General features: G+C 35.0%; 3 protein-coding genes and 1 non-coding gene across 6 annotated transcripts; 1 reads left to right on the forward strand and 3 right to left on the reverse strand.

The window, feature by feature from the left end:
- Positions 1–19,411: 19,411 nt before the first annotated feature.
- Positions 19,412–25,800, reverse strand: LOC131661782 (amine oxidase [copper-containing] zeta, peroxisomal-like). Of its 3 annotated transcripts, none has more exons than XM_058931410.1 (13): positions 25,786–25,800; positions 25,163–25,460; positions 24,379–24,488; positions 23,916–24,221; positions 23,405–23,517; positions 22,969–23,299; positions 22,636–22,851; positions 22,299–22,535; positions 21,804–21,989; positions 21,474–21,614; positions 20,708–20,976; positions 20,313–20,394; positions 19,412–19,946 (listed from the first exon to the last, which is right to left on the reverse strand). In XM_058931410.1, exons 2-13 carry the CDS (start codon positions 25,350–25,352, stop codon positions 19,809–19,811), a joined length of 2,319 nt encoding a protein of 772 aa, XP_058787393.1. In that variant the 5' UTR covers positions 25,353–25,460; positions 25,786–25,800; the 3' UTR covers positions 19,412–19,808. The 3 variants fall into 3 exon arrangements, with proteins under 3 accessions (XP_058787393.1, XP_058787392.1, XP_058787391.1); XM_058931409.1 differs by lacking the exon at positions 25,786–25,800 and adding an exon at positions 25,526–25,540; XM_058931408.1 differs by lacking the exon at positions 25,786–25,800 and having other exon boundaries at positions 25,163–25,611.
- Positions 25,801–36,853: 11,053 nt separating this feature from the next.
- TRNAV-CAC (transfer RNA valine (anticodon CAC)) lies at positions 36,854–36,927 on the reverse strand. Its single transcript has one exon. It is a non-coding gene; the product is annotated as a tRNA-Val (tRNA).
- A 1,821-nt stretch (positions 36,928–38,748) lies between these two features.
- LOC131656035 (large ribosomal subunit protein uL15x-like) lies at positions 38,749–39,405 on the reverse strand. The gene has a single exon (XM_058925817.1). The coding sequence runs from the start codon at positions 39,331–39,333 to the stop codon at positions 38,890–38,892; it is 444 nt and encodes a 147-aa protein (XP_058781800.1). The 5' UTR covers positions 39,334–39,405; the 3' UTR covers positions 38,749–38,889.
- A 2,261-nt stretch (positions 39,406–41,666) lies between these two features.
- LOC131658261 (uncharacterized) lies at positions 41,667–42,233 on the forward strand. The gene has a single exon (XM_058927574.1). The coding sequence runs from the start codon at positions 41,667–41,669 to the stop codon at positions 42,231–42,233; it is 567 nt and encodes a 188-aa protein (XP_058783557.1).
- Positions 42,234–72,089: the final 29,856 nt, after the last annotated feature.

Below are 72,089 nucleotides of genomic sequence, written 5' to 3' on the forward strand. Positions count from 1 at the left end.
GAAGAGCTGGAACAGGTAGAGATTCCTGTTGAGGTGGAGCATGTTGATGCTGAATTGCATGTCCCTGATGAAGTCGAAGAAGAAGCAGAAGATGCTGAGGAAGTTGAGGAAACTGACGATGACTACCTATTATCGAGAGATAGGTCGAGAAGAGTCATCAAACCACCTCAGAGACTTGGGTATGCAGATCTTATAGCTTATGCATTAATCTCTGCCAGTGAGGTTCTTGATGATGAACCTAGAGATTATAAGGAAGTTATGAGGAGTCAAAATAAGACTGAATGGCTGAAGGCCATGGATGATGAGATGAAATCTCTTCATGATAATCACACTTGGGAACTGATCAAGAAACCTGCTGGGGCAAGGTTAGTCAGCTGTAAATGGATTTTCAAAGTTAAGGAAGGAATTGAAGGAGTGACGTCGAAAAGATATAAGGCAAGGTTAGTCGCAAGGGGTTTCACTCAGAAAGAAGGTGTCGACTTCAATGATGTGTTTTCTCCTGTTGTGAAACATAGGTCCATTCGAATGCTGCTTGCCATGGTGGCACAGTTCGATCTTGAACTGGAACAGATGGATGTGAAAACTGCGTTCTTGTATGGTGATCTAGATGAAACGATCCTGATGAGGCAACCTGAAGGGTATGTCGAAAAGGGGAAGGATGATTATGTGTGTAAGTTAAAGAGATCCTTGTATGGGCTGAAACAATCTCCTCGACAGTGGAATAGGAGATTCGACAAGTTCATGGCACGCATAAGTTTCATTAGAAGTCAGTTCGACCACTGTGTTTACTTCAGATTTCGACCTGGTAATTCATTTGTTATTTTGTTGCTTTATGTGGATGATATTCTCATAGCAAGCAACAGTGTTGAAGATGTGATGAGGGTGAAGGCTGAACTCAATAAGGAGTTCGATATGAAGGATCTGGGAGCTGCATCCAGGATTCTTGGAATTGACATTCGAAGAGATAGAAAGAAGTCGAAGTTATGCCTATCTCAAGAGGCATATCTACGGAAGATTCTTGAAAAGTTTGGTATGTCGAATTCGAAGCCAGTTGTGACTCCAACAAACCCTCAATTCAAGCTGAGTATTGATCAGTGTCCCAGTACTGATGTGGAAAGAGCCTATATGAATAGCATCCCATATGCTAATATAGTTGGTTCTTTGATGTATGCTATGGTTTGTACTAGACCCGACATAGCATACGCAGTAAGTCTTGTAAGCAGGTACATGGCGAATCCTGGAAAGGCTCACTGGCAAGCATTGAAGTGGATTTTAAGGTACATAAATGGGTCTCTGAATAGAGTCCTAATTTATGGTGGAGCCTTGGGTGAAGATGGTAAAGCAGTAATCGAAGGATATGTCGACTCTGATTATGCAGGTTGTATGGATTCCAGGAAATCTATTTCTGGATATGTCTTCACTATGTTTGGCACAGCAATTAGTTGGAAAGCAACACTTCAGAAGGTTGTTGCTCTATCAACCACTGAAGCGGAGTACATTGCATTAACTGAAGCTGTGAAAGAAGCATTGTGGCTTGAAGGTTTTGCGAAGGAGCTGAAACTTCAAGGTCGAGGTATCACTGTTAAATGTGATAGTCAAAGTGCAATACACCTGTCGAAGAATTCAGCCTATCATGAGCGAACTAAGCACATTGATGTGAGGCTGCATTTCGTCAGAGGAGTAATCGAGCGTGGAGAAGTCCAAGTGCTGAAGGTTTCGACTGAAGACAATGCTGCTGATATGATCACCAAGACATTGTCGAGTTGCAAGTTTTTCCACTGTATGCAGTTGATAAAGCTGCATGAAGAAAGCTAGTTTGTTCCCTTGATGTTGTAGAGTTAGATCCAAGGTGGAGATTTGTGAGATTTTGGATCGAACTCTAGTATGGCCGAAGGGTAGCTTCTTGGTTCGACAGGGTTAAGCATGAAGTCGAAGGTTGTTCACATGCTTGTGTCGAAGATGCTAGGGTTGTTAGCATGTTAAATTAGGTTTTAGTGTTTAAACCCTAATTTGTTAAGTTAGTTTGTTTATTAAGTTGACTTGTGTAATGGGCCTTGTGGAAAAAGCCCATTAGTTAGTATGTTAGGTTTTATTATAAATAGCATACTAGTCTCTCATCATTGCTAAGCTGCAAATCCTAATTTAGGGTGAGAGAGGTTATTTTTTATTCTTGTAAACTTGTAATCTTGTTTTAAGAGAAAGTAAAAGAATAACGGTTATAACCAATTATTGTGTTCTTCTTCTCCCCTATAATTCCCTATTATACTTTGTTATTGGTATCGTTTTTCACAACACGTATATTTTGTGCCTAGACTCATACTTGTGTATTTGTGTATAGTTATACTTGTTTCGTTTTGTTTGGTAAACTGACTAAACAAGTTGAACTCGGATTAGCTCTTAAAATTACATATCTTCACTTTACAACTTGTTTAGTCAATTTCACCATTCCGTTGTAAATTGTGTTTTTCTTAATATTTGAGTATGTGCACATATGTGTTGTTTAAGTTTTGTTGTAAATTTTATTGTTTCGTAACGTTTGTTCAAGCGTATGTTTAGGACACTTTCTTTAGGTTGCGTTGAGGCGAGAGCGTTGACGTATCGTAGAGGAAGCTACTATCTTGCACAATAAAGGCGTCGAGCTTACGACATGAAACAAGCGCTTGTTGGGAGGCACTCCAACGGTTTTATTTTTCTATTTTTCTGTAAATGAGTAGTGCAAGTGATAAGTGGAGGTTGCGCGTGGTTTGTGTTTTGCTGCACTGGTTTTTCTTTTTCTCGTGTAGCGCGCGCCGCGTGCAAAGAGGGTGTGTCGCGCGGCCTGGGAGCTGAAGAGCTTGGTTTGGCAGAACTTTGTGCGCGTCGCGTGGTCTTGAGGGCGCGTCGTGCGCCTTGTTACTTTTGGCCAATGAATTCTTTTTAATGGTTCACTTGGCTAGACTTTTTTCCACTTACACCAAGGCTTTATAGTATAGTATTTTATAGTTTTATTTTTTAATTCTTTTGTTGTTGTTTAGACTCAAATGTTGGCCCGATTACTTGGAGTCGCATTTGGTAATTCTCCGATTTTAATAGACTCAACATGTCGGTTGTGCAGTAATGACTGTTCAAATTTGTACGTAGCAAGGTACTCGTTTATCGCTTTCTATACATCACATATTTATGAGACTTTTCATTTGTACAAATTTCATATTACTCATTCTTTTTGCATAACTTGCTCATGGCTTGAATCACAATTAGTTTTCCCTTTTTACCACAAATGTGAGGTGGCTTTCCATTGTGTATATATGTGAGTGACCGACATTTCTTGTTTTAACTGGATATTATTATGTTTAACCTTTTTTTTGTATTGATTTTGTGAATGCACGAAAGTGATCAAGGCACTTGTTTGATTTAGAGCACAACTACCATAGTCAAATGTCAATTTACCTTGTGAGTGTGTGACCATTCATAACTCCTTTGAGCCTTTTTGTCAACATCCATATTGTTTCTGTTTAATGCTTGTCTATGATCATTTGATTCTCTATTGTGTATGTATGTTTGATTCTTTGTTTTCATGAACGCTCAACTATGATGTATAGTTTGGATTTTTACCTTGCCTTAGAAAGTAGGGAGTATTCACTTTTTGTTGTGGTTGAAGTCAAGTTAGGGAGAGGATGTTTGCCCATTTATATTGTGGTTGGTATGAGGTTGTGGAAAGAAAAAGAAAAAAATGTGAAAAAGAAAGAAAAGAAAAAGAAAGAAAAAAGAGAAAAAGTTTGAAAAAGAAAATAACAAAAAGAGTATGAATAAGAGTGTGCTAATAAGTTTTGTATTTGGTGTGAAACTTGTGATGAAGAAGAAAGTTAAATTTGAATTGTATTGTTTGAAACTTTGTGGAAGTAATTACTCCCTTAGGTTTAGGCAAGTTTTTGTTTCGATTAGCTTTAGGACTTATCACTTGTTTGTTAACCGAGCTACATTACAACCTTGAAAGCCCTTGTGATTCGTGTCGTTTCATTTTCGATATTATTTTTAGATGAACGCATAATTTTGTCTTTTGTTTGCAAGATTGTTGGATAAGTGTTCAAAGTCCTCACCTTTCGGTGTTTTTCATCTACCGATGAGTTTTTGTTAGGCGTGATTCGTGATTGAGCTTGTTTTGTTTTAGAATGTTTTGTATGATTTTTGTACTTAGGATTCGTTTCATTTTCATGTTCGTTGTAGGATTGTGGTAAGTGCCTACTTTGTTTGTGCGTTTTTGTTTGAACCGTACAATTGTTTCGTTTTTCCAAATCTTGTTGATTCTTGATTCTTTGGATTTTTACTTTTGCGATTTGAGTGTTTGGCCTTGTTTGAGGACAAACAAATTCAAGTTGGGGAGAGTTTGATAAGTGCAAAAATGTACTTATTTTGTATATATGTTTTGTTGCACTTATCGATACTTTTTGTTAATACCGTTTGAATAATACCCCGTTTTGTGTATAAATACGTATACTTTGTGAATAGATGTATTTTCATATACTTTATACTTTTTGATAGTTTTCTATTCATTTTGTAGGTATTGAGGCGTATTTGGAGCATGAGCAATAACGTGTCGAAGACACGGCTTCAAACGCGCGTTTTTGAGCAACGAAACCAACTCGTCAACGAATAAAGCTCAAAACCAAAGAATAATAAATCAACAATTTGGTTGATATTTTGTCATTGTTAGATGGGAAATTGAATAATCTTTCCAACGCTTTGAACCAGACGCAAATCGGAGTTACGGTTCTCAAGTTACGTCATTTTTACTAAAAGCTGTTTTTTCATGACAGCAGTGTGGGCGCGACGCGCGCTGTACAGAACTGAAAATTGCATAAATAGGCGAAAATCAGATTTTTTTAGGTGATGTTTTGGGTATTTTTGAACCCCAACTCATCCTAGGTCATTTTTGGGTAGATTTAGCTTGGAAACACCATTGGAGCTTGCAATCGGATGATCGGAGGTCGAATTTCTCATCGATCGAAGTTGACAAACCAAGAAATGTTTGGTTCCTCTTCTTATCTTCTCTTTGTATTTCTCTTTTGGTGAGTTTTTATATAAATACTCTAAACCCATGGATGTTTGTTACTCTTTCTACTAGTTGTATAAAGTTTGCTTTACAAATCTTAATCGGTGTTTTCTGATCTTTTTGCTTAATCGCTTCGGATTTATGTTGTTATAGAAATATGCTTCGTGAATATTGATTAGGAGAATACCTGTTAGTTCTAGATTCTAGACATAGGGTTTGGAGTTAACATCCACATAATATCGAAGTTTAATGTCTCTGTGTTGTTCGATTGGTTGAGACATCGTCGAAAGAGCAATATAGTTGAACTCTCGTCGGTGTTGCATAAATGGACATTGGTGTGAGGGATATGTGGTGATTCTGATGAGTATTGTAGATTGAGTACGGCGGAGTGATAAATCTAAGTTTGTGAGGAGTAGTTTAGATTCAAACCCGATAAGTTATTCTCTATCAAGAATGAATTCTTTTTATGTTCATATGTTATATTTTTCTTGTTTACTTAAAACCCATTTAACCCAAACTCAAGAACTAAGAATCCGTCGAACGGCAATTCAGTAGCACTAATCTCTGTGGACACGATAATTTCCCGGATAAATATTTCCAAAACTTTTGTTGCTTTCCGCTTTACCGCTCCAACATAAAGCAATAATCGAAGGATATGTTGACTCTGATTATGCAGGTTGTATGGATTCTAGAAAGTCTATTTCTGGATATATTTTCACTATGTTTGGCACAACAGTTAGTTGGAAAGTAACACTTCAGAAGGTTGTTGCTCTATCAACCACTGAAGCGGAGTACATTGCCCTAACTGAAGCTGTGAAAGAAGCATTGTGGCTTGAAGGTTTTGCTAAGGAGCTGAAACTTCAAGGTGAAGATATCATTGTTAAATGTGATAGTCAAAGTGCAATACACCTATCGAAGAACTCAACATATCATGAGCGAACTAAGCACATTGATGTGAGGTTGCATTTCATTAGAGGAGTAATCGAGCGTGAAGAAGTCCAAGTGCTGAAGGTTTCGACTGAGGACAATGTTGCTGATATGATCACTAAGACATTGCCAAGTTGCAAGTTTTTCCACTTTATGCAGTTGATAAAGTTGCATGAAGAAAGCTAGTTTGTTCCCTTGATGTTGTAGAGTTAGGTCCAAGGTGGAGATTTGTGACATATTGCATTGAACTCTAGTATGGTCGAAGGGTAGCTTCTTGGTTCAACAGGATTAAGCATGAAGTCGAAGGTTGTTCACATGCTGGTGTCGAAGATGCTAGGGTTGTTAGCATGTTAAATTAGATTTTGGTGTTTAAACCCTAATTTGTTAAGTTAGCTTGTTTATTAAGTTAGCTTGTGTAATGAGCCTTGTGGAAAAGGCCCATTAGTTAGTATGTTAGATTTTATTATAAATAGCATACTAGTCTCTCATCATTGCACACTGCAAATCCTAATTTAGGGTGAGAGAGGTTATTTGTTATTCTTGTAAACTTGTAATCTTGTGTTTTTAAGGCTATGTTTGGGAGTTTGGATTGGAGGGGAGGGGAAGGCTTCCAAAAACGAAGTTTTAAAAAAATATAGGAAAATATTTGACATTTTTTGAAAAAATGATTTTGTTTAGAATGATAAAAGAGTCATTATCATTACTAAATTTTTAATTTTCAGAATACTATAACAACCTTAAAGATATTTGGAAAATTTATGTAAGCCCTTCAAAACCCTCCAAAACCCTCCTTCAATACAATTTTTGAGTTCCCCCATTTTATGGGGTTTTTGGTGTTATGAATAAACTCAAACCCTCCAAAACCCTCCTACCCAAAACCTTTTTATCCTTTTCACCCAATTCTTTCTATTTTTCAAAACCCTTCCCTCCCCCCCCCCCCTCCAAACTCCCAAACATAGCCTAAGAGAAAGTAAAAGAATAGCAGTTATAACCAATTATCGTGTTCTTCTTCTTCCTTGTTCTTTATTCTTCCGTTGTTTTATACTTTGTTCTTGGCATTGAATTCACAACAGTGTGTATAACAATAATATGAACTAAGATTTATGAATTCTACAATAATATGAGTAACATCAAAATTAGTTTAAACTAACTCCTTTCATTAATACTAACCGGTAAATCAATTTAAAATTACACTTTAATTTGGGTCTAACCCATTGCATAGTATAATTCACCATCTCTAAACAATAGACATCTAAACAACGATTTAAGTAATTATCATTTTCAATTACACCTTGGTTTTGCCACTAAAGCAAATAAATGCCACTAAAGTAAATAAAAATAAAAATAAAAATAATAAGTCATAAAAATACAAAACAACATTACAAATACTTCGACATCACTTTAATTTGAGCTAGAATCCCCTTTAAAATATTAACTTTGTCGTTAATTACCTCTTCAATTATAGGTGGGTGGGGTAGCTCAATTAATATGTGCTAGTTAAGGTGAAGTAAACTGATGGTCTAAGTTTTAATCCCTAACACCAATATTTATTCATATGTATATATTAATATAAACAAATTGTTGATATTTATAAATCAACAACTTTTAAAAAATGTAATTTATTTTGTATGAATGGTCATTTCTTTTTAATACCAATAAAAAATTACAAAAACTTTATTTTAAATTTAAAAAAAAAACACATGTATGAGAATATAAAATGAAGTTAGTAATTTAAATATCTTAAAATTTGGGGCGCTGCAATAGTCACCCTGTCCAGCATGTCTGTTGTGAGATATGTTGTCTCCTGCATTTTTGTGTACTACTTCTATTACCTATACTAAATGATAAAAATGAGAATATTATTTATTCCTTAGACCTAATCAATGGATAATCAAAAGGTCCGAAATTCAAAGTCTAAAGGAAACCCTACAAACAAAGGAAGGTATAAGAGGACTTGCATTGGGAAAGGAAATAGGGTTCAGAAGTTCCAAACACTTAGATTAAAATAATTCATCATAAAGAGGTAAGGCTAAAATAGATTTTAACACGTCTCTCGCACTATCATTTATGAAGAATACTACTTAATCAGGTGTGACACAACTAGCCACTTGCTGGTTAAAGATTGCAAGTAGTAGAAGTGTCACTCTTAGGTTTATCTTTTACTTTGTTCACCATGAGATAAACTCTTTGTATTGGTCAATGTGAAGTTTAATAAAAAAAAATAACTTTTTTTTTCTGTGATTTGATTTTAGTGACATATTTAGGCATATGCATTAACATTATATATTTGTTTCTTTGTCTAATATTCTTAGAAATAAATAAAAGTTTATTAATGTTGAGGAATCCCTTAATAAATGGACATCATAACAAATATGGATAAAATGGAAATAGGAATATTTTCTATTTAATTGTTTTAGAAATAAAGAAATAAAACCATAGAGAAAAAAAGAACTCAGCAAAGAAGTGCATATATGTTATTGCAATACTTAGGAATTTGTTTCATAGATATTTAATGCACCTATTTTATCGTTGTAGGCATACGCCATTTGGTCACGCTATTGCCTCATCTATCACGACAAATCTTATCACACTAGCACACTTGGTGAAGTCATTGAATGATCATTGTCCAACATGTTTCTTATCTATATTAAACTTCCTTACTTTTTAGTTGTTATTATTTATTCTGAAGTTGTGACAAGAAATAACTATTATTATTATTATTATTATTATTTGTTCATGACTATTCACAACTTTTGACTTTAAAATCAAATTAAGTTAATACATTCTCTGTGGGATCGATACTTTACTTTTAACACTTGCTACTACTTTTAATATGTATATTTACACATACAAAGCAATCAACGGTGTCTAAGATCCAATAGATCCAAGTGTAGCATGCAATCAGTTAAATATTGATCCTTCCGCCTCCTATGTGACCCATTGAAGAAGGAAACAATCCCCTAGAAGGCTTAAGCAACGGGATAAATAAGGCGCACAAAGTCGCAAGTGCCACTATTGTAACCTTGGAATTTTTGACACATACGTAAGACAAAGCATAAGGGTTAGTATCTCGATAGAAGAAGTATGGATGCATATGTTGTCAATCTAAGTAGTCTTGGTCGACTTGAAAGTATGTTACGTTTTAGTTAGGTTCGTCAAAGTTTAGTATCCATAGTTCTCCGTCAGATCTTCTTATTGGAGAGTCGAAGTCATGTAGTTCTAAGTAATTAGAAAGTTTTTAGTTTCTATTGCTGCTATGAAGTGTAGTTGAGAAAAGCTTTAGTGGATAAGAAAAAAATAATTTTCAGAGACACGTGGAAACTTATGGGGCGAGAGGTTGCATGAAACTAAAGACGTGGCAGAATTTGCTTAATCGGTCGTTATAGATGGTTATTTTAGGGTCTCTATATAAGTAGGTTTTGTTTTCAGTTTGAGGGGTCCGCATTTGTTGCATTTCTTAAGAAAACTCAAAGTATTCGCGTCAAAGAGAGAAAAGAGTGTCATTTGGAAAATGTATGTGTGCTGTATATTTTCCCCTCTTCACTTTATATTTTCCAGTATTAATTTAGTTTTAAGATTCAAAGTTTGACATGTGTGTTCAATTTGAATGAACATCCATATCACCATAAATAAACATAAAATTGATAAGACTTTGGCACTATATTATAGGATTCCATAGTCAATCCTGGAAGTAACCTTTAATAAAGAGACTAGAGGTTGTTTACCAAAATCCAGGGTAAACACATACCCTCTTTTGGTAGTTAGCCATTCTAGAGTGCATGAGGTAGATCCCTATATAAATCAGTCTCAAACCAGGTTTTCATCTAGGGGAGGGACGAAAACTAACCCTTGGTTGGGCACGGTCCCTAGATATATCAAAGCATACTCTGACCTCTAGCCCGGGGTATGACCTTAATGAAATAAAATCATGAAGATAACATGGTGAAATAAAATCATGAAAGATTATAAGATGACATTAAATCCTAGAAGATTATATGATGAAAAAATCATAGAAGATTGAGTGACAAAATAAAATCATGGAAAACTATAAGTTGAATAAAGTAACGCAAAGCTAAATCAAAAAATCCAAGAAAATTAAAGGAAAAGTAGGTGAGTCAAGCCATAAAACAAAAGGAATAAAATCATTTAGAAGCAAAACCATTATGTGTTTGATGAAATTCTATTGTAATTGTCAAAATCAACAGTACATTACAAGAATTAACCAACAAAGCAATAAGGGTCATTCATCATCACTCACTAGCTTCCCTTCCACAATCACTTTTTTCGGGTTCAACAACTCTCGAGGGATCTTAAGACCAGAACATAACAACTCCACCTGGTTTAGAGCATTCTCAAAGGTAGCAAGAGCAATGTGGATGATATCATCGTCAACGGCATCAAGCTCATTCTTCACCTCGACTAAGTTATATTCATGAGCCTTTGCCTTCTTGGAGAAGTCTTCCTTATCATTTTGAAGGGTTCTATCAACCTCCTTGACCTGGGAAACCAATGCTTTTTAAGCCGTCTCAAAGTTATCAAAGAAGTCGAGACCTCTTCAAGGGTTTTCTCCTTCTCTGCGAATGATTTCTTCTACGGTTAAGGAAAGCTTTGAGGGGACACTAAGGGTATCCATGTCCTTTTCAAGTTCACCAGGTTTCTCTTGGAGTTAGTTTCATTCATAAAGAGAAATGTTACCTTGGCTTTTCAGAAGCTTTTTCTCCTTGTAAGGGTTACCATGCACAAACAACTGGCCACAACCAACACCCACTAATGACAAAAATAAAACATCTTGGTGTGTGTTGAAGGTCGTCTCCACCATTAACTCTAACTTAATCGTAATAGAGAGGCTCCAAATGTAGGCATAATTCTCCCTTGAGGATGTAAGACTGTACTTCCTTAGTAGTACACCCCTTCAAGATATAAAGACATTTTGAAGCATGAAGGAGGGAGGAGCCTATGGGTCTTTGTCTTGGTTTATCCTTTTAGAGGAAGGCTCCTATGGCTTAGATTTTTTGGAAGGATTACCCCCTCCCCCCGTCAGCTTCACTTTTGCCACAATCCCTCTTGGCATTTTCACCATCAATAAATGAGAACCAAACAAGAGATTCCTTGATCCAAATTTTAGATGATAGGCACCTTAGGTCTCCATATTTTCTTGCCTAGCCTAGGCCACTTGTGTCTACCCAACAAGCGAGGTTTCATTCTCTTATAAGGTTATAGTATGATTATGGGAAGGAGATGTAGGATTATCCTTTGCCATGTGGGCCTTGTTCCTCTTAAAGATGTTTTCAAGCTTCCCCTCATGTTATCTGCAATAATAAATACAGAAGACAATCAACATAAATGTTATGTGAATAATAAAAGAAAATATAAAAGTAGTTCCCTCTCCTTGCCAAAGATATCTGTTCTCTTAAGAGCAGTGGCTGCTTCGAAAACTAACGGTGTGTTAATATACTATATTTTCTACTATAAGGGCTCAGAAGGGCCAATTCCTTTTTCATAGCCTAAGTTATCCCATAAGGAAACTAAGCCATCTCTCAATGACTCTTCCTACGGGTCAAAGATGTAAAAGGGAAGGCATATGTTTTTGGAGCATGGAAGAAATGGTTTTGGGTCCAACATTTCTGAATCATGTCCTTACATTTCACCGACTCCAAACAAGGGGGCAAATGAGGACGGGTTGTCTTATAGAAGGATGCAAAACACATTGTGATCCTTTTGATTTTGGGGGTCACAAAGAAGTAATAGCCCTTGAAGTTTTTTTTAGCTCTCAAGGTAAACATCAAACATCTCCAATGGCTGGCAAAGAAAAATAATCCTTTGTCCTTGATCTCTACCAGCAGAAGTGTGTGTCACATAGAACATGTTAAAGAGTAACCTCAAAATGGACATTTTCCCCTATATTCACTCGTATTAGAATACTTTGACGAAATATAAATCTACTGTGTGTAGTTAGGACGAATAAATTCTCAAATGATTCAACACCCCTCCTCAAAATTGTTAACGGGTGGCTTAAGCCTCAACCTAGAGAACAAGCATTCAAAGCGATCAATGGAACATCCATCAAAGGGATTACATATCCACTTGATGGGGCCAACATGAGAAATAGGCTAATCGGAGGATGGTCTCATATCTCTAAAAGCACCCTCCAAACTCTGAGTGTGGTTGCCTCAGTCATTACAAGACCATGGCAATCCTTTCGAGCCATGTCCTTCCAATTGTCATGAAAAAGATAATGCTTGGCATGAATATGGTAATGGATTTTAAAGTTGAGGAGATCCCTAAGCTCCTTATCACTATGTTCCCGACTATTTATAGACCTAAATGTGTTAATAAAGAGGCGAGTCCTTGGTTCATCCCGGTAAGCCTTAACAGACTTCAAATTTTCCATATGTTAGGCAAGAGAAGAGAATGGTGATCTACATCAGCATCCCTAGTAACAGGATGATCATAGTACATCCCTCTAATTTCTTCCATATAATTACTTATATTTCATCCACAATAGGAACTCCAAGGTTTGCTATCATCTTTGATAGAACCCTCACTAGAACCATATGTATCACTAAGAACAATGAGGTTTGATATGGTGGATTAACAGCTAAAAAAGTGACGTTTGTCATTTTGGGTCTATTATTTCAGTGTGAGATGAAGTGTCACTCGCATTGTCGCCTTCATGTATGTTTAAAACATTCACAGAGTCATCTCCCATATTTGCCATGTCTAAAACAATGTGGAAAAAACAACAAATTGTAAACAAGAAGAGAATGGTACTTGAAAGAGATGGAAGTTAAGGAAGCGGTTAAGACAAAGGGTAGTTCTAAGGGTGTGATGAACTGAGAAAATGTAGAATCCAAATAAGGAAAGAGACAAATGAAAAATGAATCGTTGGGGCTTAGGGGGAAGCAATCAGAATTCATAGAAAGAAGAAAAAGATTACAGTTTATGCAAATAATGGAAATGTGGTTAGGGAGGTGAAAAAAACCTGTATATATTGAGACGAGGTAGTCAGATCAATGGTCCTAAATAAAAGAAAATGAGGTGATGAAAACAACAATTAGATTTGCCTCGAGATTGTAACGGCACTTAAGTATGCTAGGGCCACGTGTAAGAACAATCATGTGAGGCGTTTCAATGATAAGACTATCATTTAATACGCTTGTTTTTAAGATCACTTGTGTCGACTCCCAAGTCTTTCCGACTTCTCCAATAAGTGGAGCCGACACAAAAAGCCCGACTCAATTTTCTGAAAGACTTCTCGTTGTTGTGCCAAGGCAAACCTTGAGGCAATTGTTTTCGATTAGCCGCACACCCAAAAAGAGGAGACTGAGTCATCAATCCAAAGTCACTCCACTAAGGCGTAGAAGATACAATTTAACTCTGCTCTAGAGTCTACACTGGTTCCACGCCATGAATCGCTGTTTATCGTTAGATGTCATTGAACGACCTCCTACATTCTCCGTCAAGAAGCTGCAACAGACGTCCATAACCGCTCCTCATTTTTAATGAATTCCGCGTGAAGAATAACTCACATTTACTCTTTTATTTTCTTATTAATTTTGATGTTGAAATGTTAACTTTGCAAGTTCACTCCACACCAACGCACCGAAGATATACTCCACCTCATCGAAAGTGTACGCCATTATTCCACCAAACATTTTTAGTTCCCTAGATATTGAAACCAAAAGAAAAGAACTGAAGGAATCTAGTGAAACGAAATTAGGTAGACAACAATGATGCGTGGTGATTAGAGTGGAATAGAATGCTAAAGTGATGCGTTGAATTTAACCTCACAACATTTGCTTCTAGAGTAAATAAATGGACCCTGCCTTAGGGACATGATAGAAATGAAATGAGAGACAATATGCAAAGATAGATTCTCACTGTCATTGGGAATAATGAAGCATATTAGGACAAAGACTTGAAAAAACTATAGTACTAAATAATTAAAACCACAAGTCAGAAAAGGTAGTACTTAACAATGATAACATAGAATGTAATAATATAAGGTGCGATTGAGAGAGAAAGAAAGAAAACATATTCCCTAAAGAATGATTACAAAATAACTTTGCATCGATTGTGTTTGACATTTAGCGAGTCGTTAATTAATCCGGTAGTATATACTATATACTATAAGATGGCAAATAATAGTGCTTTAATTAATTAGAAATTAAAACAGCTTTTTTGGCTTAAAAGTGATTATGACATCAAAGGAAAATGACTACTTTTTTTTTTCTTGTTTATGTTGCCGTTTTTATTAGTATTAGTATTAATGTATTATGATTAAGAAGAGAAAACGAACAAGTGTTGAAAGTACATAAAGCATTTCTTAATTTGAACGTTTTAATAATAGATTCTCATCAAAAATAAGCTACCCTGTCCATATCTTTTGATTTGTGTCTTTCATTCATTGCCCTTTCTTCAATTAAGTCACGTAACATCTATGTAATTACGTACTCAATGAGTATATGAGAAGAAGACTACAAAAAAATAAAAAACAGAGAAGAGGCTTTAATTTACCGAGCAAGCTAATTATTTAGAATTTGTTAATTATCAAATTATTTACGGAGCATGCTTTAATTCCTTATTTACAAAAAACATAAAACATTTTTTAAGGAATAGGTCGGTAAATTAAAGCCTCTTCTCTGTAAATAATTTGATAATTAACAAATTCTAAATAAAAAAAGTATAAAACATAAAACATTTTTTAAATATTTTTTAAAAAAATATTAATAAAAAATTATCATTTTTATATACTCTACATACTCTATTTCCTTAATGTTAATATTTTGTTATCATTTTTTTAATATAATAAAAAATTAAAAAAACATTTTAAAATTAAAAAAAAAAAAACTTAATCAACAAAAATGTTTTTGCATTAAGCAACCGCCGGTCCACACATGTGAGCTTTGAGCTAGCGTTTGCCCTTAACCTTGATCAGATGGAGAACTCTTCCACGAAGAATTTTGGTGCTGTTGTTGTGCATTTGAGGGTGTTATAATATTTTGAAAATTGGATAAAGGAACATATCACCCTTAAAATCATAATTCAAAATATCTTCATCAATTATAAATTATGTTGGTGGCGTGTTTCTGGATGGATAAGTTTGTTCAACTGAAGGGACATAAACGTCTTTATTTGTGGATGTTGTAGGGTATTGGGAGGATGAAGGGTTAAAATTTTGTTGTTAGGGGTTGAACTGTCGAAGTTTGATTGTTGGATTTAAGTGTATTGAAATGGTGGGTGAAATAATGTTTCTTGTTGCAGTGGTTGGTAATGGCAGTTTGATTTAAGGGTTAGGGTGTTATGCATTAGGTTTTGAAACTATGTGGTATAAATTGTTTCTTGTTGTGTTCTTTGGGTGTATTGGTATGTGTTTGTGTTGTAGGTCTTTGTTGGTGGTTGTCGAATTTCTTGGTTATAGTTTTGTTGAGTTTGAGTTGGTTGAAAATATGTGTTTAAATACGGGTTGCTGAAGAAAGAATGTTGGGATGGATTTTATGTTGGGTAGGATTAGGGAAGTTCTTGATGTCGTTGGATGAAAGTACGATGACGGGGTCATTTAAAAATTAGCTGTCATAGATATAGTTTGTACAATCCACATGTCCTTATGCAAAATATCTTCCTGGAATGAGTTGAACCTTCTTCTTTATTCAAGAACTACATCAGACATCCAATATGTGGGGATCAAGAGAAGGAAATAAGAAAGAAAGAATGTGTTTTTTGCCTTTCAACACTAGAACATTAGAAATTCTCTTGAGTATTGGGTTTCTAACCCATAATGCAAATTCAAATGCAGGGCCTCATTGAGAAAGAAGAATTCAAAATGGATTGTTGATATTATTGCTAGACTTCACACTTGCACTTCTTCGTTTATGTCGTTGGATCATCGAAAATATGACTCAAACATGATTTCTGAGAGCATCATGAAGCTAAGTAATCGTGATATTTTAATAAAAGTGAAGTTTATCATTACTCATATTAATGAGAAATACAAGTATATAATATCATACTAAAAAGTATGGATTGCAAAGAACAAAGTAATCGAAACTATATACTGGAATTGGGAGACATCCTACAACGACAATCCACAATGGTTGTTAATAATGAAACATGTGTTCTTGGAAGTATAATAGAACTACAAACACTTTCTGCATTTTCAAACGAGGGAACATGACTTGATGACCGTCAGATCGTCCATCGTCTATTTTGGGCTTTCAACCATGCTTCAACAGATTTTCATACTACACACTTGTTGTGAAGGTTGATGCAACATGGTTGTATGGTAAGTATAGGGTAGACATTGCTAATGCTTGTTACACAAGATGGGAACGAAAACATTTTACCAATAACTTTTGCATTAGTAGAAGGGGAAACAAGAAAAATGCTTGAAGTTTTTTCTTAAACATTTCTGATCACGTCACCCACTTAAGTCAACCTTTGTTTGATATTTGAAAGACATGAATCGATAAATAGTGCATATAATGATCCTGAAAAATTTTCACATGTGTACTGTATCACGCACATTGCACAAAATTTCATGTGTGAGATCAAAGGCAATAAACTTCAAAAAAAAAATTTAACATGAGTAACAATCTATATTTGCCTTTACTACTACAATTTAACATGAGTAAAAAATTATTTAAAATATATATGATTAAAATTAATTTTTGTAACATATGAAATGCTACTATGTATAAAAATAAAATAACAATGTTTACATCTATGGGGTTAGACCTAACCCAAGATTATATAATAGGACAACACAAATGAAGAAGGAGAAATCCAAACCTGAATTTGGTCTACTAAAAGCATCTCAAATGCAAGTTGCTTAATGTACACTAGGATTCATAAATTCTGAAACTTAGCATTTTTACCATTGGAGTAGATACACGTGGCGTTCCCGTTGTTTAAATATTTATGTAAGTTACATCATGAAGCAATCCAAAAAGTAGGTTGCTTAGCATTAAATAATATTAATCTTGATAATTGGTGGGGTCAAATATAAATTGATTGGGCCACATATAGATTGCTTATTCAAATTACCATTGGAGTGAAATTAATTTAAATTGCTTAGATGTTGCTTAAATACAATGTGGCAATTGGTCTCACAAAAAATAGCTCAAGCAACCAAAAATAAGTTCTCTCATTAGAGATGCTCTTACTTACGTGCATGACAGCGGAACTATAAATCTAAGAAAATTAATGTCAAGTAAATTTGAAATTCGGCAAAGCCAACCTATCTTTAAAAAATACATTCGTGATGAATTGAGGAAGTGAATCCTATTAATGAAAATTTGAAATTCATGAACTTGATTAGCAAAACTATCCGCATATTTGTTGACTTCTTTGTAAATATAGATATAAGCCTAGGGGTGTAAGTGGATAAAAAAATCAAATTAACCCGACAATTCAAACCGAAATAAAATCAATTATTATTGATTTGGTTCAAAAACCGAACCAAACCAATAAAAATCGATGTGGTTTGGTTCGATTCTCGGTTTTAGTTTTTAGAAACCGCCAAACCGATGAATCGAACGAATGGAAATAATGACGCTCTAAATATTGTATTCTACCCATCATTAAGCTCAAATTTTTTATTGGTTCAACCATTATCCATCTTTGTTTACACTTCATTCCTTTAAGCAAAACACGCATCTAAAACTAAACTCTAAAGCATAGAAAGTAGAAATCATAAGTCACACAAAAAATGCTTTCACAGAACTGCTGCTCTTGCTGCCCACAACCATTGTTCCTTTCACTATCGTCATTCTGATATGGTATGGCCGTCTTCTTCGTGTTCAAGTTCTCTTTGTTAATTTTCATATATTTTTGTACCTTTTTTTTCTTCTTCAACAAAATTCATTCAAGTCTTGTTATAAAATAGTTTTGATGCGTGTTTGAGGTGTGAAATATGTTAAAGGATGTGTGTTTTGTTATATTCTATATGTTAAGCTCTGAAATTTCTTTCCAACATTCTGATGCTAAGAGCAACTTGTAATTTGTTTGAAAAAATATAGCATGAAATAAATAACAAGAAATGTATTATTTTAAAAAATAATAGCATATAATACACAAAAAATTCTATAATGGAGAATATATCGATGAATATAATGTTTTAAAAAAATAGACATTGTAAACCGATCAACCAAACCGAACCAAACCGGTTAGTTTGGTTCGGTTTCATTTTTGAAAAATATTAAAAACTGAACCAAACCAAACTGATAGAAATATCATTGGTTCGAATTTCTTTTTACCAAAAACCGATCCAAACCGATTCGATTACACCTCCTATGTAACCCCTTAACATGCAGCATATTACAATTAAACCACGAAAATCTTAAAAGATATGAGATATAATTGATTCGATATATGAAATAACTTTTACTTTATTTATTTATGATATCATGTAATAAATTTTGATTTAATCATTCACTTTTTTTTCTTTTTTTTTTTTCCCTCTTTACTTTAAATACTGGAATTTGAATACATGCAGTTGTTAGTTCAAACAGTCCTAAAAATTTTAAACACCAATAAGTTGAAATATAATCATTTACCATTTATGGTAATATCTATAAATCAATTGATTCTGTTAATCTCGAATTTTATTTTAGTCATTCAAGTTAAAAATGTTCATATTTATCTTTTAACTCTTCAAATCATACCATCTTAATTTTTTTCATTTAATTAACAGCAAAAAAACTCAAAAATTAATTTTTTAATTCATCACTAATTAAATGAAAATGACTAACGTAATATATTTTAAAAAGTTAAAAAATTAATATAACATTTTTAAATTAAGAGAACAAAATAAACTCCAAAATTAACTAGAAAAAAAATATTAAACCAAAAAATTATAATGTAAAATCCTTAAATCTAAAACCTCCCTTGGTTAGAATATAAGTCATTTAAGTTGCTCTTAACTTTATTCTTGGCTGGGTTTGAACTCTAAAATGTAAACACTTAAAAAATTCGGTTGGATTCAAAACGTCATTTTTGAATTTTCAAAAGGACTACTTAAAACCAGAAGAAAAGCAATAAAAAACTTATATTTTCTATAACGCCACACAGTCGGTAGAATGAATTGTTATAGAGCTCCTAAAATATAAGGAACTTTTTAAACAGATTCTTCAGCTAAAAATTTATAATTAAACTCCTGAACTAAACAGTTTTTATCAGATTCTTGAATTTTAAATTAATTTATAATTTAAAATAAACTTTTTAAAAACTGTTCAGAGACCAAATATAAAAAATAAAATTTTGTTTAAGTACCTAGTTTCAACCTATTAAGAAGTTCAAGAAACCAACTATAAATAACAAATTTCTTAATTCAAATACCTATTTAAAATTCGGGAATAATTTAATAAACTACAGTGTAATTAAAACTTTTTTCCAAACTAATATTCTGCACCATTGTGTTTATTTTTTGGTGAATAATAGTATCATGTTCCATCCAGGTAATCAAATGCTATCACATTTTTTATATCGATTTGCGCTATATTATGAAGGGGGAAAAGAAACAGGCAACCACAAAAAGTCATAACACCGCCAGATAGTTCCGAATCTTGATAACACACCATAGACCGTGGTATCAAACCACTTATTTTAAAGTAGTACATTAACGTCAAATTTGAAAACACAGTGCTCTAATGTAAGAAGACAAAGCTAATGAATATTGCCAGCAAACCTCACAGAATTAAACTAGAAAACCAACATTAAGTCCATAGCTTGGTTATTATTGTAGATTAAAAATAAAATATGCGCAACTTGGTCTGTCTATGGATGCCAAAATAGTACAGTTGTGTTTCACCTGCATCAGCAATGGGAAGGTATAACGTCAGACAGGGGCAAGCACCTAAAGCTTTGATGATAATCCATTCTGAATCGGCTTCGAAGAAGCACCATTATCCTTGATGTCAGTGTCTTTAGATTCCGCTTCACATGAATTAGGCGGGACATCTATTGCAGGGGAACAATTGAAGAATCCATGAGGCTGCACAGAAGAAGGGAACTTAATATGTCAGACAATTGGAAAAACTCTAGATGCACATAAATACATTAAAATAAACAAATCCAATCTCCAAAAATAATTGAGACCAAAAAAGCAGGTGAAAAAAGTCATCATGTGAAGATCAATAGTCGTTTGATAGAAAATGTGTGTCCTACCAAAAAATTTCAAAAACAAAGACAACTCAACAATTCTTGATATTCTTTGCATTCAAGCATTTTATAATAACATTGAAAAAATAAAAAGCATGAGCAACAAAGCACCATATCAAGTAATTCAAGAGATAAAGCAAACGCCAGATTAATCAGGCTCGTAGAATAAGTCCATGGAAACAGTAAACCAAGTTATTACCATGAGCATAAAGCCAATGTGTTCAACTGGCATAACAGGCCAGTCTTCTAGACGAGGGACGTGTGTGATTCCAAATACATACCTGAAAATATAACAGTTAGTCCGGAGAAGGTAAAATGTGAATACATTTCTGGGAACATAAACTGAACTGGTAAACTTGTGTGGGTTCTATTTTTAATAAAACAAGTAAACACATAATAGGCTATTGCTTTGTGGAGATACAGGGTTACTTATTTAGCATTGCAAATTTTATAAAACATAAAATTAAAATCCTGAGCATGTCATTCATGCCCGGTATTCAGGTGTGTATGTGAGTGTTTTGTGTGTGTGTGTGTGTGTGTGTGTGTGTGTGAGAGAGAGTTTGAGAGAGAAAGAGAGAAAGAGAGATAGAGGACCAAAGAACTATATTGGTTTCTTCCAAAGGCCGGTTTTGCTTAATCCATGTAGCAAGTCCTTCACCAGCTCGCGGATTTTGATTGGGAAATTCTCCTCCAGGAAACATTTCATCTCGTGAATATGATGTTACCCAAACATTATGCTTCAAGAAAGCAGCTCTTCTTAAAAATTTGGCCTCAGAACCTGCCAATGGTAAGCAGTTTGAGCCTGGCACCAGCTTGTAGCCTGTTAATTGTCCAGTTCTGTTGCCGGTTCTTGTGTTCCTAACCTGAAGCATTATTATCAAAAAGTTACTTTACGGGGTCAATTTGTTAGAAGCATGGTTTAACACAATTTATAGTGCTCTAGTCTTCCATGATAAAAGCAAAGTCCAAAACCAGATATCAAACAGTTGTAAGTATTTTCCAGGAGAAAAAACCAAGCACAAAAATTTCTCGAGTATGAAAGATATCTATTTGGAATTTAAACTTATGAAGAATTGATAAAAACATAGACACCAAATTCACACAGACACTAGTAATAATTTAATAATGTGAAAGTGATTGAATGTAACCGCATGCGTCAGCATCAGTGTTGTGTTGGTGTTCAACATGACACATCAGACACAATACATAGTTTCCGACAGTACTTACTTTTTCATAAGAAAAAACAACTTTTCAAATATTACAAAAGAAATTGCTGCAAACAAGAATTCAACAGCTTGACAAAGTAGTAAATTATAAAATCTTAGTCAGAAGTTGGTTGTAAGATAAAGGGGAGACTTACAACCCAATGTCGAGCAGTCAAAGGATTGCAATCACGCATTGCTTCGGATTCAGATTTGAGCAAAGTCTCTTCAGCATAGAACGCATTATGGTGAATATTATTTTCACCAGGTTCTTCAACTTTCATATTGACCTCCACAACCTACAAAACATATTGAGAGAGTAAAAATGTGCACTAGCCAAGCTGTATGTTTTATTGGGCACAGTGGATGTCGTTCATATATGAAGAACTAAAAGCAAAACACAAAAGTAGCCAACCCAGTTGTTTCAGTGTTAAAAATTGGCTACATAAAGACTAGAAACGTAAATTTAGTGACTAAATCCAAATTACCTGATTCAAAGCTTCACCCGGTCTAGAATCAACAGACATGTCCATGCGAGCAACAAAAAAGTGTTGATGAACTGGAGCATATAGACCTGGTGCAATCATGGTTCCATATTTTCGATATTCTCCAGGCATCAAGGCTCCTAAGCTGAGAATTCCAGTCAGCTTGACTTCAGCTTCAATCTTTCCATCCTGGAACAACATATGCCATCATTTTCAACAAAGTTAAGTACAATATTTCCGGTTGCAGAAAACAGAAAAACACCCAATATACCAGTACTTCATGAAAAGCATAACAAGAACTGTTTATAAAATGCCGACAGTATCTTCTAGAAAAAACTAAGGTACTACAGGGTCATTTATATGCACAGTCTCTCAATAGTTTAAAGAATGCTCAGAGACTGGATATTGGTGAATTAATGTAATAACTGAAACCTGATCAATTCAAAATGGCATTAATTTCAGTATGCTTATCTCTTATACAGATGATACCCTACTTGCCTGATAAAAGTGCCAAAAAAAGGCGTACTCATAGTTGGCCACCGTGCATACAAAAGAAACTGAAAGTCTTCTAGACCTTCGGACTTCGGCTAAGCCAGTTCTCCAGTCTTGATGCTTCCAGAGAATCCCATGATCCTCTTCATGCAAACATACACAATTTTCTATAGTTTCCACTCCACCCGTGAAATTTGTGAAGTGAGCATCAAAATATTTGATGTAGCCCAAACAATCACATCCCTGTAAAACAAACTTTGCCTTTAGACAAATGGGAATCCAGCCAAAAAGATAAGACGCCAGACCAAACAAATACAAGAGAACAAATATGTTAGTCTAAAACCTTTTTGAGGGAATGTGCATTTTTTCCCAAGCCATCTTCCCCAGCATCAAAAGCATTTTTCCTATAATGAGGCTCGTTTGGATCTCCATAGGGTACAACCATCTCCACAAAACTCAGCCTATGAGCAACCGGCCTTCTCCCTCGACTACCATCAACATATGCAACAGAATAGATGATCAAACCTTCTTTGGGTGTGAATCCAATACGCAAATTCCACTGTTGGCAGAGAAAAAACCATAATATATCAAATTTAGGTAATATTAGTTAATATGCATCTACTCTTTCGACATTCCAGACACAAATTAATAAGTAATTTAACATAAAAAGTTCTACCTTCTGCCATTCAACAAAATAGCCGTTGACACGAAAGCTTGGACCTTCAGGTTGAACAATTTGTAAAGGTTTTACATCACTTCTATCGGAGCCACCTCTGGATTCACCGGGAGTATAGTTTCTCAAGGGATCAACAGGAGGCAAAGGAACAAGTTTACGGTCTTCAAACTCTATCACCACCATGTTTTGCATATCAACAAGGACATAGATACCCTCGATTGGGCGGGCATAACCATTTTCCATAGGGCAGTCACTCTCAGATCGACAAAATAGGAGCGGTTTGGCAAGTCTTCTGCCAGGAGCATCAGCTTCACTGTGATATCCAACGCACCTGTAGCAGAGTTATGAACACACATAAAAGTTAAAATGCAAAGAAAAATAGTAGCAATGTCTCCAGAAAAGAAAACTAACAACAATGGACATCCAGATAAAATACCAGGGATCAACCATTACAAGATCCATATCTTCAATACCCCTTTTCTTCATAGCTTCTATAAAAGGGGGAAAACTTTTAACAACAGCCTCGCATTCTGCATATTCCTCAGCATCCTATAGATATAGAGAACATTATAGATTTAAAAAACGTTTTTTTATTACATAATGAGCTCGCACTAAAACCATAGATTGAGCAAATTTGGATCAACTTCTTACAAAAATTTAGTGGTTATGACAAAAAAATTAGATGGATAGTCTGGTGTTTTGGCAAACCAAAATATTAAGAAAATAAATAAGATCCTTAATAGGTTGAAACCAGGTTGTTAGGTCGAGAACATAACCCCAACCCGCCAAAATCAGCAGGGCAGCCTAGCGAACAAACTGACCCAGAAGTTCGGGATGGTTTTGCCACCCTAACTCTTGATCCTTATACTGTTGAGGGAAAGAAAAACTGCAATAACAAGCAAGGGTTACAAATAAAATTAAAACTCGGAAGGAAGATATAACATTACCATTGGAGGCTGAACATCAGGAACAACACGTGATGAAATTACTTTTCCACGATGATGGCCACCCCGAGTTACTGCATGAACTTGCGATAATTCAACAATCCACAGAGCGGTCACATTTGATTTCTTATTGTAAACAACAAGCCTAGCACATCTTGGAGGGAGTTTAGTGGGAATTACAGGGCCCCCTTTACTTCTAGGAAGTAATGATGGTTGGAAAGGTGGAAAAAAATAAGCGTCTGCCAGTGCAACAACATTTTTATCTGGTTCCAGCAAAACTACTTCAATGAAGCGCATACTATCCCTAAGCTGTAAGATATAAAGACAATTGGGGAGGAGAAGACTCATCATATGTAATCACCTTTTCAATACAAAATCCATTCTCTAATAATATACAAATTATCCAATATACATATCCATATATACTATTTTAAACAAAATAAAAATACATAGCATAGCTAACAACCTCTGGAGTGGCTCCAGCAGCCCTCACAGTTGCCACTGCCACAGAAATTTCTGCCGCAGTTAAAGGGTCCAAAGGATGACTTGACTGAGGCCTTGTCATTGAAGGGATTCCTGTCCAAGTTAATATAGTATCAAATGTAAGAACAAGTGAAAACAAACAGAACCTACATTCAATAACCAGCATACAAACAACAACAACCAAGTCTTATCCGATTAAGACGGGTCGGCTACATGGATCAATTTTTGCCATACTGTTCTATCTAGGACCATACTTTTATCCAAATCGTCAATCTCAAGATCTTTCTTAATAACTTCTCTTATAGTCTTTCTAGGTTTTTCTCTTTAATAACTTGCATACAAATGAAAAAAAAAAGGATAGATCATAGAACTTCTTATCAGCACCAACTCCAGTGATCCAGTAAGCTAAACATATTACAATCAGTTGCTTCATATGCAAAAACAATTTTTGGAACTTAAACCAGCGTCTCGCAAACAAATTGGAGTAGAAGTCAGCAAAGTTTTTCTTCATAATTAATTTCACATATATTAATTAACAATTTATATGGTGAAATTTGCATATAACATATCTAGCTAGTCGCAAGATTAAAGAAACAATTAAAAAAATCATTTCTATGAATCGAAGTATTCATACATGCAAGTTTACCACCTATGATCCTTCAACATATACACAACAAAATGAAGTTATTAATCATAGAATATCGTATTAATTTATTAATCTAATTCAGTTTAGTGTAATTCAAAAGGAGTGAAGTAAGTTGTTATACCCTTAGCAGAAGGGACATTGGTGGGATTCGATTCAGGAATCGAATCGATTGCACGAATCAAGGCAACAGTGTTAGGGAGGCGATCCGATTTGACGGCGGCGGCAGGAGCGGCGGCTAAGCGGGAAGAGTCGCGAGGGGGACAACAAGGAGAAGGCGATGGTGACGTCGTCTTTTGCGAAGCTGAGGCCATTGCAAAGGATTCGCTATTTCGCCGATTCCAGCACCACAATAGGTATCAAGACAGTACACTGACATGCAGGTAGGGCAAATCACCCTCTTCCACCGCAAAACGTGAAATCTGCAACACACAGTAACAATAAAGAACGAAAACCAGAAAGATAGAGAGAAAGAAAGAACTTTCACCAGACTCAAAGACGTGAGGAACTGAAGTTCAGTGTAGATATATAGCGAAGCAAGTGTCACGTGTTTGTGTGTACTTTTCACTCCACTATCATCTTTTTTTTCCTTTTTCAGTTATCTTTTTATTAATATTAGCGGTGATTGGCCAGGATTTATTAGGAAAATTACAGTGAGATCATTTGATGTTAGAATTGACCCCGAATCAATAGTTAATGATTAAAATATTATAATGAATAATAAGATAAGGGTGAGGTGGATATTACTGGCAGTAGTGACGAGTTAGTGTAAACGACAGTGATATGAGAGGAAATGAAATTAAAAAGAGGAGAGTTGTTGGGAGGGTGCTTATCAATGGAAAATGGGATCTATAATACGATAAGTAGGTGGGGGATCTATAAAATTTATACAAACTCCAAATGAATAGAACTATAGAAGTAATAGGCAAATTTGAGAGGACAACCTCGGCATTTTCTTTGATGTGATGTTCACCAAAGAAGACGAAAAAGGAAAATTATATTACTATAGATACGGGTTTGCGTCATAATCAAGGTGAGGGAGTGGGTAAAAATGGAATATTACATTACTACTAAGTACTACGATTATGTTCAATTCATAAAATTTGGTGGATTTTGAAAGGAAAGTGTTTGTGAAAATATTTTTTATGTTAATTTTATTTGTAGAAAATTATTATAATAAAACATTTCTTGCATCGCAATTTACAAAATGTTGTAGACATTTAAAAAAATGTAACTGATTTAAGCAGAAAACTTAAATATAATTTTTTTAATGTATGATTTATAAGTATATAATTTTTTCTTACACATAAACAATATTTTTTTATTTTTACTCCTTAAACAATATTTAAGTACATTTATTATATTTTCACCAGAAAATAGTATAAACTATACATAAAGAATTATATCTAAATTTTTTTCTTGATTAAATACGAAAAGAAAACATGTATGAATTTATAATATTATTTTTAATTAATTATATAAAAAGAAAATTTTAAAAAGTTTAAAAAAGAAAATTTATTATCTTAATAACAAATAATCACATATATATCAGAAAAACTTTATTAATCTTGCATTTGAATTGTAAAACAAATTATAATTTAATCAAAATATTACAAAGTGATAACCTCAATAATATTATTTTAAAATTAATTAATATATATACATACATGATTGTCGATTCCTTTTTAAGGTGAGAGGGCTTGAGTCTTTTCATGATGGCCTTGATCTTATTTTGATTTATTTCGATCCCTTTTTTATGGAGCACAAAGCCTAAGAAATCTCCGCTTTGCACACAAAAAACGCACTTAAGAGAATTCATTTTCAAACCATACTTCCTCATTCTTTCAAATGATTGTCGAAGATGTCAATATGACTTTTTCTTGAAACAGACTTAACAACAATATCATCAATGTAAATTTGCATAAATGTTTCCATAAAGTCATGAAAAATTGAGTTCATTGTCCTTTGATAGGTTGTCCCAACATTTTTTAGGCCAAAAGGCATCATTGCCCATTCATAGGTGCCTAATGCGTCAGGGCATCAAAATGCAGTTTTTGGGATATCTTCATCGGTAATGAAGATATGGTTATAACCGGAGTATCCGTAGAGCATACTCAAGTACTCATGTCCTGCAGCAGAATCTACTAACATTTCCGCCACATGCATTGGATACTCATTTTTTGGGGTTGCAGCATTTAAGTCTTTAAAATCTATGCACACCCTAAGACTGCCATTTTTCTTTATGATTGGAACTATATTGGCAATTCATTCAACATACCTGGTTGTTCGAATAAAGTTGTAGCGGATAAGCCTTTCGACCTCTTTTTTTATTTTCGAAAAAACCTCAGGTGCGAAACGCCTCAGGGTCTGCTTGACTGGCTCTTTCCCAAGCTTGATTGGCAGCTTTAGTTTGATGAGATCTCTGCTTAAATCTGGCATTTCTTGGTAATCCCACGCGAAATAGTCCTTGAACTCTTTCAACAGTTGGATTACTTCGGCCTTGAGTTGACGGTTGATGTTAGCGTTGATGTATGTTGGCCTCTTGATCGTCTCTTCGCCCAAGTCTATCTCTTTAAGCGGGTCCTGCGCTAGCATCTAGGTGTTGTTTTCCAGCAAATCTTTCTCGAAACCCAAAGGCTCGTCATCATAGATGGCGTTGAGCCTCTGGCCTTGTACCTTATCTTGAACCTTATCAGGCGGTTCAGGATCGAAGTCCTTTCCAAGACCTATGAGTTGTCTTCATCATGTTTGGCTTCAACAAACATATATTTTACTTCGGCCTCCAAAACTGTTTTTAGTTTGTTTTCTGTCACATAGGCCAAAATCTTTCTCAATGTCTCGGATTCAAACATTGTCACTGAATTCACATCCCTAACTAGTTGGTTAGATATCCCCAATCCTCACATAACCTAGGTCTTCAGTACCTACAACCTATCGATCCCACTGAAAACCTTGAGTGGGATGTAGGTAAAGGGAACAATATGCATTGTCTTCAGGTGAAAATGCAAAGTTGGCAGGATTGCAAGGTGTAATATTTGTCAAGTTCTTGTCAAAATGACGCCTCTTGACATGGGTGACCTCCTCCATAAAGTAGCTTTGGTCAGCTTTGATATTCTCCTCAATGTCTTTATCGCGCCAGATAGTTATTCTCTGGTGCATCGAAGATGGCACTGCTCCTATGTCGTATATCCACTCACAGCCCAACAACAAATTGTAATTGACCTTCAATTCGACCACCATAAACATGGTTGGTCTGGTTATGGTGCCAATTGTTAGATCAACCTGGATAACTCTCAAGGTTGTTCCCACTTTGCCTTCATAGTTCGATAAAACCATGTTATGAGATTTTTTGTCCATGTCAGTCTTTCCCATCTTCTTCAAGATAGTGTGCGGTATTTAGTTCATTGCCGCTATGCCATCAACTAGATTATTGTTGATGGGCATATTTTCCACTTTTTCTCTCACGAAGAGAGGCTTCATAAGGCTCTTCGTAGCCTTATCCAGCCTTTCAAAAAAGGCATTTTGTTCCTCTACACATCCATTATTCATGACATAATAATAGAATGGTTTATGTTTAGCGATTTCAGCATCTATGTTTTCTTATGGCTCTTCGAACTTTCTAATTTGGTCGTACTCCCTTAGTAAAATAGACACTACATTATGTAAAATGTCTAGGGAAGGCTCCAAATTTGTGTCGAAGTTATCAATCAACATGTCATCTTCATTTCCTGCCTCTTCGACCTTGTCCTTAAAATTATCCTTTTCAAATAGCCTACTTGCTCTTTCACTTTCTTTCTCTACATTATTCCCATTATCCACTGGTACATTGCTAATTAAGTCTGCAACCATCTTCTGTTTGGCTTCTCTCTTAACCTTTCGCCTCCTTTGCTCCCTTCGTCACTGGGAGCGGGACATGGGGTTTTTCCCTTTGTAATTGTTTGAGCCATATGTTTGTTATTTCATGAATTGAAACTCCTTCCTATATTCCATAGAGGATCCTCTTCCAACTTCAAAAAATTTCCATTTAGCCTGGTCCTAGTCCCACCTATGAGCGGGCCTAACTAACTTCCCTTTTAGGGCTTCAGCAGTTGGCTTGAAAGAGAATTAGTTGTTCGCCCGCATCCTTGGTCTTCGTTGGTTCTGGTTCCTAGGCATTCCCCTCTTGTCGAAGGTGTATATATTGTTCACATTCTTCATATTCCTTCTTTCCTTGATCCTTCTATATCCCTCGATGTTTTTAACAGCTTTTTTGTCAAAAATTCCACTGCATATCGGGCAAAGCATAACCCCTAATTTCTTTCGCTGATACCTGTAGAGGAACTCCAACAAACTTTTAACCTTCTTTGGGAAAGTCACTTGGTTGTATTTCTCTCGTCTTTTGGCCTCCTCGTCTATCTCCATCTCAGTTTTCTGAGGGACTTCAACCATATTGACATAAACAGCACCATCTTCAGTGATGCCCTTATCCTGTAAATTTACCACAAGGCCTTCAGTAATATTAGTCACTTAGTCAACATGTATGAAACCATCAGCGGTTTTTGTTGCCTTCAGCACTTGGGTGGAACCTTCAGTAGTTCCTTGTTTGACCATCGCTGCTTCGACCATAACCACCTCTTGGGCGCAGTCCTCAATGACCACAACCATGTTAATTTCATATGGTTCAACGTAATGGGCCTCAGCTATTTGTAATGGATCAGCATCAATCTTCATTTGGGTCTTGGATTTGTCCCCAAACTTCAACCTTCCCTCAGTAATCGCCTTTTGAACAAGATCCCTGAAAAGAAAACATTGAGATGTTTTATGACCCAAAAAATTATGATATTTACAAAAACCCATTTTTTTTCCTTTGTTCCAGAGGGGGTATTTTAGCATTTGGAGGTACTATCATTTGACCATCTTTAATTAATAAATCAAAAGTTTTGTTTTGTGACGTCGAAAGTATAGGTTTTCTTAGGGAATTTATCTCCCTTATCAAGTTCGACTAGATTTTTATCATTTGAAGGCGCTAAGCCCTTACACAAGTATGGGGGCCCTTGCTTAAGTTCTGCAAGATCTATTTCACCTCTGTTCTAAATCGAAAGGCTCTTCATAGCATCCCTGTTTGCCTTCATCGTATTCGACGTAGGCTATTCTTTCTTTTATATTATTCTTACTTGCTCTAGCCTTCTCTATTTTTAGACACTCTATTTGTCGAACCCTATTGGCTTATTGGACCATATCTCGCAAGTGTTGGGTGTCTAGTTTTTTTCTAATAGAATAATCCAAACCACCTGCAACCATTTCGACCAATTCATATTCTGGAACCTGCGTAAAACATCTTGCTTTGAGTAAACGGAATCTATTCAGATAGTCATCTATTGATTCGGTGAATTTTCATTTTACACTTGCCAATTCTTTTAAACGAATCTTGGTTTGTCCCATGTATAATTGTTCATGGAACAATATTTCTAATTGTGCTCAGTCATGAATCGAATTTATAGGCAACGGAGAAAAAATAAATAAATTTAAATATTTTATAAATATTTTTATAGAACGATAAATAAATATTTATCACTCATATATTTTAATTTTAAAATATTATAATAATATAAATTATATTCAAAGAATTAATCTAAATCATCTAAAATTCTTCAAATTCCCCTTTTAATACAATATTTTAGTTTTCAAAATTAATAGATTTTATTTATAAATAATAATAAATTTCAAAAAGCATCTATATCCAAATCGCTCAATTTTTTTTACTATATTACCTTCTTTCTTTTTTAAAGTTCTATCCTCCCTTATTTAAATTCCTAAATAAAATTTAAATTTATTAAATGAGTTCTCTAACTCACTTTTAAATGAAATCAATTTTTTAAAATTAATTTTTAACTATGATCCCACAACTAAACATTAACATAGTCAAGCTGAGTGAGTAAGACCAGGTGACCTAGCTTTCATTTGTATTTTATTACCTCAAGGGAAATGCCACAGACAACTTAGCCTATGTTTGTTTGTGCGGTGGATGCTTTATAAACGCGCGTTTATCAGAAGCTACCATTTGTAGCTTATAAATTTCACGTTAAAATACAGTTAAAATACATTGAAACGTGCGGTAGCGGTGGGTAGATTTATTTCCAAACATACACTTAATGCATCATCATGCTATTCTAGGTCAGATTCATTCCTATCATATTATGGTGACGACACTTTTTCTTTATGATAGAAGACTAACCTACGCAAATCAAAGGATAAACACTCATTTTGATGTTTGAATCAATGTTTTAAAAATTAGATTAGAGATCAAGTCGGCAAATTTTTCAATTTAAAATTTAATTACTTCAATCGATTAAACATATAGTCAAATCGTTTATTAAATAAATTAAAAATATGAAACTAATTTTTAATAGATGAGACACACGTAATGATATATTCATAACTTAATAAAATAGATATTTCAAAAATCAATTACAAACTTAATAAAACAATATTGATTGTACATATAATAACACAACACAGTTGTAAATTTCATTTCAACCTTCATTTAAGAATAATTTGAACAAATTTAATAATTATAATAAAATAAGTTAAACTAGTTCAAACCAAAAATAAAATAACAGAATATAATAATTAAAATAAAGTTTAAATAATTAAGAATACCAAAATTAAAAGATAAAATACAAAAAAATAAACCGTAAAATACACTTAGGGTCTGTTTGTTTGGAGAGAAAAAGAGAAGAGAGAAGTTGAAAAGAGAGAAGATGGAGAGAAGTGTCAAATCAGTTGTGTTTGGAGAGTATAGAAATAGGGAAGAGAGATTAAAATTGAATGGGTCCCACATCAAAATTGTTTCTCTCTTCATGTGGGAAGAAATGGAATGAAGCACGTGAATTTATGTGTTTTTCTGATAATATGTATATTAAAGGCTATGCTGATAAAATGTATATTAAAGACTATGTTGCTTCTTTTAATATAAAAAATTATTTTTACATATAGCCACATATGAGAAATTTTATAATATTAGTTTAATAATTTTATAAAAACAGTATCATAATTTAATCACATAAATTAATAATAATTAATAAGATTAAATTGTTATAATTATTCAATGTTGAGTAATTAATTGAGTTTCCTAAATTAAAATATTTTAATAATTGAATAAATATTAATTTAATTTTCATATAAAAAAATAATTTTATTAATGAATTAAAACAATAAAAAACTAAAATAATTTATATTTGAAATTAAATTATTATGATAATATAATTGCATGTTTTAATATAAGGATATTTTAGTCTTTTCAAAAATTAAACACACTTCTTTCTCTTCTATTTCTTTCATCTTTCTCTTATTCCAAGCAATATGTTAAATCTACTATATTTCTCATCTATTTCTCTCTTTTCATACTCTTTCTCATCTATTTCTCTCTTTTCACTTTCTTCTCACTGCCAAACACACCCTTAATTAAACAACGAAAAAACAAATTCAAGTTGAACTACGACGGATATATGATAGAGATTGGTTGAAAGATAAACTATAACGGAATGATAAAACTTAGAAATTTGTGTATTTATAATACAAATATGGAATACGTTTTTGTGATTGAAGAATGTTTGTTAAGTTTTGATATTCATATATTGAATTTTTTATAAAAAAATTTAAAAAAATGGTCAATTTGATGATTTTTTTGAACTCATAGTTTGTTTAGTAAAATTCTTTATTTTATATTTGATTCTTAGAGAAAAAAATATGTATTGACATTGTAAAATAATTTTACACCGTCAACCAATTATCATCAAGTCATACTAATATTTTTAAATTAATTGTATAATATAGTTGAATGATAAATCTCTATTAAATAAAAGTGTAAAACTATTTTACACTGTAAATATACTACTTTAATCTTAGTTGTCAAAAAAATTCTCTTATAGTTGTATTTATTTTCGTTACCTAACTTTATATGTTAATAGGTTTTATTAACTTGAAATGTTTAAATTTATCAATATTGTTTATTTTGTTGAGTATTTATCATAACTTCATTACTTTCTTTAAAAATTATCTCACCCTTGAATATTTGAGGTCTATACAATTTAACAATAAGCATTGATATGTAAAAAAATTATATTTCTTCATCTTCTTTTCTTTTCTCCTTCTTCATTTTCATCACCACTTTCTTACACAATCATCTCAAATCTAATTTTTTTAAAAAATTAAAATTCATTTTATTATTAAAGAAAGCCTCAACAACATTAGAATTTAGAAATGAGGAAAACTCAAAAATGGTATAAAAGCTACATGAGCCTCGCCCCAAGAGTAAGAATTATCCTCTTTGTTTAATTGTAGTCCATTCTAATTTTTCTTCTTCGATAAATTTATGTGTCAATTAGGCATGACAACGGGATGGACGAGATGGGTTTAAATATTATCAACTCCACCCTCGCTTCCCTGATCCAGGTGTGTCCCTAGTCGGGAAAAACAAATGACCACTCACCCCGCCCCAATAGGGAACAGGTTTCCTCATTTCTGCCCCACCCGACCCACGGAAATTATATACTTTTTTAAAATGCATATTTTTCTCTAGCAACAAAAATCAATAATTAAACAAAAATATATTATCACTTTAATAATAAATAATGATAATACTTGGTCATTTTTATTTAATATATATTTTAAAAAATGAAGAGTTAAATATGTTTTTCGTCCCTATAAATAACTCATAATTCGATTTTAGTTCCTATAAATTTTTCTTCGAATAATGGTCCTCCTAAAATTTTTAGTTCATACTTTTGGTCCCTGTCGTTTACTTTCTCTAACAAAAGTTGACGTGACACGCCTTGTTGTACGCCGCGTCACTTAAAGTTAACCTTATAATTGATTGCAAAAACAAAACGCATTCGATTACGGGGGTTCCAAATCTTCCTAAATTCCTTTGAATATGGTGAAATGTTATTCCCATTCACCTAATGTGCATTACCAATGGATCAAGCACCTTAAGCATATCATCAATCTTCCCATATTTACCACACATATCAATCAAACTTGGAAAAGGGAAGCGTGTGGGTAAAATTGGGTTCGTGGAGCAGAGGTCGCTGGCGCTGGCATTGTTCCGTATTCTCCTTAACCTTTCAACAAAGCCTCTCTATTTGTCAGATATAACTTTTGCAACAACAAAAGATGAATTTTTTAGTAGAACCAAGTAAAGTGGTTTAAAGCTTATAACAGTCTTAATCAAAGAGAATCCTAGATAAGATGCAACAACCAATAGGGCAACTACAATCAAATAACAAATATGTGTAACCACTGAGGAATCAATGGCATTAGTCACTCGCTAAGGTTTAAGAAATTGAAACTTCTAGGTTCCTCTGCACATGTTTGTTGTTAGTAAATTTCATTAGATGAATCTTGATGTGTTGTTGGTGGTTGAGGTTGTGGTTCTTGTACATGTTATGGTTCAATTTCAAAATTGGGGACATTTAAAATATCACTTTCACTATGATATTTTCCATGCAAAGTAAGGTTTAGGTGATGGTTTTTTCGATATCAATGTGATTCTGCAAAACAGAATTGGGGGTACTCCTCTTCCTCGTCGTGGGCATGAGACAGATCTGAAGAAAAGCACTTGTAAAGTTAAAATAGAATTTTAGGTTTTGGAAATGGATGATTGCATAAGCAATAAGAAAAGAGAAAATTGAAATGAATGGATAAAGAAAAGAGAATAATCAGAAGTCCACAACAATAATTTGTCCAGTTAGTAACAAGCGAATTCATGATTGACAAAGATAATAATACTTTTAACCAACTGAGAAATTGTAGAACCCCCTTTTTGTCTCTACGAATCGCTTCATAAACAAGAACCACATTCCAATGCTCCATTAGTTAAAAGGTTTTGATTTGTGCTCCTTCTATCAACTAATGCATAACTCACGAGGGCATTACATTTCATTTGGCAACATTCCTCTCAGGTATTTCATCGAACAATTGTTGAGCATTCTCATGGTTACCTATTTAAACACCTCACTTGCATAAATGATTTCTTTTTCATTAATTTCCAATTCATTAACACGTCATTTGCATGAATGTAATCATGGTCTATCTGGTGATTATGGCAATGAGACCAACATGGCTAAGAGGTCTTGATGAATGGGAACAACACTTCACCATATTGGAAAGAATTTAGGGAGGTTTTAACTCCCACAATCTAATGCGTTTTTTTACAATTAAGTATGATGTTAACCTTAAGTGACGTGACATATTTAACCCAAAAAATCATGGACACATACATATTAGACGGCAGGAACCAAAAATTATGAACAGAAAACTTTACGAAAACTATTCTTTGGAGGAATTTTTCATAGAGACTAAAATCGAATTTTGAATTAATTATAGAGACACATACATATTTAATCCAAAAATGAATAATAATTCAAATAAATTTGCTATCTAGATTAAAAAAATAAATGAGTAGTAAAAATATTAATAATAGAAATAATAAATAAATTTAATAGGTCGGGACCGAGGTGGGAATGAGTGTGGAGCGGATACTAGTATCCCCCAGCCCCGTCCTTGCCTCAGTAGTAAAAACTAAGTTTTTCCCGTACCCGTACCCGCCCCCACCTCTGGTTAAATCGATTTTTCTCCAAAGGCGGATTTTTTTGTCATGCTTAGTATGAACGCATAAAAAGAGACTAGCATATCATGAGATAGCTTCACCTCATAAATAGTAACACTAGAACTTTGAGTTAGTTCAACTTCCAAATACCATTTACGGTGGAATTATAAGCATGTACAAGAGTACTTAGAAATTTGTGAAATCTCAAAAGTGAAGGCTCTTTAATCACCCTTTTTAAATTTGAAATCAAAATAAAGATAAAATGTTAGGGAAAATTTTATATTTAGACGCTTTTTCAAACCCATAATTTTTTCTCTGATTTTTTAAATGTGTTTTTGTTTGAATTACTCTTGACTTTCAAGGAAGAAGCGTATGTGTGTAAGTGAATGGAGTTTAAAATAATTAGAAGGGAATAGTTGAAATGGAAACACTAAAATTTATTACTCACGTGATGTTTGGATAGTTGACGTGGTTGAGAGGGAAGAGTGCAACAAAGCGTTTGAAGTTCCATCACATGAATTTAGATATCAAGGAGACCATTTAATTAAGAAATGTGATTGAAAAACTAGAAATCCCTCGAAAATGTGTGAAAATACATTATAATAGTCAAAATATAGTATATTTAAAAAATTATTAAATGTACCATAAAAGGACAAGTCACATTAACATTCAATTACACTTAGTTCTTAAGATTGAATTGAAATGAGATTGAGGTTGAGAAGATTTTTTATAAAGTTGAGTAGATAGCTCAGTTACCAAATTTTTATAAAGACGCACATGAGAACCAATATAGCTTATGTAGTGAGCACAATGAGCAGCTAAATGGCTTATCAAGTTAGGATTCGTTGACAAGCTTTGAAATGGATTCACATATGCATCAAAGCACCTTTTGAGAGAGTTTTGATCAATGACAAAGTTAAAAGAAAGAAACAAAAAGAGCTGAAATGGAAGGGTTTGTGGACTCTGACTATGCATATGTTGCCTTAATATAAAAGGAAGTCACTCACTCCCTATACTTTTTACTGTTTTTGGTAAGACAATCAATTGGAAGGAAGTTTTGTAAAAAGTGACCACTTTATCGAAGTTGCAAGGATAAGGTTATTCATCTTTCAAGAATTCAGGTCTCATAAAAGGACCAAACATACTGATATAAGTTGTTTGAGAGGTATTGGCTCAAGGGCCTGTTATTGAGAAGAAAGTCTCCATTGATATGAGATAAAAATGAAATGTCTGAGCCCAGGTTCGAACTGGGGACCTCTAGTGTGTGAGACTAGCGTGATAACCGACTACACCACCCAGACCTTGTTGATTGACAATTGCATTTTCCGTACTTGATTTGTTTTCATACAAAAAAGATAATGTTTTTGAAATTTATATTTTTAAGTTTGTTTCTTTGTTAGGTTGATAAAGTATAGATCTGATCACTTATTTTGTTAACATAGATATCCTGGTCCTAACTTGTAAAAATTTGATGGCCTTAGGTTGCTGCTGGTTTTGTCTTGTTGAGTACAAAGCTAAGGTATAAAACAATACAAGCTCTGGCCACTTTAAGCAGTGGAGAACAAAATCCAATTAAATTTGCAAACTATATAGTATTTTCTCATAAATATGTTAAAAGCATTACATCCTCAATGGTCACAAACACTTGACAGAATTTGTCTTGCCCAAATATAGTTTAAGTTCATCATTGTCATTTATACAGAGAAAAGGCGTTTATACAGTAAAATACAAAATTATCTTCTTATTTCCATCTCCATTAATACAAATAAAACATTATGTTTTTAGGTCAAATAATTAGTGAGAATAACATCACCTCATACAATAAACCAGCCAAAAAACTAAGTATTATATTATGCAGAGCATACATAAACTAACATTGAGAATCTGCATCAACATGGAACTGGACAATAGCTTTTAAGTTTGAATTGGTGTGCTTAACAGGCACACAGAAATACGATTACCTATGGCATATGACAACAAAATTTCATCAAAGATCACTGCTGTAACCTAAAGTTCAAATTCACATCATAATAGAGTTTTAACAATTCGGGTATCGGTTGAAAACACTAATACCCTAACAATTATCGCAACTAAACACCGATCCACAATTAACACAGCAAAAACAATAATGACTTTTGTCACTTGATAGTTAAGAGCATTTGCTTGTCCAGTAATGATATGGTTTTTAACAATTAGGAGTATAATATCAAGTATGATTCTTCCTTGGGTTATTTTAAGTATAGGTCTAATCACTTATTTTATCAACATACCATGTTGAGTCATAGAGTATCATATTTTTGAAATTTACTATGATCAAGGTGGAGTTCCAATGATATAACTTTCTAACAATTAAATTGCCTGGCCAAACTACCATAATTTTAAGTATTCAACACAAAGCTATTTGGTCTTTTAATGATAAAATGCTTAAAAAACATGTCAGTGTTATAGCCACAGATTGCAGCTTCATTGCAGTATGAAAATTAAACTCCAAACTCAAGCCAAGACAGAATCAGTAAAGTTCAAACTTATACAAGACAGTAAGATCAAAACTTAACAAAAGCCCTCTTACTATGGCATTAGGCTTTCAAGATCATGGGCGAACTCATCGTTGAAGCTAGTTGAGTGATTTCACTGAAAGTCAGCTATCAAATAATACAAGCTCCATGGATAACAAAATCCAATTAAATTTACAAACTATAGTATTTTCTCATTCGACATCACAAACTCATTAGCCAAAAACAATTAAAAGAATAGGTTCCGCCCAAATAACCAAGTTCCTCAAGGTCATTTACACGTAGAAAATGCATGTTCTCTAGATAGTGAGACATCGTTGCAGGGCAAACAAATACTATTAACATTGAGAATCTGCATCAATATGGAACAGGACAGTAGCTTTTAAGTTTTAATTGGAGTGCTTTAACAACACAGAAAATGCGCCAAAAACAACACAACACAGAATTAACATTTACGATTTGATTTCACATGGCATATAGCAAACAAAAAAAATCATCGCATCGCAGCTCATTTCTATAACCTAGGATTCAATTTCGCATCGTAAAACAGCAACAGCAACATCATAAACAGAAACGAATAAAAAATCAAAAGCAAATAATAACAAATCAAAACAACAAACTTAAATCCCAAAAAATATAGCATAGATCTCAATGTCAAAACAATCTAAATCAACAACAAAACCAACAAAAATTAAAATAGGGCAATAAAAACCCTAATTTGTTCCAAAACAATTCCAAATTAAAAAAAAACTAAGCAGTAAGAACAACGGCTCCACCAGCCTCCTTAATCTTCTTCTCAGCAATCTTCGAAATGAGCTTAGTCTTCACCACAAAAGGCTGATTCTGAGGCAAAACTCCTTTCCCCAAAAGCTTAAAGTACCCATGCTGAGTAACATCAATAACAGGTGCTTTCTTCTCCTTAATCGCCTTATCCTTTACCTCTTGAGGAATCAACGAAGCGAGCCTGTCGATGTTCACAATGGGGGCATAGAATTTGTTACGAAGCTTGTGAAAGTAACGCATACCGACCTTACCGAAGTAACCTGGATGGTACTTGTCGAACAGGATCCGGTGGTGGTGCATGCCTCCAGCGTTACCGCGACCTCCGGGATGCTTTCGGTGCTTTCCGATACGACCGTGACCGGCACTGACGTGGCCTCTCTTCTTCCTGTTCTTCTTGAACCTGGTCGTCATCTTCCTAGGGTTCTTCTCTCTGGATGCGGTGCTTCCCTGCTTGTGTGAAAATTAGGGTTCAGGATTTTGGTGGCTCACCATTTTAGGTTATATAGTGAAGTTTTAAACGGGCCTTTTGGTTTTTCTTATAGAGATGGGCTTAGCCCAAAATTAAAGAAAACTGACCCAGGTAAATAAACCGGTCTATTTTTTTTAATGAGCTTGTGCATTTAATTTTGGAATGACCCAGATAAATCAATTTTATTAATTATCAAAATTTCTTTTCCTTTTTATTAACTTTGTTGTTTTAAGCTTTTGTGCTTAATTCATTTATATATATTTAAATTTTTTATTTTAGGCTTTAAATTTAAGATATTTTGATTTTTTTTATTAAAACTGCCTAAAATTATTGATTGCATTAATTATTTCGTTGTCAATATACTTTAATCATGTTATATGTTATATACCATTTATAAAAAAATACTTTGATGTTAATAATAATTAATTTTTTCATAAAGCTAAATTTTTAAAATTATTAAAACGGATAACTTGTTTAATTTTAGAGTTTAATTAATATACTCATTTTTCACTATCATCCAATAAAAAATTAGTAATATATCATATCATCAAAATAATTTTAAAATTAATGATATTCCTTGAAGTTATTGTGTCTCTTAAATCTGTAATCTTTAATATATTTACAGAAAAATAATTTGTAATAAATTTGATATTCACATAAATAATATTTTCTATGTAATAATAACTATCCTAAAAAATCATCAAAATCATTAAATCTCTTTTTCTTTTTCCGATGCACTCTATCAAATCAGTTTCAAATTAATATTTTTCTATTTTTTTTCTAATTGTGACATACATTGTTAACAAAATCAAGCTTGAAAAAGGCTTAATCTAATTTTTTATAATGAAATAGTCATTTTAATTATTAAGTTATTTTTTATTTCATGTATGTATGAATATAGTTTTTATTTTTATTTTTATATTATTTAATCATAAAAATTATTTTTAAATACTAAATACTCATTTTAATTGCTTATAATGAAATAGTCAATTTAATTGTTAATTTATTTTATATTATATGCTTCTATAAAAATATATATATATATATATATATATATATATATATATATTTTTGTATAATTGAGTTATAAAAAAATATTTTTAAATACTAAATACTAAAAATATCATCTTTATTATTAAACATGGTTATTTCATGTCAAAGTAATTGAAAATTCAACTAAAATTATTTATGTTACAAAAAAATACTATTTTTTCTAATTGAGATTTTAAAAAATGAAGATAAAATAACTTAAACAATAAAAATAAACAAGTTTATTGATCAAAAAATTAAATAATAACTTAAAGAAGTTTATTATTGATTCAATTATTTTTGTAAATAATTTCAAAATAAAAATAATATTTATATAGATCAAAATTCGTGTGAATCCACAAGTTATTACATTTATTATACATTCTTATTATATTTTAAAAACAAATACGCATAAAATAGCAATACCCGTGCAAACACAAGGGTATCTAAACCATAATTCGTGCTAACCTATGGGTTATTAAATTTTTTTGTACAATTAAAAAAATAAAATTAATTATATTTAAAATAATATATGAATTCAAATATAAGAAAAATGTGTTGTTTTATACTTATTTATTATTACGCTGATAATATTTTTGTTTTAAAATTATTTTTAATTTAATAAAAAATATTTGTAAGATTATATATGGAAAATTGAGCTATATAATATTAATGTAAACATTTCACTAATATATGTTATTAAGGGAAATTTTTATTTTAAAATTAATAAGTGAATCGTAATTTAATTTTTTTGTAAACGAGAATAAATTGTCTTCTGATCCAAATATTTTTATAAATAATATCGAAACAAAAACAATATTACATACAAAAAAATATACAATTCATCAAATATTTTATATTTGGGAAAATAATATTTATGATACATATATAAATCAAAATATGTTTTTCTTTTAAAAGTAATAAAAGAAAAACCAATCCGCTTTTATACCTGGTAGATATATTTTGGATGGGGTGTTGGTGGTGAATGAGGTTCTAGATTTTGCTAAAAGGGAGAAAAAGAGTTGTTTGGTTCTAAAGGTTGATTATGAGAAGGCTTATGATAGTGTTTGTTAGAACTATTTGAGATTTTGCTTCTATAAAATGGGATTTGGGCTAAAGTGGATGAAGGCTTGCGTCTTTAATAACTCTGTCAGTTTTAGTTAATGGAAGTGTAACTAAGAACTTTGTGGTTGATAGGGGCTTGAGGCAAGGGGATCCCTTTCCCCTTTTCTTCTTTGTGATAGCTATGGAAGGCCTTACTAGATTGATAAACAGGGCAGTGGAGATATGGGAGTTTATAGGATTTCACATTAATGAGGATATTTATGTGGACATTTTACATTTCATAGACGATATGGTTATTATAGGATATGGGAGTTTGGAAAACCAGTGGAGTGTGAAAGCTATATTACGGGGTTTCGAAATGGTGTCTGGCTTAAAAGTGAACTTCTATAAGACTAAAATCTTTGGTATCAACTTGTGCGAGTGGAGTATGAGATCTATAGTTTCGTTTATGTCTTGTTGTGAAGACCATCTTCCTTTTAAATTTTTAGGTGTGATGGTCGGAGACAACCCTAGAAGATTGCATATGTGGAAGGATGTCATTAGCAATATTAGAAATATATTGCCACCTTGGAGAAGTAGATTTCTTTCTGTACGAGGAAGGGTAGTTATGGTTAATGCATTATTGAATTTTATACCAATCTATAGTTTGTCATTTTACAAAGCCCGCGTTAAGGTGTTGAAGGAGATTATAAGGATTCAATCTAATTTTCTACGGGGAGGCTATGATACTAAAATAACAATTCATTAGGTTAATTAGGACTCAATGTGCAGATCCAAAGAGTGAGGAGTGTTTGGTATAAAAAGTCTAGAATTTTTTAATAAGGCTTTATCGCCTAAATGGAAGTGGAGGATATTGCAAGAGAAAGATGCATTAAGGAGTGGGATTTGAGACATAGATATTATAACCCAGAGTTGAAGATGTCTATCGATGAAGGCATGGTGGTTAATGAAAGAGACTCGATATGGTGGCGGGACCTCTTATCACTGGTTCATAAGAACATAGTTTATTAGAACTTTTTTTTAACATTTTTTGCAAGTTGAATGAAGGCAATATTATCCCATTCTGGTACAACAATTGGCTTAGTAATCAAACTTTAAAAGATGCATTTCCTGAAGCTTTTCAGAGGGCTATTGATCCTTATGGTTGTGTGGTAGATGCAAGCCTTTTGGGAGGAATTTGATGGAGATGGAAGATGATTATTAAGAGAGAAAACTCTTCTCTAGAAGCTATTTGACAAGAGGAGGAAATTCAAGTTTTGTTTATTGATATTGAGATGTTGTAGTGTGTAGTAGACGATTTTTCTTAATTGGTTGATGATACAGAGAAGTTCACGGTCAATTTCTGTTATGATATATTAGATACAGGTTTACTAGAGATTTCAATTGTGGTGAGAACAACTTTGTCAACTTTGTGGAAGTTAAAGGTTCCATCAAACATTCATGTGTTCGGTTAGAGGATGATCCTTGACCGATTACCAACTAGAGATCATAATTTCAAAAGAGGAATTTTGGTGGGTAATAAAGATAAATGTTGTGCGTTTTGTTTCCAGGAAGACGAAGAGAATATTCACTTCTTTAGTTTGTGCGCATTTTCGAGAAGAATTTGGGAATGGATGGGAAATCAAGAAGTTTCTAATTTTGATGACTTATTAAATTTTTTGTTGAATGTTAAGTAGGTAAACAATGACGACATTAGAAACAAAATCTGTGTGACTTGGTTAACTACACTATTTAGAATATTTAGTTGATGAGAAAGTCATTTTATTTTAAGGTAGGATTTCTAATTTTAAGGATTGTTTATTATCGATTAAATTTAATCGTGAACGTGGATAAGTTTGTTATCGTTTAAATCTTTAAAATTACGATAAAGCGGATAGTATCGCGCACAAAAATTGAGTGCATTAATCAAATTTCATACGATGCATATCTAAAGAAAATGGCAATGGAGTTACCCTTAGCCTTTCCATATTATTTATTTATATATATTTATTTTCGGAAAAGAAGTTGGAATCTTTTGGGATAAAGTTTCTGGATAAGAAGTTAGAACCTATTGCGATAGCAACTTTACAATGATCCCCTTACATAAGCATTCCATGTAACATGAATTTGTCCTTTCAATGGATAGAGACAATTGCTATGCTACTGTGGGCTGCCGTGGCCATATACGAGGATTGAAACGATGATGCAACTGGCTCCACTCCTCCATTATATAATACTACTATATAGGTATACATAAGATGATATGAGGTCATGCTTTAATGTACGTATTAAATTAAGAACAACTTACACTCAATTGAGAGTTTCAAACGCTCTGAAATCTAATCCAAAGATGCAAGTGGTTCTTAATGGTTCCCAGTGATTAAAGTATTGTTAACTGGTTTTAACTGGAATACTTTTGGTCTAAAATATATTTAGATTTTGTTTAGATTGTAAGAATGTGGTGAAATTTAGTGATTAAGATGAAGTAGAATAAAATTGTATTGTTTGAATTATTTCAAATTGGATGGAGTGAAGTGAAAAAAGTGTCATCGATTTCATTTCATTTATCACTTTCATCTTTTTGATTGGGCCAAAATGAATAATTGGTTCTACTTGATTTTAAAATATCAATACAATATATTATAATCAATCACATATGTAACTTAAGAACAAGTGCTACAGAACAAATCAAATTCATATTAAGGGATTGTTCTAGCTATTTGGAAAGGAGAAACATCATTTACTTGTAAATGAAACTTTTTTTTGGTTTCAAATAAAACTTTAAGTTTAAAACAAATGTTGAATGTTAAAGAGAAGAGACGAGAGAAGATTTATACGGGAAAATCATCTTCGATCACGATACAACTTAGAGTTACGTTCAGACTTTTCATGGTTGTGATATTTTCACTATAATTCAATTGATTACAATATCACTAAGATATGTTTTGGTTCAATTAACATATATCTTAGATTTTTCAAAAGCAAGGAATTGATCCCATTTGGATCTCTTTGTTGAAGTGTAATTGCACATTCAGTGTTTGTTGTTAGATGGGTTTGTCCGTATGTATTGGGCTTTAGCTAGTTGGTCCAATATGATTTTAGTATGTATTGCATTTTTGCTATGTAATGATATAGAATAAACATTCATTATAAGTGTCTTCCAATTGAGTAAAAAGTTAGTTAGAGTTTCTTTTTCTCTCTTTTTCATCATCATCTTCTTCATCTTCATCTTCAACCATTGAGCACCAACAATTAGTATCAGAGCATTGTTCGGATCCACAGGAAGGGAAATACGAGGCCCGTGAGGTGTGTGATTGTTTTGATTTCAAATTCATTCAATTCACAATGAATTGAAGATTAGAATCGTATCGGAATCACATTTCTTGATTTCAAGGGATCGGGAAACACAAGTGTTTGGTCTGAGTGATTTCTTGCACAATATCGGAAAATGAATGGTGGAAACGGTAGTTTGAATACAAAATTTCTGGTGTTTGATGGAAAGAATTCGAATCACTGGATGATTCAGATGCGTGTGTTGTTTGCCGCTCAAGATGTGTTTGATCTTATCAACGATGGTTACACGCCGGTTGCTGCGGATGCAACGGAAGCGTAAAGAATAGCGCAATGGGAAACGAGGAAGAAGGATCAGAAAGCGTTGTTCTACATCCATCAGTGTGTAATGCGAATGTGTTTGAGAAGATATCTAATTTGACAACGACGAAGGCTGCATGGGATACATTGGCACGGTGCTATGATGGTGACACATTAGTGAAGAAGGTGAAGCTTTAGTCTCTATATAAGAAGTATGATAATCTCAACATGAAAAACAATGAGAAGGTACCCGAGTACATCTCTAGAGTGATTCTGATCACTAATGAGATGAAAGCTTGTGGAGAAACGCTTTTAGAATAAGTGATTATTGAGAAGGTACTAATATCACTTACTCCTCAATTTGATAACAGTGTTGTAGCTATTGAACATTCTAAGGATCTGAGCACCATGAGAATTGAAGAACTACAAAGAAGTCTAGAAGCACAAGAGTTGCGTCTAACTGAGATAACCTCTAAAAGAGAGTTAGAACATGCTCTAAAAGCTTCTTTTGTCAAGAAGGACCAGAAGCAGTCTTGATCAGAAGCCAAGAAAAGATATGGTAGTTCTCAGAAGTCAAAAGCCTCCTATAATGAGAAGAAACAACAAAAGGGGAAGGAGAGGCTAGATAAAAGAACGGCTCAGTGTTACTGTTGTAATAGGTTTGGCCACTTTGTTAAGGAATGTTGGTCAAACAAGGAAAGGAAGTCAAAAGAAGCAAACATAGCCAGAGGTGATTCTGTAGAGGAACCCGTGCTATTGATGGCTTATGAATCTGATGATAAACCTATGGGATTAACAATTACTGATTCTAAAGATGACTTTGATTATGAGTCAAAATCAAAAGATGACTCTGAATCTAAATTCGAGTATGATTCTGAAGATGAGCCAGAGTCAAAAAATGACTTTGAAGCTAAAGTCGAGTCCGATTATGAAGTAGGTTCTAAAGATGAGTCAGAGTTTGAAGGTGACTCTAACGGAGACTCTGGAAGTGATCCAGACTCTGAAGGTGGTCCAGACTATGGGGGTCAAACTTCTAGAGGTGACCATGTTTCTGAAGGTAGTGACTTTGGAGGAAGTCTAGAAGCTAACATTATTCTAGGTTCTATAGAATATTAAGAACAAGTTCAGAGACCATAAAGAATGAGACAAATACCCATATGGTTTGCAGAGTTCGACAAGACTCTAAAGTCAAAGTCATTCAGTGTGCCATGGTAGTAGACTCCGAACCAGTTAATACTAAAGAAACTCTCAAGAAGAAACTATGGATGAAGATCATGAAAGAAGAACTTGAGGCTATAGAAAGAAACAAGAGTTGTGAGTTGACTGAGCTTCCAAAGGAGAAGAAAGCCATTAGCGTTATATGGGTTTTAAAGGTGAAGTTAAAGCCATATGGATCAATTGGCAAACACAAATCAAGGTCAGTAGCTAGAGGTTTTCTTCAAAAACTTGGGTTAGATTACTTTGAGGTGAGCAAGCCTGTAAAACTGATGATAGACATCAAGTCACCTATAAGCCTTTCCAAGAACCCAATGGTGCATGGGAGAAGCAAGAAAATTGACAATAAATTTCACTATCTGAGGAATCAAGTTCAGAATGAAGTGCTAGATGTTGTGCATTATAGCACCTAAAGGCAACTTGCAGATATGCTCACTAAAGCCGTCAAGTCTGAACACTTCATCAATTTGAGGAATGAAATTGGTGTTGTTGATTTTAGCTCAGAATATGAATTAAGGGATGGTGTTGAAGTTTAATTGCATCTTTAGTGTTTTCCGTTAGATTGTTTTGGGCCATGTGTGTGGGCTTTTAGCTAGTTGGCTTGAAAATTCTAGCAACACACGATGGATGTCGTATCGGATGTTATGACATCCACTGAGACACAGATTAACCAATTATGCAGAAAGTAAACAAAAGCAGTAAAGAACATAGATGATTGTTTACCCAGTTCGGTTCAACCAACCTACTCTAGGGGCTACCAAGCCAAGGAGGAAATCCACTATAAGCAGTATTAATTCACAGCTAAACTCCCCCGTTTACAACTCTGCACTTAAGACCTACCTAATGCAATTTCAATCTAGTGCTAGACCTGAGTTCCTACTCACTCCCCCTCAATCACAGCAGTGATAACAACAACGACAAATAAAACATAATGAAGACACACTTCAAACAAATCTTGATTTCGCTTCAAAGCTTCAATCATGATACACAACACTCATGCTTAAAATCTTAGAGTGACAAAACAATTACAACTCAAAAACACCCTATTCCAATACAATCATCAAAGAGACAATTGCTTGGATTACAAGAAAACACTAACACAAACACACGTGAAAACAAACACAAAAAACTTCACAATCAAAACCTCTGCCTTTGAAAGTAGGATTAGCAATCTTCTTATAGGGAGCACTTGGGCCTTGGGCCTTCCAAACATAAATTAGGGTTAACCAAGTTAACCTAATTTCCACATCATCAGGGTGTTGACACATAAGCTGTAGACGATATTTTTTAGCGCAAATCATACAACACAGAATATATAGTTTCCTAAATTGTAGGATGAGATAAATAAGGAAACATAACAGCTAAAATATAACAGCTATTGCTGTCAGATACTGATGTCATGACATCGAGCATGACATCCAACAAAAACCTGTATTAGCTTAGCCATATAATCCTGCACAAGACTACACATAGTGTGTCATGACATTAGTCAAGACATCACACACACAGAAATGTTTTACCACAAAATACAACCAATTTAAAAACATTTACAAACTCCCCATTTGGCATATTTTTGGCTAAAACAACCTGTCACCACATTATCAGAGAACCTTTGTGTCGCACGCTCGCGAAAAATGAACAGAGTCGCCACCAATATATTTATCCCATGAGGGAAAGGAATATCAGAAAACCTAACGAAGGAAGGAACAGGGTCTCGCGACCAGAGAATCAAGGTACGGGAGTCGGTTACGCAAGGGGAAGGTATTAGCACCCCTCGCGCCCATCGTACTCGATGGTATCCACCTATGTCTGTTTCTATCTAAAGGGTGTGTATCTATGTCTATGTCTAAATGCAAAATGAATGCAAAATGTAGGGAAAATAAAGAATTGTACTCGCACGGGCCCTACCCCGCTGCCTACGTATCCTTTTCAGGAATCAGAGTTACCGTAGCTCGGCTAAAGATTTTCTGTTTGTTTTTGTGTTTTTTAATTGGGCGGAGTCAACGCTCGCGTTCTTGCACAAGGGGATAGCCTAGGATGCAATGGAACGGAGATAACGATGCCCTTAAGAAGAAGAAAGAGATTGGTTTGTGTCTTTTAGGGTAGATGAGTGATGAACAGTACCCAATACCGGGCCACTCACCACTTTCTCTACTTTGCTTTAGTCTGAACCATTGTTATGTGTTTTAAGTGTTTTTGGTTGTGTGTTTTTTAAGGGAATTTACTTTTCGATTCGAATCACATAAAATGCATAATGATCGAGAAGCAGATTAAGGAATGAATCCTACTCACTTCCATCCCATTATGTAATGTTTGAGAAACAGATTAGAGAATGAATCTCACTCGCTTCTCTCCCATTAATTAATGTTTGAGAAACAGATTAGGGAATGAATCCCACTCGTTTCTCTCCCATTAAGTAGTGACCGAGAAACAGATTAGGGAATGGATCCCACTCGCTTCTATGTCACTAAGTGATTGAGAAATAGATTAGGGAATGAATCCCACTCATTTCTCTATCACTTGCTTAATGTGATTCGCATCTTCCTTTTATTAATGTTTTAAAGAGTTGAAAAAGAAAAAGAATGCAAAAGGGAACTAGATCTACCATTCTAATCTAAGTTATTCTAATCTATAATGGCCCTAAGGTCAAGGATACTTATCCTATCTCAATTCCTCTTAGCAAAGAAGGAAGAGTCTAAGGGAACATGGCAAGCAATAGCAAGATGTAATCAAAATCAAAGTAAGAAATGAGAGGCTAAGCATGGAAACAAGAGAAAGAAACTCCAAGTCAGTAGCAAAACAAGGGATTGAATGTCCCAAATCAAATACAAAAGCATCACGGTATCACACAAGAGTATTCACAAGAAGTTACCAAAGCATCGCATGAATCGTCACTTACCAATTAGCGAACAAACATCATTTAACCGAAGCAAAAAGCAAGTGAACACATAGTCTAAGCTTGAAGTCAGTAGCAAACTCATTCATTATGTTCCAATACCCTATGTTAATCTATATTAGTCAATTAGCATGAAACAATACAAAACTCTAACCAAAACTAGACAACACTGGGTCAATACTAGCTAAACGGTTTCAAATTGTGAATGAAGTTAGAAACATGCAATCAAATGGTACAAGTCAGTAGCAAATAGCCTTTACTAGATGCCTAAACAATCACAAAATCACGCCAAGGGGTTTCACACAAAATTACGGGTCATCTGTACAAGTTACGATGCAATCGTCAACCAAAAACAAGGTATTTACATGTGAGAAAGAAAAATCAAGTAAAATAAGAAAACATGCATTAAAATTTTCAATTCCAGGTCTTAGGACCTCTAAACATCCCTAATTACATGTACAAAAAGGAACCAACATTATAGCATGAATGCATTTCAATTTGAGAGCACAAACGTCACAAGTATCTATTAGAAACGCATATTGATCGAGCTAAACAAAGCTAACCAAATACCAATCAAAACAAAGAATTAGGAGCTCATTTTTTATACACAACATCATGGGTTAGTCTACAGCAATCATACAAAAATTGGTGGTTAAATTCTGTTCCTAAGGTGTTAAACGAAATTACTTTGCAAAGTCTATCGAAACATGAAGGAGGATGAACATATATGAAGAAAAGATTTATTAGAAATAGCAAAATAAAATCTAAAAATATGCAAAAAAATACTACAATTATATACACACAAAATCCTACTTAAAATCTATTTTTATTCATTTTTTATTCGAAGGGAAACTGGATTATGAATCAAAATTAGAGAAAAGAACAATTTCTAAATAAAACCGAAATCTGTCTAGAAAGGGGGTGTGTTAGTAATGTTAGCATGAACTGGATTTATGTGTTAGCGCGTATGGGCCTATAGCAAGGGGGTGCACATAGCAAGCCCAAGCTTTGTTGAGTCCAATTCAACAAATTTATGCATGATTAATGTCAATTAATTACATCTGATTTCATGTTAATTCTGATTAATTAAACTTAATGCTAATTAAACTCAATTAACAGCAAATTGGACAAATAAACAGAGAGAGGAATTAGGGTTACGTTTTGTGATGATTCAAATCCTCTGAGCTTCTCCTCCCTCTCACTCGCAAACGAACGGCGGCGGTACGGTGGCTCTCTCTCGATTCAACTCATTGTGCCGGTGAAAGTTTCACGGCGGCGGAATCTCAGCCCTCTCATTGCGCAAGTCTCTCGTCTCCGTTTCGGTTCTCGAACTCTCTCGATCTCTTTCAGCTCAATCCCGTGGCTCTCTCATCTTCTCCTTGTTCGTTATTGATGATGATGATGTTGTTGCAGAGCATGAAGTTATGAAGCAACGCGGTTCCGAGACGTTGTTGATGAAGATGCCGAGCGTTGTTCTTGCGGATTGATGACGATGAAGATTGTTGCTACTTCTTGCAGATTTGTTGAATACTGATTTTCTGTTACATTTTCTGTGAAATCAAGATTGGAGAACTGATGTATGAATCGTGGAGTGTAGGTTCTTTTGTGTTATTACTGGTGCGCGTTGAAGAAGATGAATCGAGAAAGAGAAAGATGAAGGTTCTGAGGTGAGTTTCCACTTTTTGTTTTTTTCAGTTACGATTCTTTTTTTCTTTTGCTTTCTCCATTTCCTGATTCTTTTTCTCTTGGTATATGAACGATGATGAAGAAGTTTTGGGATGGGGGAATGGTGACGGAGGTGGAGGTTGAAGGGTGGTGATAGGATCAGAAGTGATGATGAATATCGATGGAGGTGGAGTGTGAAAGTGAAGTGAAAAGATGGCGAATTCTTCTGGCCTTGTGAAAACGAATTTTTGAAGGTGAAGAGCGAAATCGAGAGGAGCTTCAATATGCAGGGCGAAGCCTATTATATAGGGATGGAAGGTTAGCTTTTTTCTTCTGATTTCCGTTGAAATTCTGTTAGTATTTTGATTCACTCAAAAATGGTAGTAACCGAATTCTGTTAGACTGTTATATGCTTCACTTGATAGAAGTTGGTTAAGTCTGTTATGAGAAGTTGGAGGTTGTTAGGAATTGAGGTTAGTTAGCTAGTTAGGTGGTTAGGATCCAGTTGTGGTTATGTGTGTATGTATGTTTTGATGAGTGTGGACGGTTTTGTTAATTGTGAAGCATTTTGTGTTATGTACAGGTAGCAATTCTGACTTTGGGAACAGTTATGGTTTCCCTTTTTTGGGTTAAGACATGGGATCCTTGAATGCAAAGTTAATCTCGAACCGTTACGGGATGGAAATTAGGGAAGGGGAATTCTTGATGTGTCTTCTACACAACTGTTAGGATGTTAGGATGCGTTTATGAATGGAAACTTATATGATAAGTTGCAGCATCTCTCTGTCTATTGCGGTCCGGTTTCGGTTTATTTTGTTTTCGACTCTTATTTGCTTTTCTTTGTTGGTGCAGGGCTGGATTTATTAATTGAAGCAGGGCTATAACATTCATTTGCAGCACATGATGAAGTTTTGAATGATGAAGAAGTGGAAATGGTTAACAGCATAAGGAAATGCAAGTGAAGGGTTTTAGGAAAACATGAGTCAATTGTATTTTTTGTTGCTGAAGTTTTCTATGTAGTTGTAATACATGGGTTTGTAATGATGTAATTTGTGTAATTTCTTCAAGTGTAAGAAAGTTTGAATTTTTGTAATGAGTTTGAATGGGCTTTCTTGTATGGACTTGTGAATTTGGTGAACGATATTCGAATCAATGGATATGTGATAGAACATTTGGATTTGGGCTTTGGATGGAAATGGGTTTGCACATGAATCTTGTAAGAGATATTTTTTGTATTGCATAGAGACTATATGCCTTTTGTACTTTGATTAACCTCGAACAAATTACGAACAATGGAGTCATTTGGACCAATACCTTGAATCCTTCTACCAACCAATGAAGCCATAATTTTAATCAATCCGTCCATGTTGACAAGCAAACGATCCTGCTTTAAACCAAATTAATCTTATAACCATGCTCACGCTCTTAGCAATTCTTTGCAAATTAATCTATAAGTCTTCTTTTGCCTTGACAAAGTTCCTCGTTGAAGATAGTATTTGAAGCATAAAGGAAAGCCTTGTCCCGAAGTACACAATAACCATGAATCCAGACCTTACTCTCACAGTCCAATGCTCTAAGGAAAACTTGATGAATCAATGATATTTGATATGTACACCTCAAAATCACTATATGAACCCTTAATGATTCAAGGTCCTTGATCCCAATGTCAATTTTATTAGTTAATGAATGCATGATGAGTTATATGACCTAATGGGAGGTATGTACATGAGATTATGAAATGCCTAAGCCTAAGCCAGATAAAAGTGAAAGGGTAGGACAAATTTGGGGTATGACAGCTGCCCCTATTTAATCGTCTTAAACCTGAAGGTGAGATTGGCGCTAGCCTTTCGAACATTGAAGGTTGAAGAAGATTAAATATCAAAGTACCAGAAATTTGTCCTGAAGAGAAGATGGTATGATGTTGTCTTTATTATTTTATTTTTTGATATCTGCTGGGGAAAGAAAAAAAAATTTTTTTTTGTGGAAATATTTGCAGTGAGTAATTGGAAGAAGGGTGATAGCTTGTAACGTAGCTCAAGGTGCCAATACAAGGTTCCCAAAGGAAATGTTTCATGAAACAATGACTGAAAGGAAATAGATCTCGTGCGATCCACGACTCAACATCGACTCGACAACAAAAGAGGAAAGAAAAGATCTCGTGCGACCTTCAGGACAGAAACAGAAAAGGATCTCGTGCGACCTAAGACTCGACATCGGGAGAAGACCTCGTACGATCTTCAAAACTGAAAGGAAAAGATCTCGTGCGACCTACGACTCAACATCGGGAGAAGACCTCGTACGATCTTCAAAATTGAAAGGGAAAGATCTCGTGCGACCTATGACTCAACATCGGGAGAAGACCTCGTACGATCTTCAAAACAGAATAGACCTCGTACGATCTAAGACTCAACATCGGGAGAAGACCTCGTACGATCTTCAAAACTGAAAGGAAAAGATCTCGTGCGACCTATGACTCAACATCGGGAGAAGACCTCGTACGATCTTCAAAACAGAATAGACCTCGTACGATCTAAGACTCAACATCGGGAGAAGACCTCGTACGATCTTCAAGACAGAAAGGAAATAGACCTCGTACGATCTACGACTCAACATCGGGAGAAGACCTCGTACGATCTTCAAGACAGAAAGGAAATAGACCTCGTACGATCTACGACTCAACATCAGGAGAAGACCTCGTACGATCTTCAAGACAGAAAGGAAATAGACCTCGTACGATCTACGACTCAACATCAGGAGAAGACCTCGTACGATCTTCAAGACAGAAAGGAAATAGACCTCGCACGATCTACGACTCAACATCAGGAGAAGACCTCGTACGATCTTCAAAACTGAAAGGAAAAGATCTCGTGCGACCTAAGACTCAACATCGGGAGAAGACCTCGTACGATCTTCAAGACAGAAAGGAAATAGACCTCGTACGATCTACGACTCAACATCAGGAGAAGACCTCGTACGATCTTCAAAACTGAAAGGAAAAGATCTCGTGCGACCTAAGACTCAACATCGGGAGAAGACCTCGTACGATCCTCAGGACAGAATAGACCTCGTACGATCTAAGACTCAACATCGAGAGAAGACCTCGTACGGTCTAAGACTCAACATCGGGGTTCGGTTTTGAAATAGTTTGCCAAGTTGAACATTGGGCTTTGAAAAGGGTTTGCCAGGTTAGGAACTGGGCTTTGAAAGGGTTTGCCAGGTTAGGAACTGGGCTTTGACAACACGGTGGTTGGACTTGAAAAGTTTTCCCGTACGGGGGAAGGGACCACGGAGACTAGTGACGACTAGACTCGATCAAAAGACGTAATCACGAAGATGTTGATGCTTGCGAAGCATAAGAATTACATTAATCCCTCAGGCCAAAGGCGGGGTGTAACTCTTCAAGAGTGGCAATCGCTGGAATTGCCACACACCAAGTATGGTTTATTCAAACGCTTGAAAAATGAGATGGGTTGAATGCCCACCCTCATTCGCACTCTAGTTTGCATGCGGTACACGGGAAATAACCACGACGAGACTAGTGATGACTAGACTCGATAAGAAGATGATAGTAACCATTGGAGATTACGGAGATATTGATGCTTGCGAAGCATAAGAATTACATTGATCCCTCAGGCCAAAGGCGGGGTGTAACTCTTCAAGAGCGGCAATCGTTCGAATTGCCACACACCAAGTATGGTTATCCAAATGATTGAAAAATGAGATGGGTTGAATGCCCACCCTCATTCACGCTCTAATATGCACGCAGCATGTGGGAAATAACCTCGGAGACAACGATTCTGACGAAGAAAGACATTGTATCCGATCCACATTGGAGAGAGAAAATGAGACTTCTTTGGAGATTTAGGACACCAAGTATCGGCACCGTGGCATGAGGAGATTTGTGGTGTAGTAGCAGATATCAATCGGAGTTTGTAAGGACAGCTCTTTATGTGGGGAAGTATCATTGTCTCGATTGGGTGCTGATTTATATTATCTGGCTTATGCTTTGTATGCATGTTTGAATTTTTCTATGGCGTAATGCTCCATTTTAATGGATATGCTACGCTTTGAGGATGCAATGCTGTATGCAATGGATTCTATATGCAAAAGTGCCAAATGAAGGCATCGGTGAGGTAAACACCAGGGAGAATCCCCTTAGTGTTAAGGACCATGTGGAGGCGCCAATAGATATTGGACTTTGTGTTTGTAAGATGCTCCTTCTTTGTCTTGAAGAAAAAATTCTGACTTCTCACCATGTGCCACTGCTTGGAGGATTTTCAGCTTGAGGAGATTCCATCGGTTCACCACGTCGGAGATGAGAAATCCAGGTAACGAGCCTTGGTTAGGGAAGTAGGACAACTCCTAGGAGAAATAAACTCCTGTGCTTGAGGAATGGAACAAACTCTCGGGAGAAATTAACTCCGTGCTTGGGGAGAGACCAAGGTTCTAGGAGAAATAAACTCCTATGATTAGGGAGAGGACAATAAAACTCAGAAGATCGTGCCCCAAGTTTCATGACCCATGAAGGAAATTGCCCCAGTGGATCCTTGGAGAGATTTATCAAATCTCGACGTAACTGCCCCAGATTGGTTGAATTTGAGAGATCAAACCTCGACTCAATTGCCCCTGATTAGGTACATCTTGCTAGAATCCTCAGGCTTTCTTTGTTTTGAAGTCAAACACACATGGAAACGACTTTACCACGATCAACGGAGTCTTCAAACTCTCCCCTTCGAGGTAATCAAGGAAAGCATTAACTGTTCATGCCCAACGGAGTTTTTAGAGAACTTGCCCCTTGATAATCAGTCTCTGAAACGATTAGCTTTTTACTCCACGGAATTTTCAAGTCTTTCGTACTTTGACATGATCAAGTTACTCACTAATTCTCATCTTGAAATTTCTTTGATGTTTAAGCATATGTTTTGTATGCAAAAGGATGTTAATTCTAAGAATGATAATTCCAATGCAAAGCCTATGTTAGTCTTGAAGTTGTTTAAAACTTTTTATGAAATGAGGTTGCAACCTCTTGTGACCGAATCACTAGTTGACACAACCTCGATTTTTTTTGCATACGGAAGATAAAGCAAGCATACGATACCAACATGGATATGTGTCACGCCTCATTGGGAGTCAATTAAACGCTATCTCATCGGAGTGTGCTTTCGAAATAAACCCTACTTCAATTAGGACTTTTAAGGGTTGTAACTTGGCCGGGTTCACGGTTTTCAGAAAACAAAGGATTTTAGGCTCAAAATTATTTGGTACCCACCCCCTTCGTGATGTTCTCCATTCCTAGGTTCAATTAACTCGACATGAGTGTTCATTCCTCACAAGGAATTTGGAATGGTTGAGGAGTCAATGAGGTTTTTTGGACATGGCAGTCACTTCATCTTGCATTTTTGGTGTCTGATCACACGACTTTGTTCTTTTGATAAGGATTTTTATTTTGTAATCCTTATTTTTCGCTTCTGCTTTCCCTAACTTTTGCCTGGACAAATTCTCTTGAATTTTATTTTGGAGTCCAGCGGGATGCCCTAACTTTTGCCTAAGTCATTGTTTTCATGTTGTTGACTTAGCGGGCTCTCTTTTCTTTTGTTGTTTTTTTTTTTTCGAACAAGTCGTGTGATGTTGCTCTCGATTTGTTTGAAATATTGTGACTGCCTCATTCTCTGATTGATGAGGGATAACCATTGTGGCATCGTCATCTTTTGATCTCTTGATGGAATAAGGATAATCATTGCGGTTTTGACATTCCTCAACCTTTGGAGGATAACCCTTGTTGTATCCTTAGATTCATACCTTTTTGGTGAGTTCTGAACACTCGATCAAGTTAAATGAACACTACCCTGCCCCAAGGTTAAAATAAGGGTTTTTTTATGATTAGAAAAGAAACTCCTTCTTCAAGGCTCAAAGGGGTTAACGAGGGTCTATCTCCCTTATATCTCCGGTGTTTGGGGATTTGAAACAATGCCTGTACATCCTCAGTAGGGTTTTTATTCGAAAACACATGATTAGAGATTTTTCATTTTTATCTTTCATCATTCTCCCTCAGCTTTTTGCATAAGCGAGCAATTAATAAAGTTGGTATTGTAATGCCAAAACATTTTATGAGTGATAACGAATGGATTACTTCAAGACAAACATAGACGATGTATTATGATTTTCATTCAGAAATTAACAAGTTTTTACATGCTATTGATGCTTAAACACACAAATGAAAAATTACAATGAGAATGCAGTAAGAAACTAAATGGGTGTCGTTGTTGAGGAGACTTGACTCCGTCTGGACTTATTGAGCTTGAATACTTTCTGCAGTTCCTTCCAAACACTTCATATTACTTCAAAAGAGAACTCCAACGAAGTCACCCAAGAGTTGTAAACTTTTGCCTTGCTTTAGGGATTCGAGCAATGCGAGTGATGCAATGCTCAAGATAAGAGTACGTCTTGCTTATCCCTCGTGCGGGAGCCCCAAGCATAGTTTGCTAGAGTAGTAATCGTCATCATAAATGGGAAGAATCTTGTATGATCATCAACTCAAGAGAGCTACTTGTGGTGAAGAAGACCCAATACTAGAATCTTAACCAATTGTGATTCCCACAAACAAGGAAACGAATGAGCACAAGGCAATAGAATCACATCAATTTGTTTCTCATATTCTTCTTGTCTTTGTTGACTAGCAAGGCCACTGAGAAGGAGATCCTGAGAAAAGGCAACTGATATATGAAGTAGAACCTTGAGAATGAGAAGCATTGTGAAGAACACTCTTGATTATCACACGGAAGAAGATTCTGACGAAGTCGCATAGGAATTTGTAATGCTTTTAGGGATTCGAGCAATGCGAATAATGCAATGCTCAAGATAAGAGTGCGTCTTGCTTATCCCTCGTGCGGGAGCCCCAAGCATATTCATTGAAGAAGTATTTGCTATCAAACATGGAGGAACCTTGCGTGGTCATCAAACTTAGAGAAGTTATCTGTTGTAAGGAAAGACCAAAACACCCACTGAAACACCAACCTCCACGGATACAATTGAGCACAAGAACCTTGAGAATGAGAGGTGCTTCTACAGGAAATTCTTGATTACCTCTTGGAAAGAAGATTCTGACAAAGTTGTTCGAGAATTTGTGGTGCTTTCATTATTACCATACCAACGAGTTCAGACAAGGAAGTAGCCTTCTACAAAACAGGAAATACTGAAAATGAGAATACAGAAGTGAAATGATGATTGCCATAGTTGAGGAGCCTTGACCCCATTTGGGCTTATTCTTTTTTTTTTGTGATACTTTCTGGAATACGGGCACTCACTTATGCATGAACTCTTCGTTTTATGCGCAGGCCATTTTGAGTGAATGATATTACTTTGGAGTCAATGAGATCTTGGACTTTGTGTTTCATCGCCCTGCAATTCTCAACATCATGGCCAGGTGCCCCGGAATGGAACTCGCATCGAGCGTTGGCATCAAAGTTGGGGGGAAGCTTTTCAGGCGTAGCCGACTCTCGTAGCTCAATCAACTGAAGTTCTAGCAGGCGAGGAAGTAACTGAGCATAAGGCATCGGGACCGGATTGATAAGCCTCTGAGGTATCTTGGGCTTTTTCCCACACATTTGGTCTCCTTGATTCATTTTGGGGGCATGAACATTTTGACGTGGAGGCAATGGCACTTGAAATTGAGGGAGAGCTCCCTGGGGCATCCCATGAGTGAAAAGAGATCCTATTGGAGAGAAGGAATCAACAACTTCTGTTGCAGCAACAGGAACAACATCACCTTCCTTCCTTAATACCGTCTTCAGAACTTCCATGACCAAGCTCAATTGAGTCTTCAACTGACTATTTTCCTCCTTTAGTGCATCCTGATTACGGACCAAGTCTCGCATCTCCAACATAAGATGACCCATTTGTTCCTTCATCTCATCCATTTCCTCACGGAGTTGTTCCATAGTTGATCTTGGAGTTGTGGCGGTGAGAAGTCAAATCTGTTGTTGATCTTGGAATCTGAATAGAAATGGTCCCATAAGTCTTTGAAAGAACCATGAAATGCATGATAGTATGAATGCATGTTTCATTTATGAGAGATCCTAAAGTCTTTTCACACACTTTCATTTTTCTTTTTTGGAATCAAAGCTTCTCTCTTTTTTTTTTTTGTATAGAATATCTTTTCTTTCCTTTTTTGCTTTTCTATTTCCTTTTCTTTTACATATCTTTTCTTTTCTTTTCTTTTCTTTTCTCTTTTTTTTTGGAAATAGACTTTAGGATCTTTCATAAATGGAGTGGACAAAGCAATGATGTTATGCAATGCAAAAGCATGGGATCCACGGTCCATATAATCTTAGTAACCACTGTACAATCCTCTGAATAACTGATACAGGTCAAATGTCACAGGATCAAAGGTCCGACACCTTTTTGAATACCAGGAAAACCAATAGTCACCAACAGAACAGAATAGTCACCAACGGTACCTGTCATGTATATCCCACCCCACTCACAGGTGAATCTAGGTCAAGGTAGGTCAATGGCTTCCAGCGTTATCAGTTCTCCTGAAACACCATCATTGTCGCAAATACATGCCAACAACGGTATCTCATTTGAACCTCGACTGGTCGTGGGTCTCATGATCGCAATCAACAGAACCTGACATTCTGTTGGCGTCATGACTATCCACTCTATCCTAGGTATCCTATGTGTCACTCTGGCCTGGGTATTGGGCCTTTTACCTCATAAAACATCCCACCCAACCTGCAAAACAGAACAGAAGACCCCAAGGAACACAGAATATAATCCATATGCATGATGTGCAAACAGAAATAAACATGATATGCAAGCAGAAAAGTAAACATGCAAACATATATACAAGGTATAGACATAAAAACAAATAAACACCCAGTAAATAAACAAACAAACGCAGGCTAGGATCGACTCACTAAGGATGGACCAGCAACAGGTCTAGCAACGTCCCCAACAGAGTTGCCAGCTGTCGCACGCTCGCGAAAAATGAACAGAGTCGCCACCAATATATTTATCCCATGAGGGAAAGGAATATCAGAAAACCTAACGAAGGAAGGAACAGGGTCTCGCGACCAGAGAATCAAGGTACGGGAGTCGGTTACGCAAGGGGAAGGTATTAGCACCCCTCGCGCCCATCGTACTCGATGGTATCCACCTATGTCTGTTTCTATCTAAAGGGTGTGTATCTATGTCTATGTCTAAATGCGAAATGAATGCAAAATGTAGGGAAAATAAAGAATTGTACTCGCACGGGCCCTACCCCGCTGCCTACGTATCCTTTTCAGGAATCAGAGTTACCGTAGCTCGGCTAAAGATTTTCTGTTTGTTTTTGTGTTTTTTAATTGGGCGGAGTCAACGCTCGCGTTCTTGCACAAGGGGACAGCCTAGGATGCAATGGAACGGAGATAACGATGCCCTTAAGAAGAAGAAAGAGATTGGTTTGTGTCTTTTAGGGTAGATGAGTGATGAACAGTACCCAATACCGGGCCACTCACCACTTTCTCTACTTTGCTTTAGTCTGAACCATTGTTATGTGTTTTAAGTGTTTTTGGTTGTGTGTTTTTTAAGGGAATTTACTTTTCGATTCGAATCACATAAAATGCATAATGATCGAGAAGCAGATTAAGGAATGAATCCTACTCACTTCCATCCCATTATGTAATGTTTGAGAAACAGATTAGAGAATGAATCTCACTCGCTTCTCTCCCATTAATTAATGTTTGAGAAACAGATTAGGGAATGAATCCCACTCGTTTCTCTCCCATTAAGTAGTGACCGAGAAACAGATTAGGGAATGGATCCCACTCGCTTCTATGTCACTAAGTGATTGAGAAATAGATTAGGGAATGAATCCCACTCATTTCTCTATCACTTGCTTAATGTGATTCGCATCTTCCTTTTATTAATGTTTTAAAGAGTTGAAAAAGAAAAAGAATGCAAAAGGGAACTAGATCTACCATTCTAATCTAAGTTATTCTAATCTATAATGGCCCTAAGGTCAAGGATACTTATCCTATCTCAATTCCTCTTAGCAAAGAAGGAAGAGTCTAAGGGAACATGCCAAGCAATAGCAAGGTGTAATCAAAATCAAAGTAAGAAATGAGAGGCTAAGCATGGAAACAAGAGAAAGAAGCTCCAAGTCAGTAGCAAAACAAGGGATTGAATGTCCCAAATCAAATACAAAAGCATCACGGTATCACACAAGAGTATTCACAAGAAGTTACCAAAGCATCGCATGAATCGTCACTTACCAATTAGCGAACAAACATCATTTAACCGAAGCAAAAAGCAAGTGAACACATAGTCTAAGCTTGAAGTCAGTAGAAAACTCATTCATTATGTTCCAATACCCTATGTTAATCTATATTAGTCAATTAGCATGAAACAATACAAAACTCTAACCAAAACTAGACAACACTGGGTCAATACTAGCTAAACGGTTTCAAATTGTGAATGAAGTTAGAAACATGCAATCAAATGGTACAAGTCAGTAGCAAATAGCCTTTACTAGATGCCTAAACAATCACAAAATCACGCCAAGGGGTTTCACACAAAATTACGGGTCATCTGTACAAGTTACGATGCAATCGTCAACCAAAAACAAGGTATTTACATGTGAGAAAGAAAAATCAAGTAAAATAAGAAAACATGCATTAAAATTTTCAATTCCAGGTCTTAGGACCTCTAAACATCCCTAATTACATGTACAAAAAGGAACCAACATTATAGCATGAATGCATTTCAATTTGAGAGCACAAACGTCACAAGTATCTATTAGAAACGCATATTGATCGAGCTAAACAAAGCTAACCAAATACCAATCAAAACAAAGAATTAGGAGCTCATTTTTTATACACAACATCATGGGTTAGTCTACAGCAATCATACAAAAATTGGTGGTTAAATTCTGTTCCTAAGGTGTTAAACGAAATTACTTTGCAAAGTCTATCGAAACATGAAGGAGGATGAACATATATGAAGAAAAGATTTATTAGAAATAGCAAAATAAAATCTAAAAATATGCAAAAAATACTAAAATTATATACACACAAAATCCTACTTAAAATCTATTTTTATTCATTTTTTATTCGAAGGGAAACTGGATTATGAATCAAAATTAGAGAAAAGAACAATTTCTAAATAAAACCGAAATCTGTCTAGAAAGGGGGTGTGTTAGTAATGTTAGCATGAACTGGATTTATGTGTTAGCGCGTATGGGCCTATAGCAAGGGGGTGCACATAGCGAGCCCAAGCTTTGTTGAGTCCAATTCAACAAATTTATGCATGATTAATGTTAATTAATTACATCTGATTTCATGTTAATTCTGATTAATTAAACTTAATGCTAATTAAACTCAATTAACAGCAAATTGGACAAATAAACAGAGAGAGGAATTAGGGTTACGTTTTGTGATGATTCAAATCCTCTGAGCTTCTCCTCCCTCTCACTCGCAAACGAACGGCGGCGGTACGGTGGCTCTCTCTCGATTCAACTCATTGTGCCGGTGAAAGTTTCACGGCGGCGGAATCTCAGCCCTCTCATTGCGCAAGTCTCTCGTCTCCGTTTCGGTTCTCGAACTCTCTCGATCTCTTTCAGCTCAATCCCGTGGCTCTCTCATCTTCTCCTTGTTCGTTATTGATGATGATGATGTTGTTGCAGAGCATGAAGTTATGAAGCAACGCGGTTCCGAGACGTTGTTGATGAAGATGCCGAGCGTTGTTCTTGCGGATTGATGACGATGAAGATTGTTGCTACTTCTTGCAGATTTGTTGAATACTGGTTTTCTGTTACATTTTCTGCGAAATCAAGATTGGAGAACTGATGTATGAATCGTGGAGTGTAGGTTCTTTTGTGTTATTACTGGTGCGCGTTGAAGAAGATGAATCGAGAAAGAGAAAGATGAAGGTTCTGAGGTGAGTTTCCACTTTTTGTTTTTTTCAGTTACGATTCTTTTTTTCTTTTGCTTTCTCCATTTCCTGATTCTTTTTCTCTTGGTATATGAACGATGATGAAGAAGTTTTGGGATGGGGGAATGGTGACGGAGGTGGAGGTTGAAGGGTGGTGATAGGATCAGAAGTGATGATGAATATCGATGGAGGTGGAGTGTGAAAGTGAAGTGAAAAGATGGCGAATTCTTCTGGCCTTGTGAAAACGAATTTTTGAAGGTGAAGAGCGAAATCGAGAGGAGCTTCAATATGCAGGGCGAAGCCTATTATATAGGGATGGAAGGTTAGCTTTTTTCTTCTGATTTCCGTTGAAATTCTGTTAGTATTTTGATTCACTCTGTCATACCCCAAAATTTGCCCACGCTTTTCAAAAAAAAAATTTCAAAGTTATTTCAATATTGAGTTTTTATAAAATCTTGGATTCATTTACGTTGACATCCTAGATTTTATAAATATTCGATTTAAAGTCTATTTTAAAATATAATAATTTACTCTTAAATTATTTATATTTTAATAAATAGCAAAATGTTGGCCGATGCTTCATGCACTTTCAATTGGCTTTTTAATTCAAATAAATAATATAGCACAATTGGTAAGGAAGTAAGTTTGCAAGTATAAGTTCCCGAGTTCGAATCCCACTTCTAACACTTTTTCTTTTTATTTGTTTCTAACTATAGATTTAATTTAATTTTTCATTTATATTAAAATAATAAAATCACAAAAAAAATAAGTTTTTTTTTTTTAATCATTTAATTCTCGTTTTTTAATACTCATTTTTTTACTTATATTTAAAATAAATAAAAAAACCTTTTTTTTAATATTTAAATATTATTTTCGTAATTATTATTTATAAAAAAAAAAAATAAAAAAATATTTTTTTCTTTATTCATGTTTTATTCACAAAAAATCCTAAAAAATCATAAAATATTTTAAAAATCCAAATCTCTTTTTATTTATTTTATTTTTACTCAGAGTATATTTTTGTTTTTTCTATTACTTTCTTTTATTTTTTTTATTTTATTTAGTGTTAATATTATTATTACTACTATTATAATTATTAAAATCAAAACAAATAAAGAGTAGCGCCTTTTTTTTAGGATTCTAGAAACAAAATCAAACTTATTCATTAGCCTTAAACCTCCTTCAAAGACCATGTCTCTCATGTTTTAGAAAGTTTTCAAATTTTTTAGGAAATAATCTCTCACTTTTATGATCATCAAAGCATTGTTCTTTCCATCATTTCCCACTCTTCTCCTCTATATAAAGGCAACCTCATCACACACACAGGGGGAGGAAAAAAAGAAAAACATACGATTTCACAGCCTCAAGAACACGTTCCAAAACTTTCAAAAAAAACTTCAAAAACTAGGGCGTACGGATTTGTGCACTACAGCCACCTTCAATCCAAGTCAATCACCCCAAACTCTTTCTGAGACATCAAAGATGTCACATTTAATGGAACTGTGTGGTTTTGTTTTTTTTTTGTTTGGTGTTATTTGTAGGTGCTACGAGGAAAGGGCCGTCGGAGAAGAAGAAGATGACCGCTGTGGGCGGTGGTTTGACAAATGCAGGTGGTGGTCATTATTTGCGTGGCGCGTTAGAGCTTCCAAATTCAAATAGTTTGTTTGTTTTGTCTCCAAATTATCATTAACTAAAATTAAAATAACAAAATAGTTAACCAGTAAATCATTTCATAAGATAATAATGAATAATAGTGTTAGAGTTAGTTTTTATTTCACTTAATCTAAACTTTGTCTTAATTAAAAAAAAACTAATTTGGTTTGTATATAACCTTTGTTTATTTCTAATTGATAAAAATCTCACAAAATCAAATAAAAATCAATTTAGGATTAATTTAATTTTCTTTTTAAATTAATGTTTTTTTTATATAATTAATTTGCTATTAGTATCAAAATTGTAAATATTCTTGTATTTAATTTCTTTAATTTTTGTTTCTTTAAAATAATAACTCATAAAAAACAATTTTAGATTAGTTATTTTAATCTAATTTACTTTATTAATTTGTTGATAACTAGTTTAATTTTGTAAAAAGTTTTAAATTAAAAGTATATAATTATTAGTTTATTTTTAGGATTTTATTTGTTTAAATATTGGGTTTAATTTTGTTCCTTTTAAATAACTTAGGATATAATTAGTTTAATTCTAAAATACATTCTAAAAAATATAAACATCAAAACTTTCTTCCAAATGTTATCTTCTATCGTTATTTAATTTTCTTAGAACAATTGTATAGGCGCTCATATTTTGTAATAGTTTCAATTATGTTCTTTTATTTTTTAGCACTTCCCCCAATTTTTATTGTAAACCCCTAACCCCGAGGCCTTGTAATAGTTAGGATTTATTTTCTGCTTTTTACTTTCTGCACTATATACTTGTTAGATGTATGTTTAGGATTGTATGGTAAGATTTAAAAATAACCGATAGATCATTTTCAAATCAAAGATAAATAAAAAATAACTGAATTTAACACACGTGATTGCTGCACACACTCACCTCTAGGGTACGCCCCTCTTGGTTGCCTTATGGATAATTATAAAGGTCGTGTCCCTCGAACGTAGAGGTACCAATTAGCAAAGTCCCCCGATTTGAAAATCATTGCAAAGATCATAAGTCCCTCGATGACCCGCGATGTTGCCTCGATAATATGATCTAGTCCCTCGAACGGTCGCCTACGAAACAATGATTGTCCCTTCGAATATTGCTAAAGGTACCTCTACCTGTTGCCTTCAACGACCTCGATAACCCTTCGATGACCCGCACGTCCAATAAACAAGGATTTCCTACTTCTATATAGTATGGAAAATCCTAGGAATTTTAAAAGGTATAGAAAAAGACCAACTATTTAGGGTAGTGCTCTTAATATGCCTAGCTCAATAAAAAACATCTTTTCAAAACTCTTTCGAAATACTAAGGCTACGCATTTACGCTAAAGTCCTTATGTCCCTTTTCAATTCAAAACAAACAAACAAACATGAGCTAAGCAAGTTAAGAGCCCGTAGATAACTACGGATGAAAAGGGTGCTTACACCTTCCCTTTTCATAACTTACCCCCCGAGCCCGTTTTCTTTTTCAAAGGGTCTTTTTCTGTACTTTTTACCTTTCCTAACATTGGACAAAATAAAAGTCGGTGGCGACTCTTGCTCACCGCAACATTGTTGCATATTAAAAATAAAAGTCAGTTCACCGAGTTACAGAACTGGCGACTCTGCTGGGGAGTCTTTAAGAGGGGTTTACCTTAGGGCTTAGTTCATTATAAATGTTTTTAATTGTTTGTTTGTATGCTTTATTTTTAAAGGAATTGCTTGGGTTTGTTATTGTGTGAAAGATCCTATACCCGGATCTAGTGTTCCTTAGGTATGTGGCATGAGACCAGGGAAACTATACGACATGTATCGTTATGGTTGAACCGGTGGTCACCGTTAGTGCGACGCTTTGGTTTGTCCTGATGGCCCTTGAATCTGATTGAGGAGACATTTGGCTACCGCGTGGTGTCATTAAGCACTAATTCGCCCTTAGAACCTTAGTGAACTTGACTTTGGCCTATAGGAAGTAGTGAGATGGCTGGCTTTGGATTCCTGACTGAAGCCGGTTGATACTCGATGCTACACTCATTGAGATTGGACTCAAGGGATGCTTTTGGCTGGCCGATTGAGTGCTATGTTGAGACAATGCCCACGAGAAAGATCAGGGATATGAGCACCTTAGAACCCGGTCTTTATCTAGGACAGGTTGAACCAACTAAACTTCAGTGGGGAGGGTACTTACCTTTGAACTTCATGCAAGCCTTTAAACCTAAGGCTACTTGTGTGACTTGTTTGTATTCATTATCTTACCGTTTGGTTTCCTTGCAGGATTTGTTTATACACTAACCGTTTGGTTTCCTCGCAGGATTTGTTTATACCCTAACCGCTTGGTTTCCTTGCAGGATTTTTGTGTACGCTAACAACTAGAACTCTTTACCTAACTAACCTTTTTCAAGGATCTCAAGTATTTAGGGCGCGCAATTCCAGGTGCCATCCTCAAGGGCCAGATTCCTAACAAGGGGCAAGAGGATTTATTTTCCTCTAGCCATATGTCTTCAGTTTATAGGCACCATACCTATCAAGGGGCAAGAGGATTTATTTTCCTTTAGTCATGTACTTTCAAATTCAGAGGTATCCCGAATCAGAGGCTATGACCCACTGGATATGGTGAGCTTGATTCTTAAAGAAGGACGTCCAAAGATGGAAGTCGAAGATCTTCAACAAAGCTGCAACTACATTTCAATGTTGCAGAATAAATTCCATAAAGATCCTTGAAAACATTGCATAAGCATTTACATGCATATCATTGAAGCATTTACATGCATATCATTGCATAACAGGTCCCTAAAGAACAAAGTTTCTCATCTTCTTCCGCAAATCCCTAAAGCTGGAAACTTACAACTCATGGCACTTGACCATTCGATTTATGATCGTCAGCCACTCCGAGACAAGGTTCAAAGCCTGATCGATACAAAGGTTATCATCATTTGTACCTGGAAGCCAAATTTGAAGTTCTCCTTCGACTCAATGGATCTTCTGAAGCAATAAGTCCATACGGAGAAAATCTCCTCAACTTTGACAATCTCTACATCATCATGCATGTTTATGCATAGTCTTTCTTATTTTGATTCAATACTGCTTATATGTCATGCTTGTTTGTTTTTGAACTATAATAATGATGCATTGAATATGTTTGTCTTGAAAAAATCCATTCGCTCTCGCTCTAATATGTTTTTCTTTGCTTGTGATACCAAACTCTCAGTGATAAAGCATGATGACTCTGAAGGGAGAATGACGAACATATAATACCCATAATCTTAAATGGTGTGCTTTCGAGTAAAACCTTGTTGATGATGTACAGGCATTGTTTCAAATCCAAACACTGGAGATATAAGGAAGTTAATCCCTTGTCAACCCATTTGAGCCTTGAAGTAGGAGTTTCTTTTCTATACGAAAAACCCTCACATTTAACCCAGGGGCAGGGTAGTATTCAGTTAATTTGATTGAGCATTCAAAATTCATTAGGAGCACGCGTCTAAGGATACAACAATGATTATCTTTCAAAAGGTTGTGGAAAATTCGAGACCGCGATGGTCATCTCTCGCAACAGGAGGTCAAAATATGACAATGCAACAACGACTATCCCTCGTCGACCAAGAAATGAGGCAGTTACAATCTTTCCAACAAATTGAAGACGTGTCAGGATCATACGACTTGTTCAAAAAAAAAAGAACGAATAAAAAAAAAAAGAAAGAGAAAAGAAAGCCCGCTAAGTCAATAAATTGAAAACATATGACTTAGGCAAAAGTTATGGCATCCCGCTGGACTTCAAACCCAAAATTCAAAAGAGTTTGTCCAGGCAAAAGTTAGGGAAATATAAAAAAAAAATCCTCAACAAAATGGGCAAAGTCGTGTGACTATAAATTCAAAGAACAAGTCGTGTGATCAAACACAAAATACGAAAGGTAAAGTGACTGCCATGTCCAGACACCTCATCAATTCCTCAATCGTACGTCTCAAGCTCCTCTTGAAGGATGAATGCTCGCGTCAAGTTAACTGAACTTAGGTTGGAGAACATCACGAAGGGGGTGGGCACCAATAAATTTTGAGCCTAAAAATCTTTTTTTTAAAACCATGAACCTGGCCACGCTACAACCCTCAAAAGTCCTAATTGAAGCAGGGTTAATTCGAAAGCATATTGTAAACGAGAATACGGTAAACCGACTCCTGGGAGTTTTGCTAAAACATTTGAGTTGGTATCACACCATCTTTCACAAAAATCGATGTTTTGACATCCTTTCAAAAAAAAAATCTTTAAAAAAAAAAAAAAAAAACTTCAAGACAAACATGAACTTTGCATTAGAATTATGTTTCTCATAATAAACATTCTTTGCGTATGAACAAGTACTTGACACCAGGAAAGCTTCCATCATGAACTGCAGATGAAAATTTTAAGGGACAAGTTGTCTTCAGAACTCCGTTGAGTTCGAGCAAGAATATCTCAAATTCTGATCACCCTCAGGGGCACAAAAGCAGTTGGATACTCCATTGAGTAATAGTTCAGTCAATCTATGGCAATCAGGTCAAGATTCGAAGAATCTCTCAGAAGTATTGAACAATCAGGGGCATTCACCCAAGCATAGTTGAAAATTACCTCCGACCCGGATTAATCGGGGGCATTGTTCCTAAACTCATGATACTGGGGCAAATTGCTTAAAACAACACAAATCTCAGGAAGCCCTCCCGACAGGCATGCTTTAGAAGTGCTTCGAAGAGTAGAAATATTTCCACGACTTACTGAGTTGGCTAAAACGCCAATATGTACAAGGGGCATGACATGTTATTGTCCAATTCATCTGGGGCAGTCAAGTCGAGATTCAAATAATCTCTCAAAGGCGCTGAACAGCCAGGGATTTATTTTTCCCGCAAAACACTGCTACAATTTGATGTCATCGTTAACAACATTTTGCATTCATGCATCATACATCTCATGGCATATGCATAACATTCTCATTCATTTAAAAAAACATACCATACATGCATCATGACATTTCATAAAACTAACTTTGTCTTTCAGGTCGACCAACCGGCCAAGCAAGTATCATCAACGAATCAAATACAGCCTAATGTATGGCACCTTATGATACAGCCTAATGTATGGCTCGCCTAATGTATGGCCTCTTCTGATATAGCCTAGTGTATGGCTCGCCTAATGTATGGCACCTTGTGATATAGCCTAATGTATGGCTCGCCTAATGTGTGGCACCTTCTGATACAGCCTAATGTAGGGCTCGCCTAATGTATGGTACCTTCAGGTACAGCCTAATGTATGGCTCGCCTAATGTATGGCACCTTCTAATACAGTCTAATGTATGGCTCGCCTAATGTATGGCCTCTTCTGAAATAGCCTAGCGTACGGCTTGCCTAATGTATGGCCTCTTGTGATATAGCCTAATGTATGGCTTCTCTCGACATCTCCTAATGGACGGCGCATTCTAGTATAGTCTAAATAGATGACTCATGTTGTTACAACCTGATGTACCGTTCCTTCTGTTATTCTCAACAAATGTCTAGTGCACGGTTCATCTTGACATCCTGGAAGCTTGACCCCCAGACATTCTGAAGACAGCGACATCAGATATACATTCCGGAAGCTTGAACCCCGGATGTTCTGAAATCTACGCCAGATATGTTCCGGAAGCTTGTACCCCGGATGATCTGAATTCTACGCCAGAAACGTTCCGGAAGCATGAACCCCGGATGTTCTGAAAAAACTACGACAGACATGTTTCGGAAGCTTGAACCCCGAATGATCTGAATTCTCAACAGATATGTTCCGGAAGCTTGAACCCCGGATGATCTGAATTCTACGCCAGAAACGTTCCGGAAGCATGAACCCCGGATGTTCTGAAAAAACTACGACAGACATGTTTCGGAAGCTTGAACCCCGAATGATCTGAATTCTCAACAGATATGTTCCGGAAGCTTGAACCCCGGATGATTTGAATTCTACGCCAGAAACGTTCCGGAAGCATGAACCCCGGATGTTCTGAAAAAACTACGACAGACATGTTTCGGAAGCTTGAACCCCGAATGATCTGAATTCTCAACAGATATGTTCCGGAAGCTTGAACCCCGGATAATCTGAATTCTACGACAGAAACGTTCCGGAAGCATGAACCCCGGATGTTCTGAAAAACTACGGCAGATATGTTTCGGAAGCTTGAACCCCGAATGATCTGAATTCTACAACAGATATGTTCCGGAAGCTTGAACCCCGGATAATCTGAAATCTACGACAGAAACGTTCGGGAAGCATGAACCCCGGATGTTCTGAAATCTACGGCAGATATGTTTCAGAAGCTTGAACCTCGAATGATCTGAATTCTACAACAGATATGTTCCGGAAGCTTGAACCCCGGATAATCTGAAATCTACGACAGAAACGTTCCGGAAGCATGAACCCCGGATGTTTTGAAATCTACGGCAGATATGTTTCGGAAGCTTGAACCCCGAATGATCTGAATTCTACAACAGATATGTTCCGGAAGCTTGAACCCTGGATAATCTGAATTCTACAACGGAAACGTTCCGGAAGCTTGAACCCTGGATGCTCTGAAATCTACGGCAGATATGTTTCGAAAGCCTGAACCCCGATTGATCTGAATTCTATGGTAGATGTTTCGGAAGCTCGAACCCCGAACATCTATGAATCTCTATTCCAGATATACGTTTGGAAGCTTGAACCCCAAACATTCTGAAGATCTATCATATACGCGCCATGGGAAGCATGACCCCCCAGGTTGCTGACAAGCATCTCAGTTAGGTGGCATCTCTAAGCCCATCTCAGACAGTTCTCTGTCAACCTCCGGATGGCATCTTTAAGCCCATCTCATACAAAAGTCCCTCCATCAACAAGGGCAAATTTCTGGGTATTCTAGTGTTCAATCCTCTTCCACCTTCAGATTCCGATAGGCACACAAGCCAATCTACATCCTCAGGTTTAAGAAGATTGAACAGGGGCAGCTGTCATACCCCAAAATTTGCCCACGCTTTTCAAAAAAAAAATTTCAAAGTTATTTCAATATTGAGTTTTTATAAAATCTTGGATTCATTTACGTTGACATCCTAGATTTTATAAATATTCGATTTAAAGTCTATTTTAAAATATAATAATTTACTCTTAAATTATTTATATTTTAATAAATAGCAAAATGTTGGCCGATGCTTCATGCACTTTCAATTGGCTTTTTAATTCAAATAAATAATATAGCACAATTGGTAAGGAAGTAAGTTTGCAAGTATAAGTTCCCGAGTTCGAATCCCACTTCTAACACTTTTTCTTTTTATTTGTTTCTAACTATAGATTTAATTTAATTTTTCATTTATATTAAAATAATAAAATCACAAAAAAAATAAGTTTTTTTTTTTTAATCATTTAATTCTCGTTTTTTAATACTCATTTTTTTACTTATATTTAAAATAAATAAAAAAACCTTTTTTTTAATATTTAAATATTATTTTCGTAATTATTATTTATAAAAAAAAAAAATAAAAAAAAATTTTTTTCTTTATTCATGTTTTATTCACAAAAAATCCTAAAAAATCATAAAATATTTTAAAAATCCAAATCTCTTTTTATTTATTTTATTTTTACTCAGAGTATATTTTTGTTTTTTCTATTACTTTCTTTTATTTTTTTTATTTTATTTAGTGTTAATATTATTATTACTACTATTATAATTATTAAAATCAAAACAAATAA

This window comes from Vicia villosa, linkage group LG3 (genome assembly GCF_029867415.1).
Source record: "Vicia villosa cultivar HV-30 ecotype Madison, WI linkage group LG3, Vvil1.0, whole genome shotgun sequence".
NCBI classification, from domain to species: Eukaryota; Viridiplantae; Streptophyta; class Magnoliopsida; order Fabales; family Fabaceae; genus Vicia; species Vicia villosa.

Bases quoted from the DNA above. Each gene is read 5' to 3' on its own strand.
- LOC131658261 (XM_058927574.1), top strand. From the start codon at position 41,667: ATGGAAGGCCTTACTAGATTGATAAACAGGGCAGTGGAGATATGGGAG.
- LOC131661782 (XM_058931410.1), bottom strand. From the start codon at position 25,352: ATGGCCTCAGCTTCGCAAAAGACGACGTCACCATCGCCTTCTCCTTGT. The intron at 20,977-21,473 runs GTAAGTCTCCCC...ATAATGCTTCAG, and splicing joins TGACTGCTCGACATTGGGTT to GTTAGGAACACAAGAACCGG. The intron at 20,395-20,707 runs GTCCTCTATCTC...TTATATTTTCAG, and splicing joins GAAACCAATATAGTTCTTTG to GTATGTATTTGGAATCACAC.
- LOC131656035 (XM_058925817.1), bottom strand. From the start codon at position 39,333: ATGACGACCAGGTTCAAGAAGAACAGGAAGAAGAGAGGCCACGTCAGT.